Raw genomic sequence first — 70,569 nt, forward strand, 5'->3', positions numbered from 1 at the left:
TTTGGTTTGCAACATAAATTCAAACCAGCATGAATAAAAGGGGAGTTTGGCCAGAGTCCTCAGACACCCCATGGAATCTAGACAGGGATGTAGCCTGGTTGGGATCAGAAACTGTCTGCAAAACCTGGGGAACCCAGAAGCCCTGATTCTCTTCCTGCCTTGATTTTCTCTGTGTATCTGCCACACCCTTTTCTCTGCTTGCGGACTGTTTTACTGTTTCCCAGTTCCCATGGCAAAAAAATGGCCAATATCTTTCATGTTTACAACTGAGTCTTAACACAAAGAAATGAAGAGGGAAAACATTCTAATCGTTGCTCTTGGGTCCAGACTTCCCAGGTAAGAGCCTGACTGACACAGCTTGTTTTGGATGTGTTTCCTGGGTCAAGGAGGTAAGGAGGCAGGACAAAGCAAGCTTCTGCTGCTACTGTGTGGAGGCAAGAGGTAGAGGAGAAATTTCTAGGGAAAGGAGTGCTGAAGCTACCATCTAAAAAGTGTCTCTTATACCCCCTCGATGGAGCACATATCAATGGCCCCTGTCTCTAGGAAACTGGTCCCCCCATTCTGCATCCAGCTACTGGTCACTAATGCTGGTAATATGCTTATTTCTTGGTGTTCCCTCTTCCCCAACCCCTACCCCCTCCTTAAATGTGTACGAGGCAGGGATGGGCTAAGAGCTTTTTGTAATAATCAACATCCCCCAACACACACACACACACACACACACACACACACACACACACACACTCTGCTTATTCAGTGCCTGCACTCAGGAGATTCACCTGGTAGCTGCTGAGAGAATACTGAGATGTACCAATAATTGTTCTGGGCCCTTTACACATTAAGTCATTTAATCCCTGAAATAACCTTATGAGACAAAAACAGTTGAGGAGACCAAAGAGGATAAGTAGCTTGTCCTAAATGACACAGTTAGTAGGTGGTAGAGCCAGGATTCAAGCCCAGGCAGTGTGATGCTCAGGTTTGGAGTCCTCACCTGGAGACCCTACCACCTTTCCAGGAATGTTTGGTGAGTTTCTACCTTGCTTCTCAGGGTTTTTCAAGTGACCACATCTGTATATGCACACAGGCAGCAGTGTCCCTGGATAAGATGAAAGAGTAGAAGTCAGGATTTAATTTGCCCTCCTTCCTTAGGTGGAATGAGCTATTTTCTCTTTTATGTCCACACCTTACCTGTGCATGGGTAGCACCTGTAATTCTTTTTTCTACTGATCTGCTTATGTGTCTATTTCACATACAAGACTAGTGGGGTTCATTTTTAATATTTACTTAATATACTTTTATTTTAAATAAAAGTATTTCTGGGTAACTAATTTTAAGTTACATATGTAATAAAAAAGAAATTAGCTATTTCTTATTTCTTTCCTTCTGCCCCACTTTCTTTTCCAAAGAGAAAATCACTTTCAACTTCAAGTTATTTATCTGGTCTTTCCCCCACATTTCTGATTCACAGAGTGTGCTGCTTGCTTATCAATTTTAGACATTAGTTATAGACTTCCTATTATGGTAATGAGGATTCTAAACTCATGTACATTCCCTCTTCTCTTCTTCTAGTCCTCTCCTATTTCTGGTTAACAATGCTTTTGTTATCATGATTGTATAAATATTGTTTACTATTAAACCAATAATGTATTTTAATTACATATCCATTCTTGCCCTTTTTTTTTTGTTTTTCCTGGAGTTAATAATTGCCTTTAACTTTCATTTGTTTAGTTTTCTATCAAAACTTGACTGTGTTCTTTCATATGCTCCCACAGCTCTGTGAAACACTTCTCAGTAACATTTCTACCCTGTCAGGCCTGTTAGATATCCCTTCAACTCCACCCAAATGGTTCTCCTGGAGTCCTCTGACTCCTTGGTTAGAGATTGGTTGATCTTTCTGATGTATAGCTGGTGTAACTCTTTACTTTGCTGACTTCCTGAGAATTCCTTTCACCTCTCTCTTGTCTCCTAATTCTTGCCTCCCATCTCATCCTCTGTTTTTATTTTGATGGAACCTATTTTCCCATAGTAGCTTTCTAAGAAAGAGTACACTGGAGATAATTTTTGTCGGGGTGGGGGGACTTTTCTGACTGAGAATCTAATTCTCTGCCTACTCTTGATTTGGGTGGTATAGAATTCCAGGCTGAAAATGGTTTTTACTTAGAATTTTGGAGGCGTTACTATTGTGTTCTATTTTCAATGTTGTGCCTGAGAAGACTGATGTCATCCTGATTCCTATCCATCATTTTTATCTTTATTTTTTTAGATTTTTAAAAACATTTATTTATTCATGAGAGACACAGAGATAGGAAGAGACATAGGCAGAGGGAGAAGCAGGCTCCCTGAGGGGAGCCTGATGTGGGACCTGATCCTCAGACCAGGATCACACCCTGAGCTGAAGGCAGAAGCTCAACTGCTGAGCTACCCAGGGGTCCCTCTATTCATCATTTTTAGTCTGTTCCCCAGTTTTCCCTACTGTGTTCTCTCAACTTTTAGGATCTCCTTTTTGTTTCAGGGTTTTGAATTTACAGTGATGTGGGACTTTTTACATTCATTATGAACACTTGGTAGGCTTTGTCAATTTGGAGATTTATGTGTCACTTGGGGAACATTTGCTTATATTGTTTCTTTGATAATTTCTTTCCCCATCTTTTCTCTGCAGCCCTTACCTCTGCATTCCTATGCTCTATCTTCTTCTTCTTCTTCTTCTTTTTTTTTTGCTATCATATTTTTACTTTCCAAGAGCTTGTACTTTTTCTCTGGTTATTTTTTTTTTTTTTACAAAACAAAACAAAACAAAACAAAAACAACCCTGTTTTTATTTCACAAATGCTCTCTAAGGATATTAATCATGGATTTTGTTTTTAGTTGTTTACTTTTTATTCTGTTCCCCCTATTGTTTCTATTTCTCCCAGGTTCCTTTTTACCATTTGTTTTAGTCTATTTTATGTTTGAGATTTTGCTCTAATGTCTGGCAATCCTTGGTTGTTCACTCATATTTAAGAGCAAAGCACCAAGAGTGTCATTGGAAGCTCTGTGTGCATGAGCAGGGCTTTTAGAACAACTGGGTTTTTTTCTCCATGGGGGGCCCCAAATATCAGCATCTGTAAGCCTCCTTTAGGGAGCAGTTTTGTCTACCATTCAAAAGAGATTCCCCTTGGGCTGGAACAGGAAGGAGTAAACAATGTCTTGGTTATAAAAGCAGAGGAGGCCTGTGATCTGTTTTGCAGTGTTGTCTCCAAGGAGCATAAAGATGCTAGAAAGGAAGGGCTGGGAGGGCAAAGGGTCTATAAGACAATAATGTAAAAGGTTCCTGTTCAGCAAGAGAAGTAACACAGCAGCAGGGAGCTGCTGGACCTGATCACCGATAGGGATTGTAACTGTCTGAACAGAAACCTGAGTGGACACAGGATCAAAGATCAGAGGGCCACTCATTCCCACTACTTGATGCCTTGGTGCTATATAGAAACCTCGTAACACCATTTTGCAGAAAGGTACCTTGGATAGATCTGATTCTTATTTTATTTTTTGCTTCTCAAGCAGTCTGTGGAATGAATGCTCAAATCGAAAAAATTAAGTTAAGCTATAGGAAATAAAATAATTTATGGACTGGGATTCATAGCTGATGTGTACATTTGCATATAAATTAATACCAAGTGTACCAAATAATAATGGCATAAATTCCTAGGCCTCAAGTGTAAGTGTTCTGGATAGGCTTCTGTTGGCTCCCTGGCTGCCCCCAGCTTCTACATTGCAGGTCTGCCTACATCCATCATTGGAAGAGGCTGCAGAATGTGTCTTCCTGCTTGCATATCATCAGCAGATTGCCAGCTCTCCAATGGGAAAGGCAAATGAATACAGCTGAAACCATTGACATTTCTGGAGAGAATTTTAGTCCTTTAGCTTAGGAATGACATATGTATGCAACACGTACACATGTATACACACATGGATTAGGTTCCTAACTCATGAAATCAGGGGACAGATGGGGGAACCAAGCTGATTTCCAGCCTGATTTGTGCCCAGGAGTCTCTAGGTAGAGCCCCAGTGCTTCTAGAGATGTAATCACAGTCCCAGGTGTCTAGGGCAGCTGGGGGCCTGCTCTGCTTCTTATATTCTGATAGTTTCAGAAACTCAGGGTGGAGAACAGAAATGGTGTCACGACATGGAGGCACAGGGGGAAAAATGGCAATAGGGACTGCACTCCCCCTTGAGCACTAGTGAGGAGCAGTCCTCCCTCCTCTCCTCCATCTCCCTGAGAGTCCTCATGCTGAGGCAATGTGTCACCATATTTTCAGCAACTCTGCTAAGTTGTGTCTCAAAGAACTGAAAGACAAATCTCCAGAGGTTTACATGTTTGATTCACACCTAACACGGTAGCTGTCTGTTGCCAGGGGAAATACTACTGAGCAGATTTCCAGCAGCAGCCAGAGACTAAGTCTTCAACCTTACAGCCATTTTGCTTGTCTTGTTGTGTGGGCCTTGGGGAAAAGTGTGAATGATGCAGTGCCAACCCTCCTCACTAGAAATGATTCAGGCACCAGCACTCTGGGAAAATAGAAACCTGGCCAGGGGTGGGGTGCACTTAGCTAGCAGTGGCAGTAACCTCTTCATCACACACATAGGTGAGATGCCGCTCTCTTAATAGATGCATACTGATTGCATTCTAATAATAATTTGTGCTTATCTCAAAGCACCTTAACCAGAGAGCCTCATTAAAATCTCATGATAACCTCATGAAATATGCAAAAGCTTCTATGCTCTGCGTGTCAAAGAGAGAAACTGAGTCCTGAATGACTGGCTGTGTGACCCACGACTAACCTGTAAGAAAAAGCCCCAGAAGTCCATACTTATTCTCATCGTCTCTCTCTTTCTTCATTGTCTTTGAGCAAATTACCCATTTAACAGTACTGGCTTATTACTAGACCATTAAGTATATACATGGAAGCTGATGCAGTAAAACCAAGAAAAAAATCCAATTCATAATACGAATGTCTTAGGGGATGATCTTTCTTATCGAGGAGCAAGTTTTTCACTTTAAGATGATTATCCTTGGAAGTGCGTTAATGGTAAGCTTCCTTGGTTCACTTAAATATTGGTTTATGGATCTTTTCACAGAAAAGTAGAGAAGGCAGAGGGGGATGATATTTTAAGCTGAAGTACCTGGTTGTCAATGAGCAGTGAAGAGCAGCTGGAGATTAACAATGATTTCTGAAGTGATGGTGAGTGTAAGCCAATAGTATATAGAATTGATTCACAAAAATGCAACTCACATACAGTTCTGGGGCCATATGCATTTTATGAAAGTGAGCCTTGCCTATAGCAGCGTAAGCCCAGAAGTACAGACCTCCAGAGGGTCTTTATGGAGGCTTGGCGGGGTAAGGCCCAGTGGGGTGGAGGGGTCTGTCTTGATGATGAAGACACCAGAGATCTCTGCCACATGGCCTTATAGAGCCTGGCTACCTAAAAGGCTGGGACAGCTGTAGCCCTGGAGTATCGAGAGAGCCACAGGTGACTGGCAGTTAAAGGGCTAGAGAGCATCTGGTCCTAAATCCAGATGGAGTTTACTGTTTCCTCCCCCCACCTATGATGTCTTGGATTCAGAAGCAGGGGATCACTTCTGTGCTGAAAATTTGCCTGAATTTTAATCCCCTTAGGAGGTAGCGTGTGCTCCTGAAAGCATAACAGACCTGCATTCAAATATGGGCTCAGCCATTTCCTGAACGAGATTTCTAACTTCTCTAAGCCTTAGATTCTGCATCTGAAAATGGAGAGGGTAATTAACTACCTTGCAGAGAGGTAGTAAGCCTTAGAGATGATGTCTGTGAAAGATTTGCATTTAATAGGCACTCAAAATTAGTAGCTATCATTTTTATTGGAAGAGAGGCTGAAATCCCATTGGGGGGAAAGAGAAAGCCTGCCTCAGCCAAACTGGGTTGGGAGAGGACTTCAATAAAGAGTGGATGGATAGTCAGCACCCCCTCTTGCATCCCCCCACCGTGCCTTAAGTGCAGGTCTGCATATTCAGCAGCACTGGGACCAGTGCCAGAAGCTGTCCATGCCTGGCCAGCACAGCTTGGAACTTTGCATCAGAAGCAGCATGGTGCCAATTAGGTCCACCCATCTGGGACTTTGAATCAGGTGCTGGTGATGCAAAGAAATGGGGGTAGCGGCGACTCCACTTTGGGGTTAATGGTGGTGGCAGCATCCGGCTTCCAGGGCAGCAAAGCCAGCAGTGGTGTCTGGGGAGTTCCAGCTGTGGTTGTGGAGCAGGCTGTACCTGTTGGGTGTTCATCAGAGTGGTTTTGTGGAGGGATTTTTGGCTGCTGAGCCTCCCTTTGTTCTTATCTGTGTTCTGAGTCTGCCTGAAAATTCTGCGGGGTACCCCAAACTCCCTTCAAAAATTTTTTTCTCTTTAAGTCAGAGAAAGTTCATTTCTGTCCTTAGCAACAGGAACTTGACTAGTATACCTTTCCAAACTGCCTTACTTAAAGTAGTTCCCTCTTTTTCTATTTCCTTTATTGTGTTAATCACTATTGGCAATTATTTTTACCAATTTGATATTTGTTCATTATTTGTTTCCCTTCCCTGAAAGTCAACAACCCGAGGGACCTCTTCCCCATCCTCACCACATCCCCTCGACTGCCAGGTTCCCAGCAGCTGCTTGGCGTAGCGTAGCGGTGATACCCACAGACACTGGCACCAGACTGACTGGGTTTGAATCATGGTGCTGCCATTGTGGCATTTTGGATCTCTCTGTCTCTCAACTTCCCCATCAGTAAAACGAGGGTGATGATGGGTCCTGTATACAGTAGTGAAAATTAAATGACACATATATGTGATGAGTAGCCTGGCACCAATTGTTTATGAATGAATGGAACCTAAGAGAATTTCGAGTAACAGTTGCTTTTCAGGATTTTATGAGTCCTGTCTCATCCCCTCAACCTTCACACTCTGGAAGGACTCTTTCTCTAAGATCAGGCTAAAAGTTTACCAGATTAGTATTTGGGGCCTGCTGGGTCTCACAGAAGCAAGGGTCCAGTCTTCCACGTGTCTCCATTTACAGAGCACTTTATGCTGCCCATGCTTTGTTACATAAGCGTCCTCAGCTTAAGCATCACAGCCTGGGAAGTCAAGCCTTTCTGAAACCAGTGAGTCATGAAACCTCCCCCAGAGGCCTCTCGTTGTCTTTCCCCAGCCTGCTGCGGCTGGTGGGACCGCCACTGCTTCCAGGAAGAGCTGGGCCTTGGGGGAGCCCCAGGCCTTGGAGGACACAGGAGCATCAGGGCAAGGCATCTCATCGGGGCGGAGCTGGGGCCGCATTCCTGAGTGACCACTTTTTTCTGGAATCAATGTGTTAACTTTTTCCATGGCCTCGGTCTTCCGGCTCAGAGGGGTGGGTGCCACGTGAGCCAATAGTTTGTGTGTGTGTGCTGTGTAAGTTGACTCGGTGCAACTGAGCCTGGGGCAGAGAGTTCAGACATTTGCTGCTCTATTTTAAGATCCCCAGTTGTGTCTGTTTCCCAGCAATCATCACTTGGTCAAAGGAAAGGGAAAGCGGGGTGGGGAAAATGAGGCCCAAGTCACAGCCTCTCATTACTTCCAGCTGGGTGGAAATTCCCATTCTTTATGGAAGCAAAGCATCTCCCCTGCCCCAAAACCCAGTGATTCAGAATTCTTCACCGGTCAAGGTCAGGACAAATTCTTGCTCATTCTAGTAACAAAAATCAGGACAGCACTGCATTCTTGGCATGTATCTTAGACTTCTCAGAGCTCATTCACACACTTTCCTCCCATTTGATAGGTAAGACAGACATTATTACTCCCTGCTTACAAGTGAGGAAACCGAGTCACAGAGAGGTTGGTGGTTGCCCATGGTCACACAGCTAGTTAGTCATAGAACCACAGAGTCTAGATCTCCTGTGTTTTAAATTACATTCTGTCATCCAGTAAGTAGCCATTCATTGTCTTCCCTCCATATCAAGGGTCCTTTCCTATCTGGTGAGTGTCCATGTGATGGAGAACGAAGCACTAGGGGGCTGTTCCTATGGCTTCTTGCTCCTCCAGTTGGGCCTTACAGGAGAGGACATTCATTCATGCAAACAGTTATTGAATGCCTACTGTGTGCAGTTACTGTGGTTTTGCAGGTTCACAATCTATGGAAGAGAAGGCTGCTAAACACAAAATGACAGTAACACGTAGTAAAGTGCTGTATTGTTGCAAACACGGAGTGTCATGAGAATAGAGAGAAAGAGGTGATTCATTTTGTCAGAGGCAATAAGGAAACTATCAGAGATAAGGTCCTTTTTTCCCCCTCCAACTTATAATTGTGAAATTTTTCAGGCATATGGAAGAATTGAAAGATGATTACAACCACCATCCAGATTCAACCACAGTTTGCCATGTTGTCTTTTTCTTTCGATATACAGATCAGTGGACGCAGACTCACAGATACTTAGACATTTATGTAGGCGTATAGCTGAACCACTTGACAGTAAGTGAGAGGTGTCGTGACGCCCATTTCTAAACATTTCAGCATGCATCTGCGAAGAATAAGGACATTCACGGAGGTGAATTTTGCGTTGGGTCTTGTCAGATAAATAGGAGTTTATCAGACGAAAGAGGAATGTCATTCCAGGTTTCAATGACAATGAAAGCAAGTGGATGAGCAACATAGAGTATTTGGTGGAAAGGCTGAGGGTGACCAGAGCTGAAGGGGTTGTGTTGCCGGTAGAAGAGGAGGTGAGAGCAACTGACTGGAACCATTCTGTGGAGGAACTGAAATGTCCTGATAAGGAGTTTCAGTGTGACCCTGGGGAAGGTGGGAGACACTGCAGGCTTTTAAAGAGAGAGATGCCACACTCTGATATATTTTTATCTGGCACCAGAGTAGGTGGAATGGGTGGGATGGAGAAGACTGGTTAGCATACAAGAGGTTGGGGACAAAGGTTTCGAAGGTGAAGGGAGAAGATCCAGAGATCAGACCAATGTAGAGAGGATGTGGAGGCTGACTGGAGTTAGGAGGGATGGAAGAGAGGGAGCATTGACGGCGAGTGAGATTTCTTTCAAAGGCAACTGAATAGATGCTTTACTGCCATTAATTAACATCATTAATCTAGTCAAATGTGGTGGTGTGTACATAATACCGAATTCATTTTGGACAAATGAGGTGCCTTCATACCTTGAACACTAGCGGAGGCCAGAGAGATAGGTTTGGGGGTCATGAGTATACAGACGTGGTTAAAGTAATAACCTACTCTGGAAGAGGCTATCATACAAAAAGAGAGGCAGGTCAAGGCCACAGCCTTGGGCAGCCCCTATATTGGATGGACAGACAAGATGGGAGGAGCAGCCACTGAGTTGGGAGATGAGCCAGAGTGTGGCCAGCTCCCCTGGCAGGTTCACAGTGAGTGTTACACGAGCTCATTTGTGTGGAATTCCAAACTCCAGGCAAGGACTTGGTGGTTGCTGGGTAAGTGAAGAACCATTTCTAGAGTGGACATGGATGTTCTAGATGAACAGCATGGCCCCAGGGTCAAGAGCTGCTGGGGGTCCCAGGGCTGGCCCTCTATAAACTGAGTCTTGGAAGCAGAAAGCTCTTTACCTGTGCTTCCTCTGCCCTTCCCAAGAAGTGAAGACCGGATTGAGCTATAAGAGAAGATAAAACTTCATCTCTCGGATCCTCTTGGAGCTGGAGAAATGAGCGTTTTGAAACCCGGGGCAGGAAAGAGCTTCCTACAACTCTGGAGGAGGTGGGGGCAGTGTGTGGAGTGAGAGGCTAAAACACGGGTGCTGGAGTCAGATGACCCCGTACCAAGTCATGGCTCTGCCTTCTGTTCCTTCCTCAGTGAACCTCTCGATGCCTCAGTTTCCCCATCTGGAATACAACAGGAGAGTACCTCCTCCAGAGGTGAGTGTGAGGATTGAAGAAGATGAAGACTAGAATCACCATAAATGCAGAGCACAGAAAATGCTTACTTGATGCTAGCGATTATCACCGTTATTACTGCAGCCGGGGGGAGGGGGTGCGTGTCAGCAAGCCTGGGGATGGGAGCCAGCAGGTTCCCCTGGGGCCACACTTGGAGCAGCAAAGCCAGACGGCTGGTGGAGAAGGAGGGGCTCAGTGGGGCTCAGTCACACAGCTCGCCGCGTGTCTCCCCGTGCTCAGTTGTGTGGGGCCCATTAGGGAGGAGAGCTCATTTCTTTCTCTGCAAAACACCATGCACCCCCCACTGTGCTCTTCCCTCTGTCCACCTGGGCCTGTTTCTAGGACAGCTGCTGTGTCAGGGGCTGATGGCCTGGGAGCTTGTGAAAGGACCACCTGTTCCCATTGCCCCCCCCTTCCCTCCCAGCCCAACTCCGCCAGCTCCAGCCTCCGACTGCTCACGCATCAAACCACGTTTCTCCCTCTGCTCAGGTGTCGGAGGCACATTGCGAGAGGCACGTTTCCTTACAACTTGTCCAGCACTCACAGCTACTGTTGCTGCTTCTTGAGCTTCCCCTGTTTCCTACAAAACTGCTCTTCCTCTGTTTCCCTGCAGTGACCTTTCACGCCCTCACCCCTACTCTCTCCACTGACATGGGGGTTCGTGGAAGGTGACTCTAGGGAGGGGGAGAGGGCTGCATGGAGGGCAGGTCCCTAACTCCCAGGAGATGGCAAGAGCCCTCCTGCAGCTCCGACCTAACATCTCTGCACGTGCGTGTGATGTTCACATGTTGGGTTTGCTGTTCCACAGCCCTCACATCTCATCTGTGGCTTACGTAAGCACCTAGAAATCTCTAACTAGGGCAGTGCGGAGACATGGCCTGAGGTAGCATCAGCGTCCAGTGGGAGAGCTGCTCCGAAGCAAAAGGACAGGCAGAGAGTAGCCCTGGGTTGGGACCTGCTAGACTGAACTGGGTACCAATCCTCGCACCTCCATTTAGTGGGTACGTCACTTTGGTTAGATTACTTACCCATGGTTGTCTGGTTCCCCTTCTGTGGTAGCGTCAATAAGGCAGTGAGCTCCATGTTACATCGAGGTGAGGCCTACAAATGGGAGTTACCCTTCCTTCTAGAAGGGTTTAGAGCAGGGCCACGTGGCAGGCAACCAGCTGGAGTCTGTTCTTGCTCCACCCAGCCCACAGCTTCTTCTCAGCACATGCCTCTCTGGAATACGTAGGAGAGAGGGAAAAGGGGACCAGGTGGGCTGGGGTTTTCCTTGCTCCAGAACTTCAGAGAAGTATGACGAGGTGGACAGATTCCATGTGTGTTTGGTGCCCTGTTTCCAACTGAAGCTGGGCTCTGGAGCCATTCACACCCGCCAGACCCTTCCCTGACTTTGTGTCAGTTTGTCTGCACTGGTGGACTCCATGAGCCACAGCGGAGGCGCGACTGAGAGGTGCATAGTCATGTTTCACTGCGTAATGCAGCCTGTCTGTGACCCATTTCCAGAAAGCTGTCTGGTTGAAGTTCGGCCAAGAATGTCTGTGACCCCCAAGATCCTGGGAAGCTGGGTTGACAGTGACTCTGAAGACATTCACTGCATCTTAGTGGGATGCATTTCCTTCATTCCTCATTCACCACTAATGAGTTCCCGTGCGGTGCCGGACACTGGGCTAGGCACCAAGATTCGGGGGACCAGGTCTCCCTGAGGCCACTTTAGATCTGCTCAAGTGAGCACCCAGATCTCAAAGGTGGCTTCCCTACCAAGGAGAGCACATCATGTGTCTGTGGAATCAGGGATGATCTGAGGTGGCGAGGATCCCTGAGAAATGAGGGTGGTGGGCTGGGGCTGAAATTGATGCAGCAGAGGTTTCTCTCTGTGGGGGTCTTTCAGTCCCCTGCCCCTCCCCCCACACCCACAGACACTCAAGCTCTCTCTTTCTCTCTCTCTCTCTCTCTCTCTCTCACACACACACACACACACACGCATGTGTGCAAGAATAAAACAATGCTTCCTTTTCACCTATTCTGTCCCCCTGTCCCCCTTGGAGCAATAGTTAGTCTGTTTTCAGTGTCTTCCCAGAGAGCCTTCTCTTTATTCATGTCAATGCAGGTGGTTGCCCTGGTTGAGGAATAATACAGCAGAGTGAGCTGGGCAGACCCTCTACCCCACAACTAGGGGGTGGTGGCACTTAGGTTCTCCCCCCACCACCACCCATGCTTGTTTCCCACCCGGAGAGAGGCACAGTCCAGCACGCAGCATCCACCTGACTTTCCAGTTCTGGAATCCAAAACTCCTCAGCCTGGGAAGGAGCAGGGCGTTGGAATTGCAAAGATCACTTTTCGGTAGTGTGCAAATCCCCGACGTCCCTTGTTCTCCCCTGATCTTTCATCCTAAGTAGTGCCTTAGGATGACGAATTATTAAATGAGAAGAATTCACATTTTGATAAACTTGTTCCTATGCTCAGTGAGTGGAAGTGAAATCCTTTCAGAAATATGACATTCGTGACAAAAGTGAACAGAGATGAGGAGGAAGGGTGAGAAAGAGGAAGTCATTTAGAAACCCAGGATTCTTGAGTACTTCTCTTATTTTGCAGGCTTAGGATGAGATGGGGCTCGCTTATTGCCATCAATTTAGTTGATACTTTAGGGAAGGCATCAAAACGATGGCAGGAGCATTCGTATGTGAGAGCGGAGGTAGCAAGGGATGAGTGTGCAGACGGGCTGGGGACAGTCATGCTGCGGGGAGGATTCGGGGGTCTGAGGCAGGCGGATGGTGGGTTAGGGTGTGGGGTGGGACAGACCCTCGCAGCCAGGAGGGCAAGCCTCTGTGTGCAGGTCAGGCCACGAAACACCCAGCAAAGGGTCTATGAAGGGCCAGAGCCAGCCTTTAAGATTCATCAAAGCATAAACACTGAACGCTCCATCTATCAGCAGGCAGGCTCCCAGGAGGCTGAAGACGAGCCAAGGTCCCCGGGGCCCAACATATCCCCAAGACCTTGGGAGCTGAAGATCTGCCTCCCTTGGAAGCTGCCCCAGGGCTCCCTCCAGGTGGGAACCAGGCTCCCACATGAGCAAAGAGGGATGGGAAGCACAGCTGGTAGGGGTGGCAGGGCAAAGCAACGGCGCTCTGAGTTTCCTTGCCAAGAGAAGTCAGAGCCCAGCTATTAATGGAAGGACTTCAGCAGAAAAAGGGATTCTCTGCAGCTGTACTTGGGAACTGCATAGATGAGGGACTGAAGACGCAGAAAAGCCCAGAGCCAGTGACGACAGATGCTAAGGGCAAAGATAGAGAGCGGAAGATGTGCATGGTGAGAAATGAATGTATGGTGGGAGGGAGAGGAAATATAAGAGGAAGTTACGGAAGACAGCTCAAGGAGTTATAGCATCCTGTCATGATTTCCCAAACTTATGCTTTATTCTTCTCCTGGTGAGCAAATTCTGCCTTCTGGAGAAGGATGTGTGCCGGGAACACAGCTTCTGGAGGTGGACCATCTGAGATCAAAACCTGGTTCACTAAGTAGCTGTGCGACCCGAGGCCAGTTACTTAACCAATCTCTGCTTCAAGTGTAGAATGAGGACAAGACAGTAATCATCTTACGGGGCACTCATGAGCGCTGAAAGATAATTCAGGGAAAAACACACAGAACAGAGCCTGGGCCTGGCACATAGTAGGTGTACAATAAATGCCAGCTGTTGCAATCTGTGTTGCAACGAGCTATCCATCTAGCCAACATTTATTTGGAACACACGCTGAACTGGACATGACGCTAGGGGCTGGAGACCAAGGCAATGGTCTCCACCCTCTGGGAGCTCGTGAGGAGACAGACTGCAAATCAAAATTAGGCAGTAAAATTAAGTTAAAAAGTCAAGAAGAGTCGATGCTGGTCCTTTGGTTCTAGAAGTAAGAATAGAGGTTGCCTCTGATGGTGGGGTAGGTGGGGGCTGGCTGGAAGGAGCATGAAGGTAATTTCTTTGAAAATGAGCAGTACCAAAAAAAAAAAAAAGAAAGAAAGAAAGAAAAAGAAAAAGAGAGAGAGAGAGAGAAAGAAAAAGAAAAAAAAAGAAAATGAGCAGTACAGAGAGGGGAGGGACCTTTAGGCCAAGAGAACCTCATACTCGGGGCTTTGTAGGTGCAAGGCAGTGTGGAACTGGGGGAATCTGCCAACTGCTGAGTTTGGCTGGGTGTTAGGGTGTGAGATGGAGGATGTGAGATCAGGTGGTCAGAGCCTTCTATTCCACGCAGAGGAGTCTAGACATGCTCCTACAAGCCGCGAGTACCACTGACACGTTTCAGCCCCCTCCCCAAGGGGCTGAGACTGCCCTGCCTTGGATGCTAGGGGTCCATTGGGCTCGTTGGGGGAAAGAAAAGCAGGCCTCCCAAATTTCCATTCCCCCAGAGCTCCTCCCAGACAGGGAAGAGGAAGAAGGAAGAGAATGGGAGAAGAATAAAACAGCCATCCAAGTGAGCTGTCCCCAGTGCTCTGAAGGATGGCTGGGGAAAAACAATTGTTTGCTGTATCCAGGCTGAGCTCCTGCAACTCCTCCCCTGCCCCTGCTGCCCACGAGAGGAGGGCGCACCCCCCCCCCCCCCCGTAGTTTTGGCCATGACCCTCCAGGACGATGGCCCCTCTTTCACATCTTCAGAGGCTCTCTCTCTCTCCTGACTCAGCTGCCTCACCATGTGTGCTGCTTCTGCTGTTTTTATGCTTCTACCAAACAGTTGACATCCAGTTGTGCATCCTACATGCTTGAGAGCCTCTGCTGTATATAGGGGATTCCTAAATCTTTCCGCACTGCCAAACTACAACTGGCTTTTCTTAGCTCTTTCCTCCCACTTGGAGCCTGCTCCTTCCTACATGTTCGGAGGGTTCTGGCTCTATTCCATCCTGGTCAAACCCCACTCACTCCTCTTTCAATACTGCAGACTCTCCCTGAACTCTCCCCTTCCTGGACTTCGCTTGCAAGGACTGTCCATAACTTCCTTTCACCTCTCCTTCTCTGCTATGCTAGTTCCATTTCCTCAGGGAGAAAAGAAGAAGAAGGTCATTAAACTCAGTGAAGAGTCTAAAAGCTGTGCAATTTCCCCACCAGTGAGGGAACACAATAAATTCTTAATATTTTTTGGTAGATCGATGATTGAATTGGGAACATCTAGACCCCTGTGGAGATGGTTTGTGCCAAATCAGAAGTCAAGAAAGGGAATCCATTTCCCCTGACCACTTCCAGCAGGTAAAGGTCCTCTGTGGACTTCTGCTGGGGAGGTAGCATGGTGCTGGGTTGGGGGGGGAGTGTGGGGAGGCAGAGGAGAAGAGGCAAGTGGAAGACCCTGGGCTGGGACAGCCTGGGGTATTTAATCCCTATCCCAGATGACCCAGGCTGCGGAACCCTGTCCCCACACCCTCCATGAAAGACAGCACAGCTGTGTGGCCAGTGCTGGGCAAAAAAAAAAAAAAAAAAAAAAATGAGGTCAGGTTCATGTCAAAGCCAGTGCACAGGTGGGCTCAATTTGCTGGATTTACAGCAACTGTCGAGTCATTAGTGAAATTGCAGACATGAACCAGCCTACCTGCTGGGAAGAGAATTTGGGATACATTGTGAACTTCAAAAAGTTTCTGCCTGGAAACTGAAGAGGTAACCATGGCAACCGGGAGGCAGGTTGAACTCAGAAAGGCTCTCCCTCTTGAGCCCTGGCCTTTGTGCTCTTGGATTGGATTTGCCAGACTGCACGCACCGCTTTGTCTCTCTTGCCTCTTTTGCTTTCTTTGTCAAGTAGGAGAAAGCGCCAGCTCAGGAATCTGGAGAGCTGGCCACGTCTCAGCTGCTTCCAGATCCAGGGCACTTAAGTGAGGGCACCTTAGGCACTGGTTGTTTTGCTGTCTGCAAAATGGAAATTAAAAGGCTCCTCTGGCCTATTCACAGGGATGTAGACAGAACAGGAAGGTTTAGGTAGATTCTGTGCATAATCGCCACTATTGTTGTTATGTGGCTACATCTGGGCTGATTCCAACATGGTGCTACTGAGGGCAAGACCTGGCATTCGATCCATCCATAAACTTGTTTTCGTTGCCTGAAGAAAAACTGTCGCAGATACCACCCACATCCCCACCTGGCAGCTGCATAATACAATCTCGTACTGGAGCCTGAGCAGCACGGGTGAAACATCAGGCCTCACCTCAACTGACCAACTCCTCCAGCAGAACGTCCTGCTGCTGTTGCGGCGGGGGGGGGGGGGGGGGCTGCTTCCTTGGCTGGATGGAGGATTGGGCTGAGAAACACAGATGTTCAAAAGGCATCATTCCATTGCCTGGCTGCACATCAGAACCCTCAGCCCTCTCCCTGTGCCCACTAAAACTCAGCTTTGCACTTGTGAGAAAGGAAGAGCCCATGATGGAGGTGAAGGTGGGCTGCTGGCATCTGAAGATGGTGCTGCCAATGTGTGAGCTGCTCCACACCTGCCTCTGTCTACTAACCCCCAGGGAGAGTGGGGAAGGTTTGACTACACTCTTCAAAGTGCATAATGTTTTGACTAACTGGGTCATCTTCTGTAGGCCCTGGCTTAACAGGAGGATCTGCTTTGACAGATGACCCCCCCCCCTTGTTCTGATTTGGGCCTCTTTTGCTCAACTGCTATCTGCAGGACTTCCTGTTCTCTCTCCCTTTGTAGTTTTATTTATTTTATTTTTAATTTTTAAAAAGATTTTATTTATTTATTCATGATAGACAGAGAGAGAGAGAGAGAGAGAGAGGCAGAGACAGGCAGAGGGAGAAGCAGGCTCCATGCAGGGAGCCTGACATGGGAACGGATCCCAGGACCCCAGGATCACGACCTGAGCTGGAGGCAGATGTTCAACCACTGAGCCACCCAGGTGTCCCTCCCCGCTTTGTGGTTTTAACTTTTCCTTCCCTGACCAGCTTTTCTGGGCTGTCTCACCCAGCTCCTCAGGTAGGGACCTTTTCTCCTCTTGTCTCTCTCCCTCCCCTGACCCTTTATTTCTAGGCCTTGCTGAAGAATGGCACCTCTTAGATAGCCCTCATGAACTGAAAACCACAATTCCAAAAGACCCAAAAACCATACTGCGTTTCCATTGTCTAGCAATTCCCATTTCCCCAGTCAATAAACCCAAGAGCTAACATTTATTGAGCGCTAACTATGTGTTCAGCACTGACCTCAGCACCTTGTTGGCACACCACCACCAACCCCTGTTTGGGACCTATGCCCTCATCCTCAGCCTGTTGCCTGCTGTAGGCTGCCAGCACAGCCCCTTTGGCCTTAACAGCTTGCCTTGCTTAAATTTAAGTCATGTTCTTGGGGCAACCACATCCAGTGAGTGCTCATTGTGGGGTACAAACGCCTGCCCCCTTGCTTCAATGAGGGCAGCCCCTGGGGCCAACTGGGCTGTCTAGTTGCAGCAAACATGACACCGAATGCCTCCCTCTGCCCAGCCCTGTTTCCCCCACTCCCTTTCTGGTCTGAGAACTCTCCCCAGCAAGGCTACCTCAAGGGTACTGTTTCCTGCCTCCTGGGGGAACTCAGACTAAGAACTTCACATCTTTAAGTCTTCACATCTTTAAGAAATAGGTGCATCCTATTTTCATCTTAGAGATAAGGAAAGTGAGGCACAGAAAAGTTAAGAAGCTGCCCTAAGGTCTCCCATCAGTACGTGGTGAAGCCACGATGTGAAACCTGGAAATCCAGCTCTGGATTCCACATTGCAAACCTCACACGCAGCCTCATTAAATAGCAATCCCAAGGGGAACGGAGGAGCCACGGTGGGTGGGGAGGGCTGCTGTGAGGCCTTTATGGGAAGGCTGGGAGAGAGGGAGGGCATTTACTACCTGGACTTCAGAGATAAGACACTGAACTAGCTGCTGCTTGAACCCAGGATCATTCATGAGCTTACAGAGGTGCTGGGATTCTAATTTTGGCTGGGAGGGCAGTGGCAAAAGCGTGGTAAATTCGTATTTGAATGCTGGCATAACACTAGTCGTGAAACGCTGAGCAAATTCTTTTACCTCGCTCGTCCTAACTCAGTAAAAACGCCTGGCACACCGATGCTCCCTAAAGAGGCCCCCCCCCCCCCCCGGCCGTTTGTCTGCCAGTTCCAACCCTCTGATCTTGCGCAAGTCCCTTTAACTTTCTGACTCAGTTTCTTTATCTGTGAAACGGGTGATGAGATGAGGAGCTGCAGTAAAGGGCTGACTTGGCCCCCTTGACCGACCGCTCCGGGAGGAGCACAGCAAACGGGGGTTATCAGGGTCACGGTGGCGTCGTCTTGCGGGGCTCGCAGCCCTGGCTGCCGTCGGTCAGGACGGCGCAGGTTCAGGCGCAGGCAGTGCGAGATCCGCACGGTGTGCCCATCCCCAACGCGCCCCCCCCCCCGCCCCCCGCGGATCCGGCGGCTACCGCGGAGTCGGCTTTCGGCTTTTACGAGAGGCCTCCGGGTTTTGTTCCGACTGAGCCGAGTGGGCGCTTCTCGGGCCGTGTGACTTCCCGCCGCTGCTCGCTCCGCAGCCCGCTCAGCCGGGGGGAGCCGCAGCCGCGTGCGCCGCGCCGCGGGCCCCTGCGGACGCCCCGCCCCTCGAGCTCCCGGCCACGCCCCCACCGCCCTCCGATTGGTCGGCGGCGCTCGGCCCCGCCCCGCTCCCTCCGAGGGAATAAAAGCCGCGGTAGGCGCGAGTCGACGAGTGCAGCCCCGCCAGGCCCGGGCTCGCCGCGTGCCGCCGCCGCCCCTGCCCTCCTGCCGCCCGGCGTCCGCGGTGGTTCGTGGTGACCGCTGGAGCCCGTCACCATCCTCTCCACGGCGTGCTGCCCCGAGCCCGCAGCCATGTGCCGCACCCTGGCCGCCTTCCCCACCACCTGCCTGGAGAGGTAAGAGAGCTCGTCCCCGGAGCTTGCCGGCCGCCCGCAGGAAGGTCCCGCCAGTCCCTCGGGAGTCGGGCGGACGGGCTCGGGGGGACTCGAGCGACTCGAGTAGAGAAGCAGAGGTTCCACATTCTCAGGGGCTTCCCTTAGAGCCTTAGAGGAGCCACGGGCCAAGAGAAGGGGGAAGGAAAAGCAGCGGGAAGCAGAGGAATCACCGTGGACTGTCATCCCCCATCCTCTGACCAGTGGCAGTCCTCAGGTGACCTGCTGAAGACCGGCTGCAGGAAGAGCACATTGGCATCGGCGGGCAGAGTTCCCTTTTCTAGTTTCTTAAGTCTACAGCCCAGACCTGGGAGCATGCCCCTGGCGGGGCCCTGAGAAGGCAGGGAGGGTTTTTTTTTTTGGGGGGGGGGGTCCACCCGTGACGGATGTGCCCACTCCCCAGGGAGCTACTCAACCACCTCTAGGCCTTGCTGGAGCTGATGGCTGGGAAGGAAAAGGCGAAGAAGGTGGAAGCAGGAATCAATTTCCACACAGTTCGAGAAATATTCAGGACAAGTCTAGAGGGTGCCCACCGGCCTTCTGCTAATCAACAGGCACAAAGATAGAGCAGTGTGCTTAAATGGGGGTGGGGGGGAACCCGAGTTCAGTGCTGTGCCCTGAACTCAGAAAGTGTAAGTCCTGCTGAAGAACAGCTGAAACATGACTTTCGCTGTTAACAGACAAGCAAAGTTTAAGCCCTGGGAACAGCCGAAGTTTCCCAGGAACCCTTGAGGCCGGAATTAGGGTGGCACCAGCCCCAAACTCCTCGGGATCCCATAAACCTTTTTGCCCTGGCTGAGCAAATGTAGGATGCCTACATGTTCCTGCTTTGTCTTCCAGAGCCAAAGAGTTCAAGACACGACTGGGGATCTTTCTTCACAAATCAGAGCTGGGCTCAGATACTGGGAATGTTGGCAAGTTCGAGTGGAGCAGCAAACACAGCAGAGATGGGTAAGTCTTGCAAGCCAGCCTAGGGCCCTAGGGGGGAGGGAGCCAGATTTAGGAAAACAGCCACAAGAGAGAAAATACAAGGAGAAACTAGGACATGCAAGGGTGGGCCCTGGTGACCCCTTCCTGGAGATTTTGGTGAAGCTTCCTGCTGGTCTGCTATGGGTGACTGGGTAGGTGGCTCCAGGGTTCTGAGGCCACCAACAGCTGTGTCCTAGAAGGTGGGAATGTCCAGTTACCAGACTCTCCCACCTGGAGACGTCATTATCCATGCAACCAGGTCTAGGACGGGGTCTAAGAACACTTGAGGCTTTTCGGTCAGTGATTCTGCTTCCATTAGCATGCACTTTGGCTATAAGCCCTTTCATAATTAACATTAGTGGTGCCAGGTGCTGCTCTAGGCTCTGGGGTTATGGCTAGACTTAACCTCTATTCCATGAAGCCCTTACTTCCTGGGCGAAGTGTAGAAAACAAAGCTCAGAGTCAGAAGAATAGAAATGATTTTTGACAGTGAAGAGACAGTCTGAGAGTTATTTACTGAGGGCCGGAAGGTCCCTGGCTTTGGTTTCTCATTACTGAATTGTCCTCCAGAAAAATACCTGCGGCCTCAACTAAGGGTTCGAGAAGTTGGCTCCAATAATCACTGAGCAAATCTCTGTGTGAACATACAACTCCCATCAGAGTTCTAGGATTTATGCTGTGCATTAGTATGTTGGGTTTTTTAAATTAAAATCTTGGCTATTTGTTTATTTATTATATATATATATATATATTTTTTTTTTTTTAGCAGAAACTTCTCAGAAGATGTGCTGGGGTGGAAAGAGTCCTTTGACTCGCTACTGAGCAGTAAAAGTGAGTAGGACCCCGTTGTGTCTGTCTGCGGATGGCACATGTGTACCCATGTGCTTTGGAGCCAGCCTGAGGGATTCTGAAAAGCGTGGGCAAAATAATAGTCGTAGTAATAATAATAATGATCCCCTAGTGTGCCAGCCTCTGTTCAGAATACAAAGGCAGGTCCTTGTTCAAGAAAATTACATCCTAAAAATAGAACCATTAACTACAATTGCTGTCTTTCTTCTTTTATTCCCCGCTGTCCTGCTATCTGACCTGTTTCTCCCTCTCTCCCCTCAACCCCAGATGGAGTGGCTGCCTTCCACGCTTTCCTGAAGACAGAGTTCAGTGAGGAAAACTTGGAGTTCTGGCTGGCCTGTGAAGAGTTTAAGAAGCTCCGATCTGCTGCCAAGCTGGCCTCCCGGGCTCACAAGATCTTTGAGGAATTCATCCGCAGTGAAGCCCCTAAAGAGGTCAGAGCCTTAGCATGTTCTGTGGGTCCTCTAGCCCCTGCCTGCCCCTTTCCCCGCTGAGGATTGGGGATGGGGAGGTATCCAGCCGGGGCAGGGTTGAGCTGAGAGAGTGATCTTATTTGGCACAGGGGTGAATGGGCTTGTGTGGCCAGAGACTAGGAAAGCAGGCTCTCTGCCTCTCCTGGGTGCTATTCCCCTCAGACTCACTGATGGGGTTAGGTGGCTGGGTGGGTGTTTTGGCTTCTGTCCATACCCACTTTTGCCAACTAAGGCCTTTTTAAAGGCTCAAAACACATGAGTGGGGAGACCAGTCAACCTGGGGACCTTGTGTGACCTGCCTCAGTCCCCTGGGTGACCTGCCTCAGGCTGGCTGGTCTGCGGGGCCCTGAATTTTTGCGCCTTCAGTCAGGTCTCTGCTGCCTGACACCAGCATTCCCAAGGCGAGTGAGGCCACCTTGTGGAGAGAGAATAGCGATGCCTTGCTTTGGTACCATGCGTTGTATTGCATTTTCTGGGCACTTTGATTTTTTCCACGTTCTTCCACAAAGACTTACTGAGCACCAATTACATGCAAGAAACTGTTACAGTCATTGGGGACGTAGCAGGGACAAAAGGTCTCTTCCCTAAGGAGGGAAGATGACAATAACCGATTAAATGAATAAACACACGTCAGGTGATGGTACATGTTCTGATCCAAAGAAAGCAGGTTTTGAAAGGGAGCACCGGAGTAGGGGCAGGCTGTCCCACAGGGTGACAAATGAACAGATGCCTAAGAGAAAGGAGAGAAGAACATTCCAACACAGGAAGTGGCAAGTGCAAAAGCCACCAGGCAGTGGGCTCCTGTGGAGCACGGAGAGGGAGGAAGGAAGGGTAGATGAGGTCAGGCAGGTGACCAGATGTGGGTCCAGCACGCGCTTTGGCTTTTCCTCTGAGTGATATCGGAGGACAACGCTGCTGCTGGCAAGCTGACTTGAGGGCTTAAAAGGGCTCACCCTGGCCGCTGGCTGGAGGACAGACCGCAGGCCTGAGGGCCGAGGAGAGAGAGACCAGTTAGCAGGCTCTGGCATTGGCCTTAGGAGAGAGGCGATGGGGAACTGCACCAGGGAGGTCCAGAGGCGGGGACAAAAAGGTGTTAGATTTGTATACGTCCTTAATACCTCCTTGATAACTTTGAGAGATTGGAGGGCGGACACTGGATCTTCAGACAGGCCCAGAGCTGAAAAGCCAGTTAGTTAAGGGTCAGCTCAGGAGACCGCAGCTTCCTGGTTCAGAATCGGCTATTCTTTCCCCTGCTGCACCTGCTGGTCAGGCCCCCCTTGGCCTTCTGGACCCTGTGCCTTGCCCACCCCTGACCCACCATGTGCTGGCCTTCCTTCCCACAGGTGAACATAGACCACGAGACCAGGGAGCTGACCGAGAAGAACCTGCAGGCTGCCACGGCCACGTGCTTTGACGTGGCTCAGGGGAAGATCCGCACCCTGATGGAGAAGGACTCCTACCCGCGCTTCCTGAAGTCACCTGCCTACCGTGACCTGGCTGCCCAAGCGTCGGCCGCCTCTGCTTCCCAGTCCGGCTGCAGCCCAGCGGAGCCCTTACACACTTGAGCCTCCTGGCAGTGAGGGAGCCGGCCGGGAAGAGAGGTGGAGTCACCCATCCCTGAGGCAGATTCTACCGAGCGAGCCCGAGAGGACAGTGACGGAAAAAAGCCCATCCGGCAGCCTGGTTGGGAAGCACCTTCTCCTCCAGATACTGTGGGACTGGATTCCATGCAGGAGAGGGGCCCGCACCCCCACTTCCAGTGGGCATCCCAGTGGATAGGGGCTGAAGCTGAGGGTTGTCCGGGGCAAGGAAAAGTGGTGCAGGAGCCATCGCTGGCTCTTGTCATTCTCCCCGGGGCAGGACGTATTTGGGGTGGTTTGGGAAGCATGGAAAAGGGAACTTGAAAACGAGCCCGAGCAGGGCAACCAGACGGGCTCTTGGGGCTGGTGAGGAGCTGACTCACTCGGGCCGCCTCCTGTATTCCTAGCTCCCGGCCGTCCCGGGGCCCAGAAGGCAGCTGCGGATGTGGTGCCTTCCTGCTCTGTCCTCCTCACCCACCTCCCGGCCGCCCGAGGCTCCCTTCGCTTGCACTTCTCCACATTCCTGTGTCCAGCCTCACGGTCTTCTCAAGGCCAGAGAACCAATTTGACGCTTGCCCAAAATGAGATTTTTTTTTTAATACCTCAAAAACTGGCCATTTGAGCCCCTTTCTGCATCAGTAGAGAGCCTGGAAATGGGGCCATCTCGCTCCTGTGAAATTCATCCTGGTGCTCTTGGTGACCTTTGCAGGGGGTCCCTGACCCTGTGCTTGCAGCAAGGTCCACCTGAGCAGAGCCCGTGAGGGCCTGTTGCTGGGCTGTGCCCTCTCGGCTCCGGGCTGCCCTTGAACATAGAGCCCATGAGGAGGAAGGCGCGGGGCCCCTCAGTGAGTAGCTAGTCCAGTGCCTGTGCTCTGCAGTGTGGAGTGAGTGAGAAAAGGGTCATAAATCTCTTGGCAGTTCCCAAATGTTCCATTGAAATCAAGCCAGTCTTTTTGGTGGGTGTGAGAAGAGGGGGAAAAAGAGATGCCCAGAGCGGAAGGGGAACCTTCCATTTCTTTCCTGTGTTACTGGTGTCTCTGGGGGACGTCAAGCCAGGGATTGTGATGACCCTTGGAAGACCTTAGGACCCTGGGGGTGCAGCTGGGGACAGAGACTGCTTGGAAGAGCCCCAAGACGATGATGATGATGATGATGATGATGATGATGATGACGACGGGAATCCGAACCTGCTTGTCACCTCAGGGCAACACCAAATGCACGTTTTGTGGTGGGACTTCTGCAGGAGCCCAGGCCAGGGAGGTGAATGAACCAGGCGGCCCCCTCATGCCCCAGGAAAAGCAACACTGTTCTCTCCGCACTATGAGGTCCTCTGGGAGAAAATTATTTATAATGTGTTGTCGGTTTTGTGACAATTGTCATGGCATATTATTTTTATTACTGTTGTGTTGTTGCTGTTATTTATTATCGTAATTTCAGTTTGCCTCTGCTGGAGAATCTCAGCAGGAGCAGGCAGCCTGACTGTCTCCCTCTCCACCAGACTCTACCTCTGAACGTGCTGGGAACCTCTTAGCGCCTGTCAGGGACCCCTCACTGTTTAAATATTTATTTATTATTGACAATGGAGCTGGTTTCCTCGATAGGAATGATGTACTCAATCCTTGTTTCCCTGTTTCAGCATGTTATATATTCTTGTAAAATAAAAATGAAACGCAAATATGAGATCCTGTCTGCAAGGGCCGTGTGGTCAGGGAGAGGGAAGAGGAAAGGCCATGGAGAGCCTTGTGGGGGAGCTGGCCTCCGGAGATCCCTCCCCACACATGGGAGAGCTCTCGTGTCACAGTCAGAGGTACAAGTGAAAGGCCTATGTTTGTCTGGTGCCTGGGTAGAATTGACGAGAAGGGGATAGGTGCTGAGGGTGGCCACCAAGACTGGCAACTTCCTTTAGCTGATGATGGCCTCAACTTGTGTGTGGCTATTGTGTCAAATGGACCCAGTCAGCCTGGGTCTGAGAGCCCATGTCCTTCTCCCACAGTGAACTGTTCCCCGCTTGGCCTCTGACAGCACAAGGGGAGGCCCCCTTGGCTGAGTTGCCTCAGGTGGTCAGTTAGATGGTGGCTTTGGGGGCATGTTCACTTTTGCCCATTTTTAAGTTGCATTAGAATTTCGTATGAACTCAAGAGTATTTTTTCAAATAATTTTGTAGAAGTCTCTGGGATGAGCTACGGGAAGCCAGTCTGTACATGAGGCTGCTCCATTCCATGGGCCGAGGGAACAAGAGGGTTGAGCTCGGCTTGAAGGAATCTGGGGGTAGGTTTGCAAGGATCATAACTGCTCTTCCTTTGCCAATAGCCTTTCTTATCCTAATCCTCTTCCCTCCCTGCCCCCCGCTCCCCCTCCCCAGTTACCACTATTTAAAAGTTTCTTCTCTAGTGAATTATCCGTACTCTCTGGTGCATTGACTTGGATGTGGATGGTATCTATTGAAAATGTGGGACGGGGTGAGCTCAGGGTCCTCCTACTGCCATCTTCTCCAGCACTTTTCTTGAATTATCTGTTTGTCCACAGATCTGGACCTTCTATTGGCTTTTATTTCTTCCCTAGTGTTAGTCTGAGTAAATGACCAGACTCCAGGGATGCCAGGGAGGAAACCTGGTGGATTCGCACTCTAAGCCCAGGTGTAAGGGACCAATGACTGTGGGCAACTACAGGAGGGATTCAGAATTGAGGGGCCTGAGGAACAAGGTTGGATCAGAGGCTGTACAAGGGCACAATGTGCGTATTTGGAAGCAAACGTGGGCAGCGAGTAGGAAAAGGCAGGTGTAATCAGCAAGTGAGAGAGAAATGAATGGGGATGACGGACGTTCAGTGGCGGGAGTGTGTGCGGGCAGGCCCCACAGTCCAGTGAGACCATCCTCAAGGCTTATCCTCATCCCCCTAATGCTCCCTCTCACATAAAAAGTGGCCTTCGCTTCCATGGTGTGGCTGAAGATGGTAGGTCCACGTAAGAGAGAAGAGCAGCTCTTTGTTGACCTTTACGTGTCCCAGGTGTCCGTTCAAAATACTTTCACGCTATAATGACTGGCTAAGAGTTTAAGTGATTTCCTGAAGATCAATCGCACTGCTAGCCAGTGCCTCCAATATATTTAGACTTTGGCTCAGCAGGCAAAGCATTTCCTAAGTAGGCTGTGGCTGGCCTCCCCGGCCTCTCTCCCTACTCTCTCCCAAGTCCCTTGAAAACAAATCTGTCCCAGTTCCTAGATTTGCTGTTACTGTTTCAAGTTTCCTTACTTTCTCATCCTGGACCACCTTCCTGCTGTGTCCCCTTCTCTCATCATCGCTACCCTCCACCTCCTTAATCAGCTAGGGGGGCAACTTCCAAAGGCCAACTCAAGGATCTTTCTGGGGAGACTTCCCTGAGCCTTTGGGTCTGATTATGGATGCCTCTCCTTCCTGTAGCACTGCTGTTGATACTTACCCGAACTGGAGTACTTAGATCCCTGCTCTCTGCCTTTTTGCACCTGCTGGCAAGCTCCTGGTACTAGGCGGGTCTCTTTCTCCCCGCAGGGCCTCCCATATAAGCATTCAGCAAATGGCTCTTGAGTTAATGATTAGATTTAAACCCAGCTGGAGAAAAGCTTAGATTACAACCTTCAGCTTCCTACCAAACCTTTCCTAGATGTCCCACAAGCTCTTCATAAATAACACATTCAAAACCAAGGTCATCATCATCCCTCACAGACAGGCACTGCCTCCCATTCCTCTAACCTGATAACACAGAAGTGCTGGCCACCCATGTTTGGGCTCATCTCTTGCACATGTCATCTTATCCAATTTTGCAAATGGGTTGAGTCCAGCATCTCCTCTCTCCAGGTTCACGGAGAATTCTTTAGAGGAGCATTTTGTTCTCTCCAGTCTGAGCTATAAAGACCACTTTCCAACTGGTCCACTCCTTCCCCCAGCTTCTCCCATTCATTTCCCACACCGCCTGTCATCATCCATAAAGGCCAGACCTGAGCACGTCCTGGCTGCATTAAACCTCCTTCAGGGTTCCACTCTGACCATAAGAGAAGGTCCAGATCTGACCATGGCATCTGATGCTCACTGTGAGCTGACCCAAGTCCCTCTCTGACCTATCTCCTGCCTAGATGGCCTTCGCACACATGCTGTTCTCTCTGCTTGGAATGCTGGCTTCCTCTTCCTCTTTTTTCTTTTTTTTAAACTCGGGGTGGGGGTGGATAAGGAGAAGACTGCCTTCCTCTAAATTCAGCAAAAATAATCACCTCCTCAGTGAAACCTTCCCAGATGTCTACTGCACAGAGTTAATCTCTCCCACTTCTGTGATTCTAGGACACACTCTTTTTACTTTGTGGTCCATACTGCACAGCGCACTTCACGCTATTTCCTTCCCCTCGACTGGTCTCTTTAAGGTCACAAGCCATGTTATTTACCGTGATAAGATGGGCAGAACAGATTGCAGCAAAGCAGTTCACAGCCCTGGTCTTTGGGTCAAAATTTTAGGATCGGAATCCTGGCTCATTCTCTGTATGATCTTGGGAAGTTATTATGGCAGTTCCCTCACCAGTAAAATCAAGATATAAGAGTGCACCTCTCATAGGGGATATTGAATGAAATGTTTGGCACAGTGTTATTGTCCCATACATATTAGTTACTATTATTATCGATTCCCAGTACTTAGCATAGTGCCTTGTACACAGTAGGCATCAGCCAGAAATCATTTATTGCCTTTTTGAATAAAATGGAAGGAAGGACCGGATTCTAAGTCTACATTTCTTTCAAGAATAGTAGAGCTGTTTCATATTGTATATCATCTGATGTGCAGAGCATTACAGAATTTCGAGTGAGGGAATCGAAGGTTGAACCATTCATCAACTCCCTTTAATCGGGGTCAGCTAATGCTCCTTCCAAGTCAATGCTGTTGCTTCCAAGGGACTGTGGAAGCCCCCTCTCCCCACCGGCTGGTCCTTCACCCTCTGCTGCCTCCCTGTGGCCATATCAGGCAATGCAGACTTTTTCCTTGGTTGTTGCTTGACTTCTGCCCTTTTCCTTTGGCTCCTTCCTTTGGAATGATATCCAAGGGATATAATTTGCAGTTTTGTTTACTAACGCATTTTAGTAAGTATGTGAACGTTTACTCTAAATGAGAATAATTAGCATGACTGTTAAGACAACAAGTGGGTACAGGATTTAAAACAATATTTCTTAAGTCAATAGGGCTAAATGAACTTTAAAAACTGAAGCTGTTAGGTAAAGAGAGAAAGGTGTTCAGGGCATATTAAGGGCTGATCTCAAGGTAATTCCCTTTCACTGAAACTTTTAAATTGGTCCAGTTCTTCAAATCGCTTTAGGGAAGAAAAGAAAGATTTGAAATTTAAATAACAGAAGAGAGATCCCAAGGGTGAGGGATGTAATGCTGTTAGCTGCTAGATAATGGAGTTTGAATCTCCATCTAGAAAAGATACCTCTTGACTTACAGTGTGGGTGATTCCCAAGCTTTGGTCACCAATCTAGACAAGGATTTGGTTTAAACTTCAAGAAAAGCAACAAAGTGTTGATTAGTCCTTTATTTGCAATAGGCCCCCACTTAAGGGAGAATTCTTTGCTGGAGAGTATCACTGTCCTAACTTATTGCATCTTGCCAGTTCAAAGAGGCAGTTTCACAGACAACGTAGATCCAGCTTTAAACAGCAGGCTCTGAATTCAGTCCCACTTCTGCTACTTGTTAGCCAAGTGATCTTCAGCACATTACTGGATTTCTCAGAGCCTCACTTTTCCCTGTTTTACCTGTAAACAACAATAGTACTTGTTTCATAGAGCTTTTGTGACGACACAATGAGAAAATTTATGGAAAATATTCAGCATAGTGCTCCACAGATAATAATCCACAAATTGTAGCTACTGATACGTGATAGGCACTATTCCAAGTGCTTCACATATATTCATCTCTGTAATCCTCACAATGTTCCCTTGAGGTAATGTGTATTATTACTTAATATCACCATATTGCAGATGTAGAAACCAAGGTCTGGAAGGTTTAAGTAAATTGCCCAAATTCAAAGAATTAGCCAGTGGCTATATTAGTTAGGTATTGCTACATGCTAAATCATTCCAAAACTCCGTGTCTTGAAATAATAAGCATTTATTATTGTTCATGAGTCTGTTGGTCAGCTAGATACTTCAGTTTATCTGGGCCAGGCTCAGCCAATCTCAACTGGCCTGTTCTTGTGTCTGTGATTCACTGGAGGGTTGGTGAGAATTGGCTGGTCTAGGATGGACTTAGTCATATATCTAAGGATTGGCTGGTTGTTGCCTTGGGCAATGGTGGTATCTGGGCCATGTGTCTCTCTTATTGCCCAGCAGGCTAATCCAGGCTTCTTCACATGGTGGCTGAGTCTCGAGAGAGTGAAAACATGCTTAGGTTTGGAACTGGTGTACTATTACTTTTGTCATATTCGACTGGGCCAACCAAGTCACCAGGGCAGCCCAGATCCAAAGAGGGGAGTAATAATGAGATTAGGTCTGAAGTTAAATTGCAAAGGGCATAAGTATCAGGAGGGTTGAAAAAATGTGGCTATTTTTTTTGTAATTATTCTATCGTGGTGGGAGAGTATGGATTTGAATCTAGGCAGTCTGGTTCCAGAGTCCTTGCTCATTAAGTCTGAGACTTAATGCCTTGACATTTGCTAGCCAGAGTCTTGCCATTTCCTGCTCCTGCCCATGAGCACAGAATGCCCTGGCAACAGCCTTGATTCAAGTGCAAGTGCTAGAGTTTCTAGCTATGCCAACTGTTATGCCTGGTCTACCCTTCTTGCTGCTCCTTTGTTTATTCTTTTGGAACTCTGCTTTATGATCACTTGGGTCCAGCGCATTCCTGTTTTTGTTTGGTTTTGTTTGCAAATTTTAATTTCCTGTTTTAGCCACACCTCTACTTTCTCATCTCTTTATTTTATTCTTAACAGGTCACAGAATAGGTAAGATTAATGTTTACTACAATCAAAGGAGAGCAGGAAAATCTGGATTTAATTAGCAAATTTGTGATGAAGCTGTGAGAACATCAGTAATATATCTGATTCAATTTGACCCCGTTGTCTTGACAAGATCGAAGAAGAGCTTCTCATCTGTAAAATGCAGTTTATTCTCACTCTTAGAGCTAATCCTTGTGGCCTTAGGGATCTTTCTGGTTGAAAGAAGGGAACAGTGAAGACACTGTGTCCCAATATCTAACATGTGTGAAAAGGGGAAACCAAAGGGACAGAGAGGGACATCCTTATATTTAGCCTTGGCCTAGGTTCCTCTGCATGTTTTCCAACTTGGTGTCTGCCCCCCACCCCCCCTCCCCACCCAAATTCTGTGCCTGCTTACCTCTGCTCTTGGTGGTGACTCCTTCTCCAGAGTCTGGAGCTCTGGACTCAGCCTCATGCCCGGGGGCCCTGTAGGCAGTGTGAAGTCTCCTCCTACCAGGACAGTTGTCACACTCTACATGTCTCTTGGGCCACCCCTCCTTGATTTTTCTGGTTCAAGATGGTCAGGAATTTGTCTCCCCAGCAAGACTGTTTTGTGCCCAAGATTGCAAATCCAAGAAAACCTCCAAGGAGCCAACACCGATGCAAGTACATGAGGGTTTATTAACAAGCTTGAGCTTGGGTCCAAGTACACCTGACATAACAGGAGCAGGGACTTGGATTTTTTTTTTTTTTTTTTTTTTTATGATAGTCACACAGGGAGAGAGAGAGAGAGGCGAGACACAGGCAGAGGGAGAAGCAGGCTCCATGCACCGGAAGCCCGATGTGGGATTCGATCCCGGGTCTCCAGGATCGCGCCCTGGGCCAAAGGCAGGCGCCAAACCGCTGCGCCACCCAGGGATCCCAGGAGCAGGGACTTGGACCCTGAGGTGGGTTACAGCTGGGTTTTTATGGGCTGGTCTAGGGGTAAGGTGGGGTTTTTCAGTAAGGGTGTGGGTGTGAGAATCTCCAGTAAAGAGGTCTCACAAGCTCTTGCTTCCTTATTCCGATAAGGGCGTGCTTTTAATTTTGCCTGTAGCCGGGGTAAGGTAGAGTTCAGTACCTGGTCACAGTGGCCTGGTCACAGTGGCCTGAGATGGCTGTAGCCGAAGCTACAATGGCTGTACTTGTGCCAATGTTAAACTTGAATGGCCCTAATTTTCTTGGCCTCCACAACTGGATATTCCTTGAGGACAGGAATATTTCCCATTGTAGCATTCAGTACACAGTAGGCATCGCAGTGCTAGAATGACAAGAACAGAACTTCTAGAGCAGGAAGGAGTCTTAAAAAAACCATATGACAAAAAACAAACAAACAAAAAAAACACATGAAACTCAGCATAGCAAAACCATCCGCCCCACCTGCTGCCACTCCCCAGAACTGCCACTCCCCTAAACAGACACAGTGCTGGCTGCGGGACAGGGTTCCTCACTGTGAGCCCGGGGCCTTTCTGAGGAGGCCTCTGAGCCTCCAGGACAGAGAGTTGAGACGGTTTGGTGAGTGAGGGAGCTTGGGCTCTGGCTTGGTGTAGTTTCTGGGAGTTTCAGTTTCATCATCATCAGGATTGTTAGGGCTTAACTGGGGTCCTGTCACTTACAGAGCAATGGGCAGGGCGCCCCGCACACCGCAGGTGATGTTCCATAAATATTAAGCACTCACTTGCCTCAAGAAGGCAGGAGCACTGGGTGTTACACTATGTTAGCAAATTGAATTTAAATTAAAAAAATATATTTTTTAAAGATTTATTTATTTATTTATTTATTTATTTATTCATTCATTCATTCATTCATTCATTCATTCATTCATGATAGAGAGAGGCAGAGATACAGGCAGAGGGAGAAGCAGGCTCCATGCAGGAACCCTGACGCGGGACTCGATCCCGAGACCCCAGGACGGCGCCCCGGGCCAAAGGCGGGTGCTAAACCACTGAGCCACCCCAGGGATCCCTAAATAAAATATTTTTAAAAAAGGAGGCGGCAGGGGATTTGGAATAACGTGGTCAAGATGACGCTGGAAGCTGTGGCCTGGAAGCCTAAGGGGCCAAACGGCGATCAGCTGGGTCTTGGCCCTGCGGCCAGCCCAGCGCTGAGGCCTCCCGGTCCTCCCAAGGGCTAACCGCGCCGTCAGCTCCGCCCCGCTTCGTGCTCCCGGCGGCCGCTCGCTCTCCCGGCTCCTCCCGCTCCTCCCCGCTCCTCCCCGCTCCTCCCCGCGGCCTCGGCGACCTCGGAGAGGAAGTGCTTTCGGGCTGGCGACAGTGTTGGGCGGCTGAATGCTCCCAAAGGGAGAGCGTCTGAGTGTAGAAGGTGAGAGGGGCACGAAGGGGAGAGCTGCGGGAGCTTGAGAAATCGCTCCCCCTGCGGGCTCCGGGGGGCTGCGGGCTCTGCAGAAGGAGGGGGCCCGGGGGGCTGCGGGGGGGGTCGGGGGCTCCGGGGGGCTGCAGGGGGGCTGGGGGCTCCGGGCTCTGCGGGCGGAGGGGGGGCTCTGGGGGGCTGCAGGGGGGCTCCGGGGGGCTGGGGGCTCCGGGCTCTGCGGGCGGAGGGGGGCTCCGGGCTCTGCAGAAGGGGAGGGCTCCGGGGGGCTACAGGCTCTGCGGGCTGCGGGGGGCTGCGGGGCCGTCGGAGGGGCGGGGCGCGGGGGGCAGAGCCCTGCGGCCCCGGGCGGGGGCTGGGCGACCCGCGAACTGCCAGTCGGCGCGGCGCCGGTCCAGGCCCTCTGGCTTTGGCGGGTGCCGCTGCTCCCCGGGAGGAAACGAAACCGAAAACGGGCTTGTCCGTGGGCGGCTGCCGCTGCGCTGTGCCTCCGCTCGGGTGTGTCCCCCGGCGGCGTCCCGGACCTGCTTCCTGTCTCTGCCCCTCGACCGAAGGCCGCCGGCCCCCCCCGCCGGTTGCAGCGGGAACCCCCCGCCGCGCTGGCCTGGGCGCGCTCCCCGCGGGGTGGCCGCAGCCCCCGCTCTCGGAGGGCGGGGCCTGGGGGCGGCGAGCGGCCGGCGCGGGCAGACGGCGCCTCCCGGGTCTGTCGCAGGTGCGGGGGTGCAGGGGTGCAGGGGTGCAGGGGCCAGGGACGGTTTGGGGCCCCGCAGTGCCTGAATTCGGCTCTGTTGCTCACACTGGGGGGAGCGCCGTTGGACTAAACACCACCGGGACCCCCCCCCCTTTGTGTAGAGTGTGTGTGTGTGTGTGTGTGTGTGTGCGTGTGTGCGCACATGGATGGGGAGAGAAGGAATTGCTGACTTTTCAGGAGGGGATATTAGTGAGTCTCTCATTTATTGAATGCCTAGTATTTGCCCTACTCTGCATGCATGACTGCATCTATTGTTGCCCCCTTTTGAGGGGAACAGAAACTTGAGAGTAGCATCATGTGACACAATTAGGAAGTTAACAGTCTGAGGTTAAATGACCAAGATTTCAAACTTAGAATCTTGTGAGATTGGAGGCTAAGCTCTTTCCATTGCTCTTATACTACTTTGAATAGAAGCGCATATGCGTGAAGAAGGCAGGCACAGAGCCTGGAATGCCCTGGGAGGGATCAGCTTTCCCAAGGTGTAAGAAATGCAAATTGACACAGAACACTTTTTTTTTTTTTCTCCTATAAATGAAGTTTTTTTTTTTTTTTTTTTTTTTTTTGAGAGGCCATCTATTTCTAGTAAGAGTGTGTTTATATGACATCGGAAGAAATTTATTAACATAGGTGGAGAATTTTTAAGACAATTATATCCTTTTGTTACTGGACAGAGAACCAGTTCCAAACTCAGGTTTGGTGGCAGGCTCCTCAAAAATCCATATTCGAGAGGCAGGTGGTGGTGGGAAAGGAAAGGTTGCTTTATATAGGAAGCTGGCAACCTGGGAAGATGGCAAACTAACATCTCAAAGAGCATCTTCCCCATCCAGAGAGGGGGTTTTAACAGGGAAAGGCATGGCTGTTTGCAGGAGCAGCAGGGGCCCAGATAGTTGTCTTATGTCAATATGACCCTCAACAGGCATGTTGGATTATGTGGCAGCTGTATCTGATTGTAGTCAGGCCTTCTCTTCTGAGAAAATCTGGTCCTTCCCTCCTCAAGGCCAGTGGTCTCAAGGAAATCTCAAGGAAAGTAAGCAAGTTCTGCTACAGATCAAGAGACTTAGGTCAGCAAGCAAAGAGTATATAAGCTTCAAGCAAATTAACATTTAAGACCTGTTGGCATGCTGTTACACTTTGACCAGTCATTCAGTTCTTGGGAGTCTATCATAAGGAATGTATTATAAGATTTAAAATAACAAAATAAGCTTTAGAAAGCTGAATTTACTGCAACATTATTTAGAGTTGTTTGAAAATTCTAATTTTAAAAATCTTGTTTAAAAATTGTTTTTAAAGACTATTCAGCAATAGGGAAACGAAACAACTGACTGGTGGCATATTGCATAGCCATTAAAAGTGTTTTAAAAGACTTTGTGATAACATAGGAAATTATTTATACTATAGCATTTAATGAAAGAAGGCAGGATATTTATATAGTATCCTTTACATAGCATAATTTTAACTATTTTTAAAAAACTCATAGAAATGTACTAAAATAGGGGCACCGGGGTGGTTCAGTTGGTTCGGAATCTGACTCTTGTTTTTGGTTTGGGTCATGATCTCAGGGTCATGAGCTCGAGCCCTGTGGTGGGCTCCATGCACAGTGCAGAGTCCACTTGAGATTCCCTCTCCCTCTGCCCCTCCACCTGCTTGTACTTTCTCTCTCTCTAAATAAATACAAAAACAAAACAAAAAAGAAATATACAAAAATATTAACAATACCTGTTTCTGGGTGGTGGGACTAGAGGGTAATAATTTTCTTGTTTTTAATTTATATATGTTTATAATATTCTATAGTAAAAGTTCTATATAAATAAGTAGATATATTTTTGAAAAAGTTACTAGTAAAATTAATTTTTCTAATTCAGATGCTTTCTCACTGTTATAAAATTACAAAATAGTGCTCTCAACTCCAGGTGGAATGTCAGAAGACTCCCAAGAGTATTTCCTGCCTCGTATTGCTGGTCCATAGCCAGATAATCCTTGTTTACCCTTATAGTTCAAAAGCTCCAACTCTCTTTGATCAAGTCCCAAGGAGATAAATTTTCATATTCTCAAAGAAAAGGCACAGAGGTGTAGCCAGTGATAATTACCTTCATGGAGACCAAGAGCCATAACAACCTTCAGGAGAGACCTACACCCTCCAGCAATAGGAGGACATCAGTGGATGGCAATCAGTTGATCCAAGCTATTAAAAAAGAAGACATTAAGCTGATCCAGCAGTTGCTTGAAGAAGGGGCTGATGCCAACTTCCAGGAAAAGGAATGGGGCTGGTCACCTTTGCATATTGCGGTACAAATTTGTCAGGAGGACATCGTGGATCTTCTGCTTCGTTACGGTGCTGACCCTTTTCTGAAGAAGAAGAATGAGGCTACTCCCTTCATCGTCGCTGGGATTGTGGGAAATGTGAAGCTGCTCAAGCTTTTCCTTTCTAAAGGAGCAGATGTCAATGAGTGTGATGCTAATGGCTTCACAGCTTTCATGGAAGCCGCTGTGAACTGTAGGGTTGAAGCCATAAGATTCCTGTATGAGAATGGGGCGAATGTGAATTTGAGTCGAAGGACAAAGGAGGATCAAAAGAGGCTTAAAAAAGGAGGGGCCACAGCTCTAATGGATGCTGCCGAACATGGACATGTAGATGTCGTGAAGATCCTCCTTGATGAGATGGGAGCAGATGTCAACGCCTGTGACAATATGGGCAGAAATGCTTTGATTCATGTGTTTAGGAGCTCTGATGGTAGAAACATGGAGGGCATCATTCGCCTTCTGCTGGACCATGGGGCTGATGTCAATGTGAGGGGAGAGAAAGGGAAGACACCCCTGATCCTGGCAGTGGAAAAGAAGCACTTGGGTTTGGTGCAGATGCTTCTGGAACAAGAACATACAGAGGTTGATGACACAGACAGTGAGGGCAATACGGCTCTTTTGTTGGCTGTCCAGTACAGACTAGAGGAAATTGTTAAACTGTTATGCAACAAAGGAGCCAACATGGACTGTGGGGAGCTGGTTATGATAGCAAGGCGCAATTATGACAGCTCCCTTGCAAGGCTGCTTCTCTCTTATGGGGCCAGAGAAGATTGGTGCCGTCCTGCTGAAGACTGGAAGCCTCAGAGTGCCCGCTGGGGGGAGGCCTTGGAACATCTCCGTAGAATATACCGCCCTATGATCGGCAGACTCAAGATCTTTATTGATGATGAATATAAAATTGCTGACACATCTGAAGGGGGCATCTATCTGGGGTTCTATGAAGGGCAAGAAGTAGCTGTGAAACGATTCTATGAAGGCAGCACACGTGGACAACAGGAAGTGTCCTGTCTGCAGAGTAGCCGAACAAACAGTGACTTGGTGACATTCTATGGGAGTGAGAGCTACAGGGACTGTCTGTATGTGTGCCTTGCCCTCTGTGAGCAGACACTGGAAGAGTACTTGGCCAACCACAGAAGGGAGGTGGTGGAAAATGAAGAAGACAGCTTTGCCCGAAACATCCTCTCATCTGTATTTAAGGCTGTTGAAGAACTACATGTGCGGTGTGGATACACTCACCAGGATCTGCAGCCACGAAACATCTTACTAGGTGAGTCCCCAATTTTCTCTTAGATATTGCAGGGTCTTTATTTACAAAAGGAAAGGATTTTCATTACTGAGAGGAAAGGAGTAGAGTAAATGTGGATTATTTCAGTTTGAGGATGAATGCAACAGATTCATAATTCTAGTGCTATCTCTCCTGCTACCAGGATAATCCTTACCCCACATGGAGGTTACAAATGCCAATGGAATACCGAACTAACCTCATATTTCCTTTGGCAAGTACAAGTATGAAGGTATGTCTTTGGATGGAGTCAGCCCCGATATTTGAATTCCTAAGGTAGCCTGCGAGTCAGAGAATCCTGAAGGTGTGTTCCTTCAGGCAAGATGGTAGTCACTGTGAAACTTAATGGCAAAACCAAAGTCAAAATTGGGCATGCCAAGATAAGATGCAACACAGTGAAATAGACTCCAAGTAGACAGAACAAGCCAGCACCCACTGGCCTACACCAAAAACAAAATAAATGAAAACAGCATTAAAGGAAAGAAGCGGAGCTGAGTGTAAAGTCCCAGGAAGCAATGTGGTGCAGTAGAAAGAGTCTTGACTTTAGCCACTTGTAGGGAGGCTTGCAGCCTAGTCCTGCCAACTTTGTAGCTTCGCAGCCTCAAACAAGTCACTTAGGTCTGTGAGCCTTCGTTTCCTCATTTAAGATGGATAATACCTCCTTCCTAAGGTTGTTATGAGGTCTAAATGCAGCGTGTTACACAGGTAACCTGTATGTTGTAGGTGCTCAGCAAAGGCCAGGTACTTGTCTAGAGGGCTAAGCAGAAACAGACACCCAATCTACAGACGTGCGCTGAGATTTAAGGTAGGTGTAAGAGAATAAGACAAAAAGAGGTTTCAAGGAATTAAAAGGCAGAGAACAGTGTAAGGTCCTGGACAAGACTTGGAAAGAAGTAGGTATACATGAGAATACTACTGGAATATGGCTTTTAGTTTGAGGACAGGTGCTTCCTGGTTTTAAGCAACTTTGTCGGGGAGACTGATAAAGGCCAGAAATATGTGCAGCTCTACAAAGTGAGGCAGAGTCATCTTGAGGCAGCCAAGGGCAGAGTTCTTTCCAGTTCTAACTTCTGATTTTGATGCAAAAGAGGCATATATCATGTTCTAAAGAAAAATTACCGGTTACCACCATTTCTTGGGAATTTCTGGAACCACCTCTTCTATTCTTAAGCTTGAACAATAGAAAGTTGACTATATTTCTGCCTCAAGGTGGTGAACCTAACACATACTACATACTGTTCCATGTGTTAAATCCCTAAAATGATGGGGAAAGATTGTTAAATGAATTCATAGCTGAGATTAAAACAACAAAAAAGTTTTACAGGACAGAATCTTTGAGGATTCTGGGTGGTGGGACTCTCTTATGGGGTCCCACAATAGGATAGGATTAAAGGACACAGGAGCCCAGGACAAAAGCAGGATGCCACAGCTAAATATAGCTCATAAAAGTGGGAATAGTGCAAAGAAGTACCACTCAGGAGTAATGGAAGCCAGAAGCAGGAGAGGACAAAAGACCAGCTAACAGGCAGATTGCTTCATCAGCAGAAACTAGGAAGATCACACCTTGTGCATTTCCCACAGACAGGTCTGTCTGTTGTCATACCAGGCTACTACTTGAGATACTGGGTGGTTGATGATCTCAAGAGAAACAAAGAGCAGTTAAATCCACAAGATTTCTGCCAAAGCACCTTCCTAAGTGTCATATCTTGCTTATCACCAAGTTTCACTGAATAAAATGCAAAGCAGAAGTTGTGACAACTGCCTCCATCTCTCCCTTGTGTTGGATGGCATTAACAGAAGCAACTCAAAGGGTATCACGGATTCTCAACTGCAAAGTAAGGCTTACAGTCAAAAATCACTTAAGGTATTTATAAAGTGCTGATACCATGAAAAAGATTCATGGAATAGAACTTACACCCAAAGAAACAAAGCTAACTGAGTGTGTTTCCTATGGTTGTTGAAACAAATTATCACAATACTTGGTGGCTTAAAACAATAGAAATTTATTCTCCCACAGTTCTGGAGGCAAGAAGTATGAACATCAGTTCCCCTGGCCCCACATCACATGTCTGCAAGGCTAAATTCCCTCTGTAGGCTGTGGGGCAAGACTGTTCTTTGGCTCTTCCTGCTTCTAGGGCAGCTAGTATTCCTTGGCTTTTGACATCACTCCAATCTCTGCCTCTGTAGTCATATTTCCTTCTCTCCTGTTGTCAGATCTCCCTTTGCCTCCCCTGCATATGGATATGTGTGATTGCATTTAGGACTCACCCTGCTAACCCAGGATAGTCTCTCCTATTTCAAGATTTCTTTTCTTTTTTCTTTTCTTTTCTTTCTTTTCTTTTCTTTTTTCTTTTCTTTTCTTTTTTCTTTTCTTTTCTTTCTTTTCTCTTTCTTTCTTTCTCTCTTTTCTTTTTTTCTTTCTTTCGAAAGAGAGCATGAACAGGGAGAGGTAGAGTGAAGTGAGAGAGAATCTTAAGCAGGCTTCCCACTCACCACAGAACCTGACACAGGGCTCTGTCTCATGACCCTGAGATTATGACCTCAGCCTAAATCAAGAGTCAGATACTTGACTGACGGAGCCACCTAGGCACCTGTTTCAAGATTCTTAATCATGCCTGCAAAGTCCTTGTGTGTGTGTGTGTGACTATATAAAGTAATATTTGCAGATTCCAGGGATTAAGACGTGGGCATTTACTTAGTTTGCCATACTAAGTAACCACAATACTTAAAGTAAGTATAATTAAAAAAAACAAAAACAAAACAGAGAACAAAGATAGGTTATTTCATCCAAGAAGCAAAGATAAGCTTTGTGAAAAAAACCAAATAGAGAATTTGGAAATTTAAAATATAATTGTTTAAAAGTTTAAAACTCAAGATTGGTTGAAGATTAAATTAGTGAGCTAGGAGATTTACCTGAGAAATTCCTCTAGGAAATAATAGAAAAGCATAAAGATGGATAGGGAAAATGGTCTAGAAGTCAAGAATTAGATCCAGAAGTTCTAATAGGCATTCCAGGGAGAAAAAGAGAATGAATTTGAAAAAAATAGTTGAGAATGTCCCAGAATTATAGATAGATATAGTTCTCTTATTGAAAAGACTCACCAAGAGCTGAGGATAAGTAAGGGAGAAACCCCATTGAGTCACATCTTAAAGGAATATCAGAATATCAAGGGAAAAAAGGGAAGGAAAACTTCAGAAGCTCCCAAGAGAATACAAATTACCATGTAAAAACCAGAATCAGAGTGGTATGAGACTTCTCTCATCAACAACCCAAATATAAAAAGAAGGAGCTGATAAGAGAGAACTTATCGAACAGCTGAAGAGTAGTACTCCCCATATGTTGAAACCCTGATTCTCCATATGATGCCATTTGGAGGTAAAGCCTTCGGGAGGTGATCACATCATGAGTGTGGAGCCCTCATGAATGACATCAGTGCCTTTTTTTCATTATCAAAAACGTATTTTTAATTTTTTCCAGCTTTATTAAGATAAAATTGACACATAACATTGTGTGAGTTTAAGGCATACCATGTGATAATATAATATACACATATGTCGCAAGATGATTTCCACAATACAGTGTGTGTGCGAGTGGTAAGAACTTTTAAGATCTACTCTCTTAGCAACTTCAAGTATACAATACAGTATTGTTAACTATAGTCACCATGCTGTACATGACATCCCCAGGACTTAATCATCTTGTAGCTGGAAGTATGTACCCTTTGACTCCCGTTAGCCATTTCCCCCACCCCTACCACTGGCAACCACTAATCTATTCACTGCTTCTAGGAGTTTAGTTTTTTTAAGATTCCACATATAAGGGAGATCATATAGCATCTGTCTTTCTCTGTCTGGCTACTACTAAACTACTACTAAACTTAGCATAATACCTTCAGGGTTTATGCATGTTGTCATAAATGGCAGGATTTCCTTCTTTTTTAATGGCTGCACAATATTCCATAAATATATACCACCTTTTATTTACACATCCATCTGTCAGTGGACACAGTGTGCTTCCATGTCTTGGCTAATATAAATAATGTTGCAGTGAACCTGGCAGTGCAGATATCTCTTCAAGATAATGATTTCATTTCCTTCAAATCTGCTTTTCTGCTTTATCTGTTCTTAATCTTTGAGAAACCTTCATGCTGTTTTCCACCGTGGCTGCACCAATTTACTACCCACAATACACAGGGTTCCCTTTTCTCTACCTCCTCATCATCTCTTGTTATCATCTGTCTTTTTGATAATTATTCTAACAGATATGTGAGATAATATTGCATTGGAGTTTTGATTTGCATTTCCCTGATAATTACTGGTATTGAGCACATTTTTATGCACCTGTTGACTCTGGAAAAAATCTATTCGGGTCGTTTGCCCATTTTTTAGTCAGAGTATTTGATTTTTGCTATTGAGTTGAATGAGTTTCATATATACATTTATTCCATATCTGATACATGATTTGTAAATATTTTTTCCATTCTATACAGTGCCTTTTCATTTTGTTGATGATTTTTTTTTTGCCATGCAGAAGCTTTTAGTTTGATGTAGTTCCACTTGTTCAATTTTGCTTTTGTTGCTTCTGCTTTTAGTGTCAGATTAAAATATTGCCAAGACCAATATCAAGGTGCTTTTTCCCAATATTTTCTTCTAGGGGTTTTATGGTTTCAGGTTTTACATTGAAGTCTTTAATCCATTTCAAATTGGTTTTTGTGAGTGGCATAAGATAGTCTTCTACTTTCGTTCTTTTGCATGTAACTATCCAGTTTTTCCAACCTCATTTTTTGAAGAGATTATCTTTTCCCTGTTGAGCCTTCTTGGCTTCTTTGTCAAGTATTGGTTGACTGCATATGTGTGGATTTATTTTTGGGCTCTTGATTCTGTTTCATTCATCTATGTGTCTGGTTTTATACTAGTACTGTACTATTTTGATTAACAGGTCTTTGTAAAATAGTTTAAAATCAGGAAGTATGATGCCTCCAGCTTTGTTCTTCCTCAAAATTGCTTTGGATGGATTTGTGCCCTTAATAAGGAGAGCTAGATGGCTATCTTTCTACCATATGAGGATATAGCAAAGAAGATGGCTGTCTATAAACCAATATGAGGGCTCTCACCATGAACCCAATCCTGTGGACAGCCTGAGCTCAGATTTCCAATGTTCAGAGCTGTGAGAAATAAATTTCTGTTGTTTAAGCCACCCATCTATTGCAATTTGTTATAGCATCCAGAACCAAGGGAACAAATTATTACTGTTCACACATGATTCAAAATAAATATGTAATTTTGATTAAAATGTTATTAACATATATTAGTTTCAGGTGTACAGTATAATGATTCAACAGTTCTCTACCTTACTTAGTGCTCATCACAAAAGTGTACTTTAATCCCCATTATTTCACCCATTGTCCCACCCACCTCCCCTGGAAACTGCCCATTTGTTCCTGTATTTTAAGAGTCTGCTTTTCTATTGTCCCTTTTTATCTTTATTTGTTCATTTGTTTTGTTGCTTAAATTCCAGACATGAGTTAAATCATTTGGTGTTTGGCTTCCTCTGACTTATTTCACTTAGCATTATTATATTCACTTAGTATTATTATACTCTCTAGGACCATCAATATTGTCACAAATGGCAAGAGTTCCTTTTTGATGGCCGAGTAATATTCCATTGTGTGTATATGTATATCTTCTTTACCTCGGCTGCTTCCATATCTTGGTTATTGTAAATTATGCTGCAGTAAACAAGAGTATGCATATGACTTTTTAAATTAGTGTTTTTGTTTACCATATGATCCAGTAATTCTATTTCTGTTTTTAATTTTTAGGTGAACTTCTATACTGTTTTCCACAGTGGCTGCACCAATTTACATTCCCACTCATAGTGCACGAGGGTTCCTTTCTTTCCACATTTTTGCCAACACTTGTTATTTCAGGTCTTTCTGATTCTAGTCATTTTGACAGGTGATATCTCATCATGGTTTTGATTTGTATTTCCCTGATGATGACTGATGCTGAGAATCTTTTCATGTGTCTGTTGGCCAGTTGTAGGTCTTCTTTGGAAAAATGTCTATTCGGGATCTCTGCACATTTCTAATTGAATTATTTGGCTTTTTTGGTGTTGAGTTGCATATGCCCTTTATACATTTTCGATATGAACCCATTATCAGTTGTGTCATTTGCAAATATCTTCACCCATTCAGTAGTGCATCTTGTTGTTTTGCTGATGGTTACCTTTGCTGTGCAGACACTTTTTATTTTGGTGTAGTCCCAGTAGTTTAATTTTGCTTTTGTTTTCTTACCTGAGGAGACATATCTAAAAAAAAAATGCTCCTACAGCCAATGTCAAAGAAATTACTGCCTGCTTTTTTCTAAAGGTTTAATGGTTTCAGGTCTCACATTTAGGTCTTTAATCCATTTTGAGCTTATTTTTGTGTAAGAAAGTGGTCCATTTTCATTCTTTTGCATTCTTTTGCATTCACCATTTGTTGAAATACATTTTCTAAACATGTAAGGCTCCTGGAAGAGTTTCTACCAACAGCCACGATATGAAAGAACTGCTAGAGGATATGCATAAGGAAGGGGACAGAGAACCTGAGAAAATACTTGTAAGTGACTTATAAGAAGCATAGAATAAGCAAAACATTAATTGTCTAAGTACCCTAAATATGTGTTTTTAAAATTTTTTAAATGAAAGTTTAGTTATCTATTTATTTAGTGAACTTTTTAATAAAAAAAAATCACCTTAGATGATATCACTCTGGTGGGAATGAGGATGAAGAGGTTCCTGATTCATTGACACCTGGGTGAAGTGGGCTGATTGTATCCTAACTCTGCCCATCAACTGTTAATAGTCTGTGATTTTGTAAGTACAGAAGCTAAGAGTAAGAGTTTAACATTTTTATAGCACTTGAACAATGTCTATTGAAACCAAAAAAAAAAAAAAAAAAAAAGAAGAAAAAGAACCAACTGGGGCTTATTAAAAAAATCAAGTGTTAGAAGAGGTGTGAAGTGTTCCATGAGGCACTTGCAAATTTAAGTAGCAGGGGACTCAAAGTGGTGGCCACAGGGAAGGGGATCTATTAGTTGGAATAGCTGAGAACAGTTCCTGGTTTACGGTCTGCTCCCCATCTGCCCCTTCAGCCTCACTGCAGGCTTTCCCTCATCTCCAGGCCCTGGGACCTCCTTTCCGGCAGAGTAGAGTTTTCTCCGTTCCTGTTGGGAATTCCTGTCTGGGATTCTCTCTTCCTCTGCTCCATTCCTCCGTACAAATTCTACCAATCTTCTCCAAGTATACTGCCTTAAGGAGGACTTCTTTCCCACACACAGCCCTGTGGCTCTTGTTCTGCACTTCCAGAGTGTTCTGTACTTTCGGTTAGCATTTTTAAAGTTGCAATTAATTTTACATTTCTCTGTATAAGTATTCACTCTGTAGCTATTTCCTTGCTCAGAGACTCAGGAGTCCATAGGATCTGTGCGGTGTTTTCTGCCTTCATGGTCATTTTTTCTCCTCACTAGACCCCTGTTGAATGATTTCATGGGTTCATCTTTGTTAGGCTGTGGACTTCCACTCATCTTTGATATTTAAGTTCAGAACAAAAGGGGTTTGAGAATCATACAGTTGGCCTGACCATCATCCTGCTGGAATTACCCGGTTTTCTTTTTTATACTCCTTCAAGCCAAAAGCAGGAGCCACTTCTTGGCGAAATTTAAATCTTGCCCTTGGCAGATACTGAATAGGTCCAATGACACAGTGCACGTTACTGTCTTGAGGAGTAAACAGCCATGCAGATATAAGCTTTATTACTGCCTTCTTCAGAGATAATATTGCATTGTGGTACCTATGTAACTACAATATGAAAAGAGAGGATTTTTCACTGCGTCTCTACAAACTATCCCTTAGATTCCAAGAATGCTGTTTGCCTGGCAGATTTTGATAAAAGCATCAAGTGGACTGGAGAGACACAAGAAATCAGGAAAGATCTAGAGGTAATTTCTACCATTAGTTTACTTTTCCATCTTTCTGCTTCCTTATTTGTTTTATTCATTCTCTTATTTCCTATGACCAATTAAATGTTATTTTTATTTTAACTGTTCTAACTAACTTTCAAGGCATTAATTATCCCAGTGCTCACTGCCTTTACTCCCTTGCAGACAATGGCATTTCTCTGGGTTGCTGTGGCTTCTGTCTGTATCTCTTTGGGTCTCTCTCTTCCTCCTCCAGCTAGGTAGTAAATTGAGCATGGCACATCCCTTCTAAAATTACCTCCAGGAGGTATGTCCAAATTACCTCCAGAATTCCTGCAGGAGCTATTTCCTGCCTGAAGATAAAGCAAATGGGATTTCTTTTTCCATTCCATTCCCTTCAGACTTGTGTGCTAAACTCCAGGAAGAACAGATATTAAGGCCCTCTGGAACACATAGGAGGGATGGGATTGATCCCCAAAAAGACCAATCTTGGCCACAAAGGCTAAGAGCCGGAAATTGCTTGTTTCTCCTGGGAGGAGACAGCAGAAACAGAGCCTGACCCCTGCAGACCAAAGCTTCCAGATTGACTTTGACCTTGCCAGGGCAGCTTTGTCCTGGGGGGTTCTCCAGGGTGCAGATCTTTCAACCCCCTGGGGCAAGAGGTCTCTATGCACATCCGGCCTTTGCTGCTAAAAGGCTCTAGATTTGAGCTCCTTCCTTGACTGGTTTCTTGCCTGCAGTAGGGAAGTTCAGATGCTGGCCTGCTTCTTGGCCTTTCTTCCCTGCCATGGCCTAACTCCCAGGGCTGTCACTGTGTTCCCCTGGACCTGAACTAGCTCCTTTATCTGCTGCCTGACATAGTCCTGACCCAAAGTCCGAGTTCCAGCTAGAGTCCTGGCATTTCCTTTGTTTAAAATATTTTTCCTCTCCTCTGTTTATCGACATTCTATCTATACTTTAAGGTCTAGCTCTAATTCCTCTTCCTCTAAGCAGTCTGCCCTGTCAACTCTGTTCCAGGATTATCTTTTGTTCCTTAAACCTAAACTATGGGTTTATGTATAAACTATATACTGTCTTGAAGGATTCTCCAAGGAGAACCTATGTCTTCTCTCCCTAACGAGCCCGTGGACCCCTTGAAATTTCTCCCACTTTCCATTTGATTATAACCTACACTGCATCATCCATATAGAGCAATAATTCAGAAATACCTTTGGCTTGATCTGTGGCTTTCCTGCAGGACCTTGGACTTCTGGTTCTATATGTGGTGAAGAAGGGAGAGCTCCCTTTTGCGACACTGAAGACACAAAGTCATGAAAAAATGATTCAGCTTTCTCCAGATGAGGAAACTCGGGACCTCATTCATCATCTCTTTAACCCTGGAGATAATGTGCTGGAGCACCTAAGTGGCCTGCTGGGTCATCCCTTCTTTTGGAGTTGGGAGAAGTAAGTAAAACTTGATGGCATATTCCAGGCCTCCAGAAGGGAGACAATGAGTATATTAGTCATGATATATGTATGTATACAAATGATAAACATAAGCATATATATATATATATACATATATATATATATTTAAAAGATTTTATTTATCAATTGAGAGCAAGAGAAAGATTGTGTACATGTGCATAGGAGGGGCAGAGAGAGAGAGAGAGAGAGAGAGAGAGAAAGGATCTTAAGCAGATGCTGCATTGAGCACAGAGCTTGACATGGGGGGCTCAGTCTCAGGACCCTGAGATCATGACCAGAGCTAAAATCGAGAGTCAGATGCTTAACCAACTGAGCCACCCAGGTAACCCTACATATTTAATTTTTTTTAAAGGAAATGGCTCATGCAGTATTAACGCTGAGAATTCTCATGATCTGCCTCTGCAAGCTGGAGGAGACCCAGGAAAGTCTGTAGTAAAATTTAGTCCAAATCCAAAGACCTAAAAGCCAGGGACACTGATGATGTGGATTCCATTTAGGGTCTGAAGGCCTGAGAGCTGGGGGCAAGAGAAGATTGATGGCCTAGTGAAGCAATCAGACAAGAAGGGGTGAAGTCCATCTTTTGCACTAAACAGGCCCTCGGTGGATTGGATGAGGCCCATCATTCACATTGGGGAAGGTGATCTACTTTACTGAGTTCACCAATTCAAATGCTAATCTCATCTGGAAACACCTTACAGATGCACCTAGAATAATATTTAATCAGGGCCCCTTGTGGCCAAATAAGTTAACACGAAAAATTAACCATAGTGGAAAGGTGGTGTGGGAAGGGGTCAGGCTGAGAACCAACTGACCCAGGCTCTCCTCTCAGTGTGACATTTCCTGGCTGTGTCTCTTTGGGGCAGTGACTTAACCTCTCTGGATTCTGGTTTTGTTTTCTGAAGAGCAGAGAGAGAGAGAGAGAGAGAGAGAGAGAGATGCCTCTGCCTCCTCCATCACACAGAATTTTTAGAGATACGGTTTTATGACTTTTATAAAAAAAAAACAAAATGTAACATTGTTTTTCTCTCTGAAGAGGGCAGAATAGAATGACCATGATAATTCTGTCATCCTTAGCCGCTATAGGACCCTTAGGGATGTTGGAAATGAATCCGACATTAAAAAGCGATTGCGTAATAGCAGGATTGTCCAACTACTGCAACCTGAAAATTCGGAATGTTCCAGAACTTTTGCCCAGTGGACTTCTGAGGTATGAACAGTTCCTATGCTCGTCCCAGCCCAGGAGCGTTTTCCTTTCTTAGAGTTCTTTCCCTCCACGTTGGTTCTAAGAGAGGCCTGGCCAATAATCCCATTACTATTGTGACCAAAGCAGCTGATTACATGAGAGTTTAACCCAAGGAGCTGCTCACAGTGAGGCTTCTCGGTCCAGGGAGGGATTGGCTGCCCCTGATGGCTGAGTCTAGCCCAGCTCTGGACAGCCACACGTACACCTGCATTCTGCCTGAGAAAACATCCCATGAAGAAAAGATCTTCCAAATTCCTCCTCTTCAGGAAAGGGTCCATCTAACTTGAACTAAATAGAGTAAAACAGAAAAAAAATGGTCATCATCTCGATCTAGTAGTCAGTGCTATCGGAAATTGCATTGTTTTTAAAGATTTATTTATTTATTTTTAGAGAGGGAGAGGGAAGGTAGGAGAGCAGGAGACAGAGACAGAAAGAGAAACTTCAGCAGGCTCTGCGCTGAGTGAGGAGCCTGAGGCAGGGCTCTGTCTCACAAGTCTGAGGTCATGAGCTGAAACCAAGAGTTGGATGCCTAATCAACTGTGCCCCCCAGACGCCTCCCAGAACTTTCATCATTATTACTTAGCAGACATCTGTCAAATACTGGTTACCTGCTAGACCCATGCCAGGCTGTGGGCATGTGAAGAGGAGTACGGCATGGCCCATTGTGGGGGCCAAGAGCCCCACAGAAACATTGACTGTGTGAGATGCATGCTGAGCAGCCCAGAGACTGTGCAGAGCACTCCAGAAGAATCCATAATCCTCAGGTCTTTAACTGAGACCAACAGCTTCCCTATCCTATGCCCAATCTAGGACTGCTTCTCCCACACATCTTTGTTTCTGGGTCTCATTTTGCTTTCCTTCCCTCGATTGCCTCTAGATGATACATCACACTCATACTTGCTGCCGTGGTGTCCATCTTTCCTGCTACCCTGTAGATTCCATGAGGGTAGGGACTGTTGTCTTGTCCGCTACTGAATTCCTGACACGGAAGCTGTGCCATGACTCTGCTAAATGCACGTCTATAAAACTTTGGCTAAAACTTAAACTTGCGGAAACAGAGAAGTCTGAAACCAGAGCAGATGACAATAACAGCTGACAGTTCCGTAGTGCTGACTGTAGGGCAGTTAGAGTTCTCAGGACTTGATGGCAATTTCCACAGTTAATCCTTATAGCAACCCCTGAGCTAATTACCTCCATTTCACAGAGGGGCACACGGAGGCGTAGACAAATCATTTTTTTCCAACGGTACAGAGCCAGCAACAGAATCTGCAGCTGGGCTGCAGTCTGGCTGCGGAAGCCGTGTACTAAAGCCACTCACTGCATGAAGCTATGATGCCACCAAGGCCACCAGCTCATTTAATTGCCGAGCATGTTGAGATTGAGGGGTGTGACCTGAAATAGCCAGGACTAGAGAGGCAGAGGTTGGCGGAGCTCTGAAGGAAAACCCATTCTTTTGTTTCTCAGTTTGTCAGTTCTTGCCCCTAAACTTCAGACTTCTACTGAATTTTGACTGACTTCAAGTCTTATCTTTTTTAGTCCCATTCGAGACTTGGATTTTCTTCATAAGATTTTATTTATTTATTCATGAGAGACACAGAGAGAGGCAGAGACAAAGGCAGAGGGAGAAGCAGGTTCCCCACGGGGAGCCCGATGCGGGACTTGATCCCAGGACCCTAGGATCACGACCTGAGACAAAGGCAGACACTCAACCATTGAGCTACCCAGGTGCCCCAAGACTTGGATTTTCTGTTGATTTTCATGACTTGCCCATTTCCATGGTCATAAATTCAGCTTAGTGGCAGCAGCACGGAGGAGCCAAGTTTCCCAGTGTGGACTCCTGCCTCCTCTTCACAGGCTACTCCCTCCCACCACATAGACATTGCTCAGCCCTTTCGCCAAATGCTTTGCATGTGGCACGCTTAGTCGGTCTCAGCAGGTCTTCACTAGGGTGTTCTGGTCACCGGTTCTCTTTCTGAGGGAACCTCTGGCCTCATGGTTGTTGCTTGTTGTTCTCTTACTCCAAATGCTTTCTAAATATGACAGCCGTCTGCAAAGGTGCAAGCACAAAGAGAAAGGCATTGACTTGAGGGAAGTGGCTCTGGGACACTTAGAGGCAAGGAGAAACATGAAACCTTTGGAAATAAAATTCAAAACCAATCCAAACAAAAACAACCACTCTCACTTTGGCAATGGCTGTCAGGTCTGATGTTAGTCTGAATGATCCTCTTTCAAGGGGGAAATGCCATCAATTACCAACTTGGACAGGTGGCCCTGTCCAGGCCTGAGGTGCCTGGCCACAAGGATAAAAATATTGTGTAGTATGAGGAGCAAATTTCCTAATATAGTAACCAAAGAATTTCTAAACCATGTTTCAATATTTTGAATTTCTCATGAAAACAGTTCACTTGGAAAATGGATACTGGATGTAAAGTTACTTATAATCCCGCATTCAGACACAACTACAGTTAGCATTTTGGTGTATAGTATTTACTTCTTTTTGCTTCTATTAACTTGCTTTATTAATTAGTGGTAGTTGGGTGATGTATTCAAATTTGTATTTTGCCTCTTTGTATTAGCATCTTGTGAGGATTTATTTTGTGTGGCTACCACAGTTTTGCATTATGCTTTGTTTTTTAGATTGACAAGTATGTTATGACTGTAATGAATAAGTTTTATGAAAAAAAAGGGAATTTCTATGAGGATACTCCAAGTGATCTGTTAAAGTTCATCCGGAATTTGGGAGAACATATTAATGAAGATAAAAATAAGAAGTAAGTATTTTTTCTGTTCCTGTAAGTAAGAGGTGAAATGAGGATGATTAAAAAAAATCCCATTTTAAATTTATATCTGCTCTTCGTTAGAAGAAAATGTATTTTGATGAAATGAAAAGTAATTCCTTCCTTCTGTTTGGAAAAGGACCCACACAAGGATCTTACAATGAATGATGGACATGCCTGGCAGGTTCTCATCTTTCTTTCTCACTTGTGCCAAGGCCTCTTGAACAGGAGGGTAGTGACTCCCTTGTGGGAAGAAATGCAGGGGACTGGACAGCTGGATAAGGTGAAGGTAGTGCTGTAAGTGTCTAAAAAGTAGAGCCGTGTTGGTAAAATCAGCTTTAGCTGCCCAAAATGTTAGCTGTAAACTCACAAAACAAAAAACAATAAACAAAAAAAACTTGCAGTTTTGAGGGTTCTTTTGGATTTTGGAACTGTAGATAAGAGATTGTGGAACTGTTTCATTTCTATGTTATGGATGATGAAACTGGGGTTCACAAACATTAAGCTGCCAGTTAGTTGAAGAGTGGTTAGGAGATGAATCTTGTTCTCTCAGATTCCAAAGTCCTTACTTGCACTGCTCTAGAAATTGAGGGAACAAAGAGATCTCTGGGCCCAGATGCTATAAAAGGGGAAGATAATCTGGAGGCAACCATGCCAATATGTTTGTGTTTCATTTCAGGATCAGGTTGATAATTGGAGAACCTTCCCGGTATTTGCAGATGAAATTTCCTGATCTGGTCATCTATGTCTATAAGAAACTACAGAACACGGAATACAGAAAGCATTTCCCCAAAACTCACAATCCAAACAAGGATTGATGTAATGGAGGTCAGCCCTGAATGGTGGCTGAGGCTTTAGATTTCAGGGAGACTTTTTAGCTGTGTGATCTTGAGCAAGTCACAAGTCTCTGGGCCTATTAACTAATCTGGTGGCTTGCAAGGATGAGTTAGAGAGCAGATGTGTCAGGTCCTGACACAGTACCCAGTATTCCCCACATGTTGATAGCAAAAAACAGCATATGCCCAAACTTTTTAGATGTTCTTACAGGTAGAACTTAGTGGCAGGAGCTGGGGTAAGGGGCATCCTGCTAAGACACCTCTTGTCAGGTGCACCAAAGGATGCCTAGGCCTCTAGTTCTTGTATGTTTTATATTGATTATCTTATTTAATTCTCCCAATGACCTTGCAAGCTAGGATTTATTATCTCCATTTAAGAACTGGCAGATCTCATGTGCCTGAAGTGCCTGGCTGGCTCAGTTGGTGGAGCATATGACTTTTAGTTTCGGGGTTGTGAGTTTGAGCCCCATGTTGGGTGTGGGGATTACTTAAAAATAAATTTTTTAAAAAAATTTTATTTATTTATTCATGAGAGACACAGAGAGAGGCAGAGACAGAGGGAGAAGCAGGCTCTGTGCAGGGAGCCCGATGTGGGCCCCGATCCCGGGACCATGGGATCATGCCCTGAGCCAAAGGCAGATGCTCAACCGCTGAGCCACCCAGGCATCCCAAAAATAAACTCTTTAAAAAAAGAGAGAGAGAGAGAGAGAGAGAGAGAGAGAAAGAACTGACAGACGTGAGATCCAGAGAATTTGACTTACTTGCTTAAGATCATACAACTTTTACAGAGCACTGTATAAATGTGTGTGGTGTTATTGTTATCTCTTGTTCGGGCACCTAGTGACTTGGGCACTGCCTAGCAAAGTGTCTGCCACATGATTATGTTCGATAAATATTTGCTGATAAATATTCATCTAGAACTGATAGACTTGAGACTCAGAGAGTTTGAACTACTTGCCTAAGATCATGCAACTTGCACAGAGCACTGTATAAATGCATGTCGTGTTATTGTTATTAAGCTAGAACTTAGTTACTAGCCCAGGGGTCTTCTGGATGGATCCCAAAAGGAATATGTCAAAAGGACTCTGGGAAGTTCATTCATTCATTGACTCCACTTATTCATTCATTCAGTATTTGTGGAGCACCTAGAATGAGCCTAGGCACTAATTGTATGAATTCCATTCCTTCTAGAATCTATACTGGTTTTCCATGACCTTATGGCAGTAGTTCTCAGCTGGAGACAGTTTTGCCTGTTAGGGGCCATTTGGTCTGGGGATGTTTTTGGTTTCAAATCTGGAGATAAGGGGGGTATTATTGGCATCTGGTAGATGGAGGTCAGGGATGATGCCAAACATTCTATGATGCATGCGATAGCCCCCCACAAACATAGAATTATCTAGCCTAAAATATCAGTGGTACCAAGGCTGAGAAGCTCTGCCTTAAGCGATTGGGACACTTCTGAGCTGACTTGGGGCCCACGACCATGGACTATGTGGACCCTCTCACAGAGGAGTAACTTGGATTTGTTTTCTTGCTTTTGAATTTGTAGTGAGACAATTCCACTGTCATCTCCCCAGGAAGTCCCCCCAAATGCCCTCACTCTCCACTGGCTCCAGAGAGAGCCAGTCCGAGTGCTCTCTCTCTGGCTCCCTTGCACTATAGTCACATCAGAGCATGCTTCTTCTCCACTGGAATGTAAGATCTTAAGGGCCTATCTATTTATATATACATATCTATATCTACATATATATAATGATATATATCTATACAGCAAATGTCGGCCTAGCAAAATATCGGCCATATAAATATTCACTAAAAAATGAATGAACCATCTTCATACATGAATAATAATACTACCGTACATTATAATGGTGCTTTATAATCTATAAGTTACATCTACATATTTTCTCTTAGTTTTCAAAACAATCATGTAAGGTAAGTGTTGTTATCCTTATTTTGCAGATGAGGATAGAGACATGTTGATTTACTCTAATACATAGCTAGACAGTATCACTGTCTTGATTTGCACATATTTTCTGGCATTAAGTCTGATGTATTTTCCACTTATCCTCATTATGGTGGTCAAGGTGGAACTTTGTAATGGGCAGATCTGGGGGAAAAAAGCAGTATCTTAGGTTCTTTCTAAAGAGATGGTAGTCTGAACTAGGTGTCACTAAATGAAGTCAAGAAGTGTTGGAAGTTACACTAAACAAAATTGACACTGTTATCTTCCACTCTCACCCATGATTGCATGGATCATTTTCTCTTTGTTTAAAACAAAAACAAAAAACAAAGTACTGGAAGAAAGAAACTTAAGGCTATTCTATAAGGTTTTAGGAGCAGGAATATTGCTTTAGATTTTAAAATTAAATTTTGGTTTTCTGATTTGTAGTAATCACCTGGATATGTCAATCAAAATGCCCATTTGTAAAGCATATTCAATAAAATTTGGAATCGTTATATTAAGTCTGATTTTCTGTAAATGATATTTTCACTATAAAGAGGAGTGATAACTACAATAGGAAATACTCAGGGATACCTGGGTGGCTCAGTGGTTGAGTGTCTGCTTTCGGCTCAGGGCATGATCCTGGAGTCCTGGGATCGAGTCCCACATCAGGCTCCCTGCATGGAGCCTGCTTCTCCCTCTGCCTGTGCCTCTCTCTCTCTCTCTCTCTATCTCTATCTCTCATGAATAAATAAAATCTTTTTTTTTTTTAAAGGAACCTAATGCTTTTTATACATGACATCCAGAAACACTCAGGACAATTCTATAAGATGTAATTATTTCTATTTTATAGAAGAGGCAACCAATGTTCAGAAAGGATTGATAAGTTGCCTAAGTTCACCTAAATGGTAAGTGGAAGATCCAGGATGCAAACCAGGTCTATGAGTACATAGGGTGTGGTCCTGCTGGAGTGCCAAAGATGGTGAATTTGGCCAGGTTGGGTGATCATTGTGAGTAGGAGTTATTGGGGCTTTCATCTGTTTCTCCCAGTGAAGCCGAGGTGGTCAGAGTTACCCACGACCTTCATAGCACCAAATCCAAAGGTGCTTCTCTGTTTTCATCAGCCTCACAGCTGGCTACTCTTCTGCTTTGTCACCCATCCTTAGCACCACACTCACTTGCTTTTTCTCCCCACTGGTTGCTCTTCCAGTGTCCTTTGCCAGCTCCTTTGCAGCTCATCCTCTAAATATCGAGTGTCCCTGACTTAACCCTCAAACAATTCACTTTTTCCCTTTCTCCTTAGGTGATCTCTTCAAATACCATGACTAACATCATCATAAATTGGCAGATGATATCCATGTTTGAAAATTCAGATTCCATCTATGGATGTTACTGTTATTCACCTCATTGCCCCCATATTATTAGTCATGTTTGATTATTTTTTCCACCCCACCCCCCAAATATTGAATCGATTAAGTCTAGTTGGTTCTCCCCCCCAGAATAAATCCCAAATCTCACAACTTTTTGGGTCCACTGCCTGGGTCAAACCACCATGATTTTTCATTTAGACTGAAGCACAAGCCTCACAACGGACTATTGGGCTGCCATACTTGTCCCCTTATAATCCTTCTCCCAGAAAATGATCTTGGAAAAAAAGAAAAAGAAAAAGAAAAAGAAAAAACCAGATTAGGTCACTTCCCTATCTAAAATCCTCCAATGACTTTTCATTGCAGTTAGGATAAAGCCCAAACTGTCACCGTCACATACAGGGCCCTGAACTCTGTGCTCGTTGCTTTCACTCTCCTGTCTTGCCTCCTCCCAACCTGGCTTTATCTCTGTTCCTCAAGAATGCTGACACCATTGCCTCCTCAAAGGCTGTGGCTTTTGTGATCCCCCTCTGCCAGGAGTTTTATCCTGCGGACCTTGGCATGGTAGCTCCTTCTCATCCACTAGGCCTCAGCTGCTGTCCTTTGACGGGCCTTCCTTCTCCAAAACTGTTGTTCACAACGGTCATTATTTTTGAAGACATTATAGCACTAATCACGATCTGAAATTATTAAACCTATTTATTCACATTAAAAAAACACCAACCAACTTCTTCTGCGTCATGAAGGAAATCAGGAAAATCATATCAGGAAATACCTGGCATCTGCCTAATTCCAAGCCTTAACCTATACAAATGTGCATATTTCCCCTGAAACGTAGAGTTGGGGGGATCTGGACTTCCTCGCCAAGGTGGGCAGGGTTGGGTTGCTGGGGCATCTGTGAGTAGGAGACACCAGAGAGCCCTGATGGCTGGAGAAGCCTGAGGCCCCACAGGTAGGCAGTCGAAACAAATGGGAGGGGGGATACTAATTCACCAGTTAAAAGTTGGCACCTTAGAAAGATTTTCATGGGAAGGGCTCTCTCTACCCTGAGGTCAGTCAAGTGCTTGGGGTCAGTCTGGAGCTTCGCAGGCCTGGAGTGCCCCCGTAAGCCCAAACTGGCTGACAGCAGGACCGCGTATGCATGAGCCATGCGGATAGGGAACAGTGAGACACCTGGATCAGGGCAATGTCTGAGAGGCACAGTCACAGGAGGGGCCTCTTGGGGGTACAGGACAGCTGCCTAATTGTAAGCCTTAACATATCTGATGTAAGTAGTCCCCTGAAGGCAGAGCTGGAGGACGCCTGACTGCCTGATTAGGTGGGCTAGCTGGGGTATCCTCTAATAGGAGACACCTGGGAGAACTGATAGCAGCAGAAGCTGGGACCCCATCAGGTAGCCAGTCCACGTGGGGCCTGATGGTTGCCCATTTCAGTGGCCACTCTGAGCAGTTCGGTGGAGACAGGAGGGAAGGGGGCTTCCTCTACCCTTAAGGCGATGCAGCTGTTTAGGGATGAGCTGTAGTTCCAAAGGCCTGGAGGGTCCCAGCTGCCCTAGGGGAGCTGATGAAATGTGTACTGCACATGTGTGGGAGGCACACGTGAGCCTTGCTAGGGACCCGAACAGGGCAAGTGTCAGGAGAGGCTCAGTCACAGCACAGAGCTGTTGGAGATCCAAAACGTGGGCCTAGGGGATCCCTGGGTGGCGCAGCGGTTTAGCGCCTGCCTTTGGCCCAGGGCGCGATCCTGGAGACCTGGGGTCGAATCCCACATCGGGCTTCCGGTGCATGGAGCCTGCTTCTCCCTCTGCCTGCCTGGGTCTCTGCCCCCCCCCCCCCTCTCTCTGTGACTATCCTAGGTACTACCAAGCTGTGGTCATCAAGACAGTGTGGTACTGGCACAAAAACTGACCTGCAAACTTCTGTTGAAAAAATCAGCTGATAGCCTTATGGGGTTTCCTTTGCACGTTTCTAATTGCTTGTCTCTTCTGCTTTTAAAAATTCTGTCTTTGTCTATCTTTAATCTTTGACATTTTTATCATGTGTGTTGTGGTGTGGACCTCCTTAAGTTCATCTTGTTTCAAACTGTCTGTGTTTCTTGAACCTGGATGTCTGTTTCCTCTTCCAGCTTAGGGAAGCTTTCAGATAATATTTCTTCAAATAAGTTTTCTCCTTTCTCTCTCTCTTCTTCTGGGACCCTTATAATGCAAATGTTTGTCTGCTTGGTGTTCCCTAAGAGATCCCTTAACCTATAATCCTTTTGTTTTATTCTTTTTTTCTTTCTACTGTTCAGCTTGTGTTTTCCCTTTTTCCTATCTTCCAGGTCACTGATCTGTTCTGGATCTTCTAATCTGCTGTTGCTTCTCTCCAGTATGTTTTTCATTTCAATTATTGTATTCTTCAATTCTGATTTTTAAAAGCATATTCTATCTCTTTGTTGAAGTTCTAAATTCATCTACTCTTCTCTCTAGTCCAGTAAATCTTTATGATCATTAATTTGAACTCTTTATCAGGAAGATTGGTTACCTCTGTTTTATTTAGTTCTTTGTCTGAGACTTTGTCTTGTTCTTTTGCTTGAATAATATTCCTCTATCTCCTATTTTTGCTTGACTTTCTGTGTTTGTTTCCATGAATTAGGAAGGACACCTACTTCTCCTAAACCTGTAAGAAAGAGCTCGTGTATAGTCATTTCCTATGTATGTAGTCTATGTGTTCCTGGTGACTTTGGTTGGCTGGCTAGGGCTGTGGTTGGTGTGGGCTGAGGGTCCTGGGGCCCTATGTGCTGGAGTTACCCTGATGCAATGGCCAGAGCTGACATGAGCATGGACCAGGATGGTCCTGGGACTCTCCATACACAGGGTGCACTGGCTGGATAGCAGAATCTGAAATAGGTGTGGGTTGGGACCATCCCATAGCTTTCTATGCAGAGGGCTCTCTGGCAAAAGAGTTAAAGCTGATGTATGGGCAAGCTGGGGTGTCCTGGGCACTCCATGTAGGAGGTACCTGGGTGGGGAGGTTGAAGCAAAGGTGGTCACAGGCCAGGTGTTCCCCGGGTACTTCATTTCAGGGGTACTTTGGAGGGGTGGAGCCAAAGCAGGTATGAGCTGAGTGGTCCCAAGATACATCCATGAAGGCAAGAGAAACAAAAGCAAAAATGAACTATTGGGACTTCATCAAGATAAGAAGCTTTTGCATAGCAAAAGAAACAGCCAACAAAACTAAAAGACAACCTACAGAATGGGAGAAGATATTTGCAAATGACATATCAGATAAAGGGCTAGTTTCCAAGACCTATGAAGAACTTATTAAACTCAACACCAAAGAGACAAACAATCCAATCATGAAATGGGCAAAAGACATGGACAGAAATCTCACAGAGGAAGACATGGACATGGCCAACAAGCACATGAGAAAATGTTCTGCATCACTGGCCATCAGGGAAATACAAATCAAAACCACAATAAGATCCCACCTCACACCAGTGAGAATGGGGAAAATTAACAAGGCAGGAAACCACAAATGCCTTCAGCCCGGGGTGTGATCCTGGAGACTCAGGATCGAGTCCCATGTCAGGCTCCCTGCATGGAGCCTGCTTCTCATTCTGCCTCTGTCTCTGCCTCTGTCTCTCTTCTCTGTGTCTCTCATGAATAAATAAATAAAATCTTAAAAAAAAAAAAAAAAGGAATGGCAGAGGGAGAGGGAGAAGCAGACTCTTCACTGAGCAGAGAGCCCCACATAGGGTTTGATCCCTGGACTCTGGGATCATCTGAGCCAAAGGCAGATGTTAACTGACTGAGAAAGACTTTTTTAAAAAGATTTATTTATTTATTATTTTAGAGAGGGGGAAGGGCAGAGAGAGAGTAGAAAGAGAATCTCAAGCAGACTCCCCACAGAGCACAGAGTCCAATATGTGGCTTGATCCTATGACCCTGAGATCACAACCTAAGCTGAAATCACGAGTCAGATCCTTAACCAACAGAGCCACCCAAGTGTCCTAGAAAGAGAAAGATTTTTAAAGGTAGAAATAAGGCCCAAAGGGGAAAAAAAGAAAGGAATTTATTAGCAAGGAATGTGTTGTTTAAGCAAAGTTGTGCTCTCAAGGGGAGAGGAAGGGGTCTATCAATAAGTTTCTTGGTATGGACCAGGATATTCCATGTTGACTGGTTAAAGGTTATATTCCTGAGGGGTTGAAACTACAGTCAGGTTAAGTATTAAGTCTTGGTTTACTGACTTGATGCCTTAATCTAAGTGATGACTATGGTTTTCTTTTTAACACCAGTGTGGAGCCAGGCCAGTTGGCTATCTGGGGTATTCTTCACAAAGAAATATCTGGGGGTCTTGATTACTGGTAAGCCTGGGACCCCACCATGCAGCCAACCTAGACTGTCCTCAGTCTAAAGCTTTTACCTTGGAAAGTTTTTCGGGGATGGGCTCCCTTTGATCTAGGCGCCATACGGTGGTTGGTGTTGGGCCTCAGATGCCCAAGGTGGACTGATGGGGTTCCTAGTATACATGTTCTGGTCACACAGGTTAGGTAAGCCAGGGGCCTGGAACTAGGCAAGTGTCAAGAGAGGCCAATCTGAAGAATGGGTTCCAAGGTGTCCATGGCATCTGCCTAATTCCAAGCCCTGTCTTATACAAATGTGCATATTCCCCTGAAGGTAAAGCTGGAGGATACTGGCCTCTTTGGCCAGGGCAGGGCCAAGAGGGCTAGCTGAAATAAGATTATAACTTACATATTAAGTTCTGGTTGATGGAGAATTCTAGGATTCCTTCGGGCAGTAAGTCCAAATCAGGACTGATGGTGGCCGATTTGTGACTTCAGGGTGATTTTTGGGGGTCCCCCTCCACACCAAAGCTTATGCAGGTGTTTGGGCCAGGCCCTGTTCCACCAGCCTTGACTCGAAGCCTCAGTCCAGCTGAAGGGATGCTAGCTATATATGCACGGTCAGAGCAATTCAAGGTATCTAGGAATCTGAAAAATAAGCACAGATCCAGGGAGGCTGAGTCATGGAACAAGATCTTTTGGACAGAAGCATCTGCCTCAAATCAAGCTCTATCTTGTATACTTGTTCATATTCCCTTTGAAGACAGAACTAGAGGATACTGATCTGCCTAGCTAGGGCAGGGTGGGTGTGCTGGCTGGGGTATCATTTAATAAGACATCTGGGATCCTAGTTGCTAGAGATGCCCAGGACTCTGTCAGGCAGCAAGTCCAAACTGGGACTTCTAGTGGCCAATTTGCAGTTGTAGATGTATGGTGGTTTGCAGGGGTGAGCACCCTCCCCACTATAGCCTATGCGGGGCTTCCAACTGTGCAAGCCCTGGCAGTGCAGCTCAGGATAGACAGGAAATTGGAACTGCTCAAGACTTGGGAGAAGCCAGATCTCAAAAGTGGAATGTTGGGGGTATATGGCATCTGCCTAAGTCCAAGGCCTAACCTACACAAATGCACTTCTTTCTGAAGGCAGGGCTGCAGGAATCTGGACCTCCTTGCTAGGAAGGAAGGGGTGAGTCATACTAGCCAGGGTATCTTTCCGTGAGAGACCCCTGGGAGCCTAAGAGACTACTGGTAAGCCTGGGAAACCAGCCACAGTACGTCCACGTGGGGACTGACTGTCACCATTTCAGTTGCTGCCTCAGAGTGATTTTTGGAGTGTGGGCTCCCTCCAACCTTGAGACAATGCAGGCGATTGGGGATGGGCTCTAGCTCCGCAGGTTGAGAGGGCCCTGGCAGCCCAAAGTGACCGAGTAAGCAGTGCTGACTGTGCAGGGCAGGTATCAGAAGAGGCCATGTCATTGGTGCAGGCTCTTGGTGGTATAAAGTGTGGACTTAATAGTAAGTCCTTAATTGTGGACCTATCCAGTATACAACGTTCCCCCTAAAGGCAGAGCTGAAGGCTTTTCAGCTGCTTTGCCAGAGAGTCAGGGTGAGGAGGACAGGGTGTCCCTCCATGAGGAGACACCTGGGAGTCCTTGTTCCGTGTTCAGGCCAGGATCCGCTCAGGCATCACAAGATGACTGACTGTTGCACATTTGCAGCTGCTGCTCAGAATTTTTTTCAGTAGGTGGGCTCCCCCTACCCCCAGAGGATCTACAGGTAGTTGGGGTCTGGCTGGGGTTCTACAAGCTTGGAGGGATGGGTCTGCACAAGGCTGGCTTCTGGGTGCATACTGTGCATGCGTAGTCCACACCGGCAGCATAGCCAGGGAGTATTACGGGCAAATGTCGGCAGAAGCTGCTCCTGAGAGCAGGCTGTTGGGTTTATAGGTATCTGCCTGATTCCAAGCCATAACCTAGATAAAAGTGCTAATTTCCCCTGAAGGCAGATCAGCAGGAAGCTGGACTGCCTTGCCAGCGTGGTGCCAGGCAGAGTGGCTAGGGTAGCCTCCTGTAGGAGACACTTGGGAGCTTTGATGGCTAGAGAGGCCCAGGACCTCATCAGCAGCCAGCCCAGGAGTGGTCTGACTCTCACCTGGGTAAAGTTGCCACCTTGGGAAGGGGAAGGGATCCCTCCTCCCAGGAGACTGTGCAAAGAGCTAAGTAGTGGCTTGAGCCCGAGGGCCCTGGCTGCCTGTGGCCAGATGATGGGGCACATGCAGTGCACGTATGCGCCACGTGGGTCAGTGTAGCTGGGGAACAGGGCGACTGTCCAGAGAGGCCGTGCTCTTGGTGAGGGCTTTTGTGGGTCAAAAGTACCCGCCTAATTCCAAGCCCTAACCTTTACAAACGTATACATTTCCCCTGAAGTCAGGGCTGGGGGAAATTAGCTGCCTGGTGAGGGGAGGGCTGGGCAGGTGTGGAGGGGTACTTTTTAGTATAAGACACAGAGAGATTGGGCTGCTGAAGGAGTCCAGAACCCCATCAGGCAGCCAGTCAAATGGAGACTAACAGTTTCAAGTTTAAAGTTGATGCCTCACAAAGATTTTGGGAGTGGATTTCTACCCTGGAAGCCATGTCAGTATAGTTGCAAACTGGCTCAAGCTACACAGGCCTGGAGGGCTCTCGCTGCCAAAGTCTAGTGGTCCTGGTATGGGCCGCAAAGGTCTGGGAAACCAGGGACCTGGAACTGGGCAGTATCTGGAGAATCCAGATCTCAAAGGCAGTCTCTTGGGGGTTCGTGGCATCTGCCTTATTCCAACCAATAAAGATGCACCTGTGGGGCCAACCCTAACACGTGCCACTTTGGTATATTATTTTGAATTAACATTACTTAAGAATCAGCCAGTGCAAGGAGGTCATCCAGATCCCCTTTGTCTCTAGAAGGCAGGATATAAACCTCACATGTGTGAGTTACCCTCCCTGAACCAAGATCTAAGAGACATCCTTATCCCCAGAGGTGGAGAACTCAGAGTTGAGAAGGCTGCTTAAAGAAATCTTGTTACAAAAAAAAAAAAAAAGAAAGAAAGAAAGAAAGAAAGACAGAAAGAAAGAAAGAAAGAAACCTTGTTACTTTCACTAATTTATTACCTCAGCCCAAATTCTTTGCTAATTGAAGGTCCCACACATTAGTGTTCTTTGTTCTGTCAGCTTCTCACAGATTTATTGTTCCTTTGTCTGAAAAGTACAAAAGCTGCCTGCCTTGGTCATTTCTTGGTCTCAATTTTATCATGGGGAGTTAATTACATTTTGTTTTCTTCTCCTTGGATCTGCCTCCTGTCACTTTAATTCTTAAACAAGTTAGAGGAACTTTGAGGGTGAAGGAAAAGTTTTCCTCCTCAACAGTTGCCATAGTCAGCAGGATAAACTTCCCTGGCTGGACACTGTTTGCTATGAGGCTGCCACAGCTGAGAAATCCTGGAACATCTGAGAAATAGCTGGCAGAGGTAGGAATCCTTACATGTCAGCCCCTGGCTCTCTTCCTGCAGGGTCCAATGGAGTGAGAGGGGGAAGAGTCGATTTTCTTCCACTTTCTCAATCTAGATTAGTAAGATAAATCATTTGTAGAACTGGTTTCTTGGGCTTAGAACCTGGCAAATTCGGTAGAGTATGCTTGGTGTGACTGATGCATTTCCAGAGATGGTCACTGTTTTTCTTTGTCTTTCATGTCATTTGTCATTAAAATGAATTACCACAGGGAAAGAGCGCAGGTCTAAGCCCATAAAAGCCTGCTGTCCAAGCCAGCCTCACAGAGTGGCGAGTTGATAGTTCTTGTAAGATTGGTGTCTATTTAGACAAACTTAACTACGGGTCCTCTCTGTTAAAACAGGATAAAGTTTTCCCTTTCATCTTGTTCTATGTCCTCTAAGAGCTTGGCTTTGTGACCAGTGAGAATATCTTCTCTGGTCTCTATCCTCTCTGATGCCCTTATTGGAGTATACTAGGTGGCCAGTGGAATAGAGTGCAGTTCTGGAACACAAGGCCACCAGCAGCACTCTCTTTGTCCATCCATGCCAGCTCTCAGTGGAGTTCGTCACAAGAGGTCTCAGCCCATAAAGAATCTTTGTCTCTCAACTCATTGCTTGTTAATCCTGGAAAGTCCCATTGCCAGTAGTGCCTGCAACCGATTAGCAGGTCTGTAACTGGAGGTGTCTCACATTTTCATGAGAGAACAGAGATACTGTCTTTACTACACCATCCTTACTGCCTGTGTGATGAACTCTTGCTTTCTCAGAGTATTTTGGGGAGTAAACTTTTGGATCACGAGGGCTACATCATCGATGCCCTCTCTAAGCATGCCCCTTGCATTCATGGTCTAAGCCTGGAAAGTTGACTTTGGATCTTTCCACTAAAAGGTGTATTGGTTTGAGTCAATGTTGACATTAATTAAGCTCCCACTTGTTAATGGCCAGAAGATGGATCCTTTAAATTTGTTATATTTGAAAGAAAAGAAAATTCTTTGTGGAGAGCTATCAATTGTCTTATTAGTATAACAACTAGCCTTAGGGACTCCCTTGATAAGATGAAAGAACAGAAATTAGACTTAAGACCAAATTTAATGTCCACATCCAACTTAAATCCCCCTTCTCACAACCTGTCCCCATCTATCTATTTTAACTTCCTTTTCCCTGCATGATTTACAGAGAGCACTCTGGCCTAATCTCTAGGTTCAAAGTACACAGATTACTCATGTAAGTGCTGAAAGCTAGGAAATGAATTTCACATAAGCTCCAGAGACTGGTAGTAAGTCTAGCTTTGCTCCTGCTTTCCAGGCCTCTGTAATCAGGCTCTGCCTCCTTCAGGCATTCCTAAGCACTGTCCTTTGCAGATACCTCCTAGATCCGCCCACCCCCCACCACTACCAAAAGGAAATTCTTGTCCTCTGAACAGCAGCAACTCTTTTTTTTCTTTTCTTCTTTCTTTCTTCCTCCTTTCCTTTCCTTTCCTTTCCTTTCCTTTCCTTTCCTTTCCTTTCCTTTCCTTTCCTTTCCTCCCTTCCTTCCTTCCTTCCTTCCTTTCTTTTCTTTCTTCTTTCTTTCTTTCTTTCTTTCTTTCTTTCTTTCTTTCTTTCTTTCTTTCTTTCTTTCTTTTTCCTCAACAGTTGGCATAGGATCTCTCATTTATTTATTAATGAGAGACAGAGAGAGAGACACACACAGAGAGAGAGAGAGAGAGAGAGAGAGAGAGGCAGAGACACAGGCAGAGGGAGAAGCAGGCTCTCTGCGGGGGCCCAAGGAGGGACTTGATCCTAAGACTCCAAGATCACCCCCTGAGCTGAAGGCAGATGCTTAACCACTGAGCCACCCAGGTGTCCCAATCTTGAGATTTCTTATGAAAAGTTTTAGCAAAGCAGATTTAAAAGAGCCTGTATGATCAATTACTATTCTTGCTGCACTTATGTAAATAACCAGGTCAGGTTTATTAATACTAAACTTATTTTTTTAAGTCTTAATTTGAGCAGCTTTGAAAATGAGGGTGACTTCAGAGAGAAAAATGATCTCAGTAACATATTTTCGTGCATATTAGATTCTCACCTTATTGACTTTAAGGTTTGTTTTCTCCCTGTAAACTGGACCAGATCCTGAATTCTAGTTTCCTTCAATATCTGACTACAACTCTCCAAATAGAATTTCCAATTTTCACACACCTTTTTGACTTCCAATCATTGAGAACTAAAACCACCCTCCCCCACCCCCAGCCCTGTAAATTGAATTATGAATGCCTTGGTGTGAACTTGAGAGAAATCAACACAGTATCTCATATATGGGCGATCTTCATTCCTGTCATGCTGGGCCACTCAATAAGATCACCAGAGACAAACTGCCAACCAGGAAAGTCTTTCAAGTTGCTCTTGCCTGCCCTCATACTTTCTGAAGATGCTTTGAAGCCTCATGTCTACCCAGATGGTTGTAAACAGGCCCAAGTTCCCCACGCTGAGAGGGCCCCAGCTCTGCAAGGCCAGCACACTGGGTGTATTGCACCTGCACCAGTCATGCAAGTCAAGCTAAGCAGAGACCTGGAACAGGGCAAGTGTTGGGAGAGTCAGGGTCATGGGAATGGAGTCTTGGTGGCCCACGAAGTTCTTGTTGACAACAGTTAAGATAGTCATGGAGGCTTAAAGGATATACCAGTGGGAGGCCACTGATTTGTTTTGCATGTGGACAGGAACACTTAAATGTCCCAATATGCATTGACCTCCCATTTGCCAGCTTTTAAGCATTCATATGCCCATGGGAAATGCTGTCTACTGCAGATAGAAATGAAACCAGGTGGAGTGTAAGGGCCCTAGCTAGGATCTATTTGATCCTTTCCAGCCATGAATCAGAGGAGTTGGAATGCTGTTCTGAGAGGCTATCCCTTCCTAGAGGAATCTTTTCTAAAGTTCTTGCAAATAGGCATAAACCTATTTGTATTCCCTTTGGTTCAAGGGAACAGAGATGGGACTTAGGTAGGGAAAAGAACAGGGGGACAAAGTTGTACAACTGACAAATAGGAAGGTGTTTAGTTGAGCTAGTAGTCATGACTGGGGAAAGGTTGAGACGAGCTATGGAGACGCCTGGTTGTAACAACTTAACCTGACAGCATCCAGAGGCTTGTAGGTGTAACTGGCAGTGGCATTTAGGACTAAGGGGAAGCTAATTACAGGGAAGACCCAAGGGTCTCCATCATTGTGAACAGATTGGAGTTTCCGATAATACTCAGAGAGGTTTCCCCCTTTTGCAACAGACTGAGAAATATAGATGAGAGCATTGTCTTTTCAAGTGAAGGGTGTGTGTGTGTGTGTGTGTGTGTGTGTGTGTCAAAAAGCAGCAGTGAGAAGAGGGTAGACAGGCCTGTTCTGACCATCTTGAGAAACCTGTCTCCTTCAGCTGTCTGCCTCAGCTCCTGGAAATCTTTACTTTGAGGTCGCCAGTCGGTGTGGAGGGCTAGTCAAGGTTTGGTGCTTTCTTGAGATTTGACACACAGATACAAGAATCTATTCTTTGGAGTTTGGTGGCACAAGGGTTGGTATAACAGTACCTGATCAAGGTCTTAACAATGGGATTGAAGAGAATCTTTCCAAAGATGTCTTTTCCGCTAGATGAAGTCGTGAATTTATAAAGGTGATGTTTTAGGTTTCTGTCCTCCAGGTGTGTGCTGTGGAATGCTTGCTCTACAAAGCATGATTTTTTAATTTTTATTTACATTTTTAAAGATTTTTATTTATTCAAGAGAGACACACAGAGAGAGGCAGAGACATAGATAGAGGGAGAAGCAGGCTCCCTGCAGAGAACCTGATGCAGGACTCGATCCCAGGACCCCCGGGTCATGACCTGAACCAAAGGCAGGTGCTTAACTACTGAGCTACTCAGGCGCCCCAAGCATGATTATTTTTAATGGGAGCAATTAGACCTTTATAATATTGTTGTATTTCCTTTTATCAATTGTGGGTCAAAGCAGGGGTGAATAGTATTGGGTATTCTGTTCCAAAGAGAACAGATTCTTACTGAACGTATGTAAATGCATACATTGTCATAAATAATATTTAATAAGAGTTTAAGATTAAAAATTATTTAAATATTTAATATTAAATATTTAATAAAAATAAGAGTTTCAGAATTCTGGAGGGATCAGGTAAGGAGAAAAAGTTAAATGTTTTAGTTGTCATTTATAGATATACTTTGCCAAATTTCTATGAGTTATAGATAGCTTATAGGAGAAATAAAACAGAGGCCCTTTAAATCTGGAAAACGACACTTTAAAGCAATCCATTTTCCATTAGAGTTTTAGCAATTCTTACCCAGTTCAGTGTTATGATCTTAAATTTATTAGAACCTGTCTAATCTTTCTCATAAATCTCTTTGAAGATGAAGTACTTAAAACAATAACTAAATGACAAAAGACTTAAAAATAGCAATGGTTAGAGATCTCATGAGAGTTTATTATGATGTAATTGGCAAGGGAATTTGGTTATTTCTGTGACATATTTCAAGATAATAACATATAAGAACATATCAGATTTTTAGCAGTCTCACACAATTTATAGAACACTTGTTTTAACACGTATCTACACAAATACAATCAAAGAAGGTTTAGTGTCATTTCTTTGACACTAGTTGTCATGTAATTTAACATATCAAATAAGCCTCATTAGTACAGTGTAACATTTCCCTTTTTATAATGAGAGGGAACAAAACTTTTGAGAAGGTCTAAAGAGCTTGTGGAGATACTCAGAGTTACTTTTAGGTAAAAAGACTTTAGAATTGAATTTTGGGAAGTTTGTCAAAAACATCAAAAGGTGTTGGGAGATTGACCAAATAGGATTACAAATCATTATGAAGCAGTATTTTATTACCTATTTGACCAAAGTGACAATAAAGTATATTTTTTAAAGATTTTTATTTATTTATTCATGAGAGGACACACAGAGAGAGGCAAAGAGAAAGGCAGAGGGAAGAGAAGCAGGGTCCACGCAAGGAGCCTGATGCAGGACTTGATCCCGAGAATCTGGGACCATGTCCTGAGCCAAAGACAAGTCCAAGATCACGCCCTGAGCCAGACTCAAAACGCTCAAATGCTGAGCCACCCAGGCGTCCCGACAATAAAAGATTTCAATGGCAAATAAAAAGGGTCACAAAGTTGTAAGTGAAACGTAGCTCTCTCAATATCCAGAAGATGTGGTTTTCTGAGTACTCAGAGACTTGATGAAGACACAACATAGAATCTTTGTTTTCTATGCAGATTACATGAAAGGTAAAGGAAAACCTTTGTTTACAATTTCATATCGAGAGCAGACCTATAAGAAAACTTTATTCTTTTAACTGAAGGAAAATTCTGATTATGCACCAGTGTGTTTTTGATATCAAAACTTTTTTTAACTTAAATCCATTCTAATTTTAGATTGACTACATATAGAATTCCTTCCTCAATATTTCTTTTCCATAAGCCTTCTATTCCTTCTTTATATCTATTTAAAATTTAAAAATTAAGAAAAGTATTCTGGAACAATCATTTTACTTTAGCACAAAATTACTTTTTTTTTTTACTTTACCACCACCACCACCAAACCTCATGTCCTTCATACCCTTCCTTATCTAAAATATACATTCTACTTTTTAAAAACCATTTTTTCATACACAATCCTTTTCTTTCACTTTTATTATTTCTAGTAGTTTTATTTAAAAACGTTAAGGAGACAGACTGAAGATTTGAAAAATAGGACAACCTTCAAACTGATGACAGAGCTATAAATATCTGGGAAGTCTTCACCAGAATCCAAAGCCTTGCAAGTAGTTATAAGAAATGGGGAAAATTCTTTTAAATAGGTTGTTGCCTAGGTGCAAATCTGAAAAGACACGGCAACAAAGTGTGAGCCTATCGAAAAGTGTAAGTTTGGTTTGGAAGAGTTATCACTGTGTTCCTACAGGGCAGGGAGGGTGGTGGTTTTTGCATTCCCCATTTCAGCTGGCTGCACAGACCCTTTTGTTGCCCAACTGACTGTGATATAAGAGCAATGGTTTCAAACACGCTGGATCATTCCACCCCAAGAATATAGTGTATGTCATGGCCCATCATATACCTACATATATAAAGCTATGTAAGTAACTGAGAGCCCTGATTGCTAGAGAAGGCCAGGACCACATAAGGGAACCTGTCTGTCTCTCTCTTTTTAAACAATTTTATTTATTTGAGAGAGAGAGAAAGGGAGAGAGCAAGCACAAGCAGGAGGAAGGGCAATGGGAGAAACAGACTCCCTGCTGAGCGAGGAGCCCAAATTGGGGCTCCATCCCAGGACCCTGGGATCATGACCTGAGTGGAAGGCAGACGCTTAACCTACTGAGACACACAGGTGCCCCAACCAGGCAGCCCATCTAAGTGGGGACTGACATGCCAGTTTAAAGCTGCCGCCTCACTAGGATTTTCTGGAGGTGGGCTCTCCACTCTGAGGCTACTCAAGTGCTTGGGGTCAGCTGGAGTTCCATAGGCCTGGAACGCCCCCTGGAACCCAAGGCTGGCTGACGGGCTACTGCACAATGTGCCTGCCATGCAGGTCAGCGCAGTCTGGGACCTAAAACAGGACACGTATGCCTCCAATTAAGCCTCCTACCAGTCCAACAAGGAGCTGCAAGGACTTCCTTCTTTTTTTAGTGCATCTGTTTTTGGCATAGGTTGTAAATTGGGCATAAACAAAGACAAATAAAACAATTTGGGGATCTATATCTGGCTTGAAAATCCTGCATATTAAATTTCAGGGCATAGGCTGCTGTCGCGTGCGCTGGGGGCGACAACCGTCCAGGGATGAGGGTAAGGGAATGAGGAAAAGAAAAGAGACATAAACAGAGTGGGAGCAGGAGGGACATATGGCCGGATTCAGCCACAATGCCAACTTTATTTGTATTATTCACTCTTTTATAAAGCAGGGTTGTTTAACAAGCAGGATATTTTAAGCTTAGTTCTCCAGACATGTCCTTTCACAGTAGGCAGCAGCAGTATGCGCCCTTGAATAGATAGCAATAGTATGCGCTATTGAGCCACAAGCCTTCAACAACAAGGGTGAGACAGGTGGGCCAGGTTGGAAGAGTCAACAGAGAGCCCTTTTGCTCAATCCATTAACCCCTTCCTGGCACGCGGCTCCCAACAGGCTGCTATTTATTGTAAGTTCCAATAAGACTGACACAAGTTTTACTAATCGGGGTTCCCATATTCTTGGGTTAGAAGTATGTGGTATAAAATAGAAGCCTCATATATACCATGAAGGACCATGATATGTGTTATATGCTAAGTTTCCTATATAAATTTCACTATGTACCTTCTAAGATGTCCCTGTTCATTTAAACTCTGGACCTGATACCCAGGGATCTATTGTTCATAGGTGATTATGGAAGAAAAATTGTTTGTGGGACTCATGCTACATGAATAACCTTGGGAGCCTGGTTATTTAAAATATATTAATATATTATCTGGTCCCCAGGTCAGAACTGGCCCTTCTGTACTGGATGCCAAAAGTTATAAATCTTGCCTCACATTCCCTCCTGCTCCAGGCTGGGCTGGACCCCGAGAATGGAATCTGGGTGGGGAGGCAGACACACATAGCCCAGGCTCCTTAAAAGTATAAAAACATGATAGAAATGCAGCTCCCTCCATACTGCACATGGGTAAATGCTTACCTACAAACCCCATTACTCAGCCATTACTCAGCCTGGAATCTGGTTGGTTACTCAGCCTATGAATACAGAGGGCCCTTATGGGGATGGTCAGTTGGAATTGGATTATAGGGTAAGTTACCCTATAACTATGTGTTTTTCTTAGTCTGGTTGCAAACGTGGAGTCCAGCTGATCAGTTATGTGGGACAAATCATAGAAACATCTCACCATATAGAACAGTTGTTAAGGTATCCTGTTGGTAACCTACTAAACATATCTGCCTTCCCACGCAAATGCAGTCATGGGTTGGCTCTCTTTATCAACTGGAATAGCAAAGAACGTGTCAGGTAAGTCTGTCCCCATGCAATCAGTGCCAGAGCCAGTGGTGATATTGCTTATGATAGCATCTATATTTGAGGGTGCTCCCTCAGTTTGGGAAATTTGTTTAAATTCCTAAAATTTGTAAATGTATATGACCTGTTTGGCTTTTTGACAAGTCGGATTAAGTAATTTATGTGGTGAAACAGTAGGGACATAATTTGTTCCTTTAGAAGTTCCTGAATGTTTTTATTATTTACGTGTCCTATGATAGCCATTCCGGGCGTGTTTTCAAAATTGGGACTTAAAAAGCATTTAGTTTGAAAGTCTGTCCTCATTGCTCAGAATCTATGAACCCAAGTGTGTGGGGATAATTTTCCTTCTCATCCTTCAATCTCTTTTTATTGCTCAAGTTTTCTAAGTTAGTAGGATATCCCTGTGTCATTGTTATTAGGACCCTGTATGTATCTAACAACACAGTGGTATATGTAGTGTTTCTATTTGCAAAAGAGGTTTCTGTTGATATGAGCATTTGTCTCTGGCTTGAGCCCAGAGGAAGAGACTGCTGAATCCCTATGGGGAGCTCACAGGGTTTTCTCTCTCTCACTAGCAGTGATCTGCTATTGAGGGGATTAGGTTTTATAAAGGAGTAGTATTTACAGTAAATGGACGAGTGGGTATATGTGGGTTTATTTTCTGTAAGTCTATTTACTGTAAAAGATGGTTGTTTCTGTTTCTCTGCCTCTCCTATGTAGCTTGTGGGGTATCTATTTGACTTTCTACTTTTATAATTTGTTTTCAGGGTGGTCGTCTAAATGGTGTAGGTGA

The 70,569-nt window shown here is 45.7% G+C and overlaps 2 protein-coding genes across 16 annotated transcripts; both read left to right on the forward strand.

The window, feature by feature from the left end:
* Positions 1-18,585: 18,585 nt before the first annotated feature.
* On the forward strand, positions 18,586-24,382 carry RGS16 (regulator of G protein signaling 16). Of its 2 annotated transcripts, none has more exons than XM_026001139.2 (5): positions 18,586-18,795; positions 19,672-19,782; positions 20,567-20,631; positions 20,917-21,083; positions 22,466-24,382. In XM_026001139.2, the coding sequence occupies exons 1-5, from the start codon at positions 18,752-18,754 to the stop codon at positions 22,685-22,687; spliced, it is 609 nt and encodes a 202-aa protein (XP_025856924.1). In that variant the 5' UTR covers positions 18,586-18,751; the 3' UTR covers positions 22,688-24,382. The 2 variants fall into 2 exon arrangements, with proteins under 2 accessions (XP_025856924.1, XP_025856927.1); XM_026001142.2 differs by having other exon boundaries at positions 18,610-18,795; positions 20,570-20,631.
* Positions 24,383-31,646: 7,264 nt separating this feature from the next.
* RNASEL (ribonuclease L) lies at positions 31,647-53,071 on the forward strand. Of its 14 annotated transcripts, none has more exons than XR_011996368.1 (8): positions 31,815-31,986; positions 34,606-36,311; positions 44,224-44,309; positions 45,526-45,731; positions 46,830-46,962; positions 49,636-49,769; positions 49,915-50,072; positions 50,455-53,071. XR_011996368.1 is itself a non-coding variant. In XM_026001135.2 (7 exons), the coding sequence occupies exons 2-7, from the start codon at positions 34,835-34,837 to the stop codon at positions 50,591-50,593; spliced, it is 2,175 nt and encodes a 724-aa protein (XP_025856920.2). In that variant the 5' UTR covers positions 31,647-31,986; positions 34,639-34,834; the 3' UTR covers positions 50,594-53,071. The 14 variants fall into 14 exon arrangements, 5 of the variants coding, with proteins under 5 accessions (XP_025856920.2, XP_025856921.2, XP_072589339.1 ...); XR_011996367.1 differs by having other exon boundaries at positions 31,866-31,986; positions 34,654-36,311; XR_011996366.1 differs by having other exon boundaries at positions 31,882-31,986; positions 34,639-36,311.
* Positions 53,072-70,569: the final 17,498 nt, after the last annotated feature.

Source organism: Vulpes vulpes, chromosome 13, assembly GCF_048418805.1.
Source record: "Vulpes vulpes isolate BD-2025 chromosome 13, VulVul3, whole genome shotgun sequence".
Taxonomy (NCBI): Eukaryota; Metazoa; Chordata; class Mammalia; order Carnivora; family Canidae; genus Vulpes; species Vulpes vulpes.

Excerpts from the sequence above, each read along its gene's own strand:
- RGS16 (XM_026001139.2), top strand. The coding sequence starts at position 18,752 with ATGTGCCGCACCCTGGCCGCCTTCCCCACCACCTGCCTGGAGAG. Across the intron at positions 20,632-20,916 it reads CTCGCTACTGAGCAGTAAAA|ATGGAGTGGCTGCCTTCCAC; the intron begins GTGAGTAGGACC and ends CCTCAACCCCAG. Across the intron at positions 21,084-22,465 it reads GCAGTGAAGCCCCTAAAGAG|GTGAACATAGACCACGAGAC; the intron begins GTCAGAGCCTTA and ends TCCTTCCCACAG.
- RNASEL (XM_026001135.2), top strand. The coding sequence starts at position 34,835 with ATGGAGACCAAGAGCCATAACAACCTTCAGGAGAGACCTACACCCTCC. Across the intron at positions 45,732-46,829 it reads TTCTTTTGGAGTTGGGAGAA|CCGCTATAGGACCCTTAGGG; the intron begins GTAAGTAAAACT and ends TGTCATCCTTAG. Across the intron at positions 46,963-49,635 it reads TTGCCCAGTGGACTTCTGAG|ATTGACAAGTATGTTATGAC; the intron begins GTATGAACAGTT and ends TTTGTTTTTTAG.